Here is a 62,141-nt window from a genome sequence, read left to right on the forward strand (position 1 = left end):
GCGTGATGAAATCTGCATGCTGTTAAAACAGCCTTAAAGCTTAGTTACATTATGATATTGCAAGATAGCTAGATGTTTCCAATCTAACATGTCTGCAACTGCATACCTTAGCATTATAGTTATGGTTTTGTGTTGAAAAATGGGGGTTAAAGTGAAAAAAATCAAGTACGAGCGTAAACATCCTCCAAATTCGACAAAATGTGTTCAGCTTGATGTTCCGCTAAACATTATATTAAAACTCGATAAATAACTTCACTAGCTTGACTACGAATATTTTTCTTCATCTTCCTAATTGCAACCAAGCGTAAATTGTTGCTTTTATCTAGATTATCCTTATAATTAATAAGAAAATTCAAAAAAACAGCCAACCGCCTATTGACATAAAAATTGTTATGACTTTTATGTTTCTTTTCTGATGGTGCCAGGCTCCTGAAAATTTTAGTTCCTCAAACATTAATTTCAGGACTTTATAGTTTCACTGTAGGTAATAGGTACTCGTATGAATAAACCAAAACTGCATAAGTTTGATGCTTAAAATAAACATTTATAAAAGAGTATTCTGCCATTGCCATACAAGTCTTGGCTCTATGAAGCCATGAAAATCATTATAGTCAAGTACCTATCTTGGTAGTCTTGGTACTTATTTGTCAACTTTCATCTAATTTAATACCACCATGGCATGTTATTGGGTAGGTAAAGTTGGGTAGGAAAATAATTTTAAGGCGAAGCGAAGCTTGCGGGCAACAGCTAGTAAACAGAGTAAACTATAAAGTCCAAAGTAAAGAAAACGAAAGTGGATTCTAACTAATTGTTAATTAGGCTACAGGAGGGAAAAGGACTCAAAAGGAAACAGAGTAAACTATAAGGTCCAAAGTAAAGAAAACGAAAGTGGATTCTAACTAATTTTTAATTAGGCTACAGGAGGGAACAAAGAAACAGAAACAGACATACATACATACAAACATACAATCGAAAAACATTACCCTCCTCCTTCGGCAGTCGGGTAAAAACTGTATTTAATGGAACTATTATATTTATTTTTGAAAAATTTATTGTGAAAAAAATGAAATAGAGTATATTGGGCGAATGGGAAAAAAAGGTTCAAAGCCAAGACCCATCCGGGTAACATTCACAACATTCGGCAAAAAAATAGTGATCCTGCAGAACAAAAAATTATTAGAAGGAACGGGAGCATACATTAAGGAAGATTATCCCCCAAAAGTCCTAGAAACCCGAAAATTGCTTATACCTGAGCTCAACGAATATAGAAATAAGGGTACTAAGGCTATTCTGAAATACGACAAGCTCATTGTAATAGAAAAACCTAATAATAAAAGAGCACATTCAGCTAGCCCAAGCGACAAAAGTGACCTAGAGAGACCAAATATAGCAAACAAAAATACCAACCCAGGTCAAATCTCGAAAAAAAAAAAAAAACAAAAACATCAAGTCCTGTGTCAAAAACATGGACCAGCAATATAAAACAAAATGCTAACAGTAGCTCCTTGACATCATACCTTACAAAAGGCGCAAAAAATAATAAAATAAACTCATCAGACAATGCGGACACAAGCAAAGAAAAGCACAAGCAACAATCGTTGCATAACAAGACTATAAATGGAGAAAATTAACAACTACCAAGGGCACCTAAGCATGGAAAAACTATGGAAATCATACAAAATGATACCTTGAACCTGGACGGGTCACACAACACACAAACTAACTACCTTACCAAAGAAAACAGAAAAAATCTGCTCCCAATACGGGTGGTCGCCGCGGGAGTTTACGACCAAAACCCTCCATATAATGAAGGAGATAAAGGAACATATCAAAACAACCACAAAAACAATACGTTAAAAATATGTACATACAATATAAGGTCATTAAAAGCCATACATCGTATATTAGAACTAGAGCACGCGTTAAAAAATCTCATCTGGGACATAATTGGACTCTCTGAAGTTAAAATAAATACCGAAAAAATATTAGAAAAGCAAGATTACATCCTTATGTACAGAGGTGACCGAAAAGGAAAAAATGGAATTGGATTTATGGTTAAATCCGCCCTAAAGGGCTATATCACCGACTTTAAGACATATTCCGATAGAGTCGCAAGATTAGACATGAACTTTGGAAAAACAACCCTGAATATAATACAAGTATACGCCCCACAAAGTAAGATGAAAAAGGATTTAGAAAAAGAAGTTGAATCTTTTTACAAACAGGTCGAAGAAGCACTTCTTGAAACAGGGAATGACACCATAGTAATGGGTGACTTCAACTCTAAAATAGGATGGCCCTTAGAAGAAGAAAAATCGATTTGTGGGCCGTATGGATACGGTGAGAGAAACAGTAGAGGTGTTTTGTTAATGAACTTTTGTTTCGAAAATAAGCTTCAAATCACAAACACTCTATTTAAGAAACATCAAAAGCAAAAATGGACATGGAAGTCTCCAAATGGTGAAATAAAAAATGAAATAGACTTTATACTTGTAAAAAACACACAAAAAACTCTAAATAATGAAGTGATTGGGACAAAATTTTCATCAGACCACAGACTAGTAAGAATTACATACGATATCAATCAAATATGTAAGAAAAGTAGAGCAAAGTTCGGAATCAAGAAAAAAGATTTCACTTCAATTGAATCAAAGTACCTTGGAATCGTTGCAAAGGATCAATTTACATATAATGATGATGAACCTATTGAAACAAACTATAAACACACCTTGACCAAAATTAAGGAGAGCCTTACAAAACTACCAAGTACAACACAACATCATTATAACAACAATATAATTACTGAAGACATAGAGTCCATGATAATGGAAAGAAACACCCTAAAAAATGTAAGTAACAGGACATTCGAACAAAGGAAACGTCTTAAAACGCTACACAAGAAAATAGCCAAAAAAAATATTCGAAATAGACAAAAAAGGAGACTCGAACTTTTAGAAAAAGAATTAGAAGAAAAAAGTTCAACCAAACGCAGTCTAAAACAATTTAATGGAGGCAAAGAGTGGGTGAAATCACTGAAGAATGCCAAAGGGGATAAAACGTCCAATAGAAAAGACATAATAAAAACGGCAACAGACTTCTATGAACAACTATACTCGAAAAATAATACAACAGAAGAGATAATAGCACATCAAAGAATATCAGAGACTATTCCATGTATCTTAAACCGCGAGGTAGAGTGGGCAATAAATAAACTGAAAAAAGGAAAAAGTTCAGGAGAAGATAATATCACAAACGACGCCATATTAGCGATGATAGAGCCTTTGGTACCGCACTTAACAAAGCTCTTTAATGAAATTTTAGAACAAGTAGTGATTCCCGAAGACTGGAGCAACTCATTAATAACCCTACTGTACAAAAAAGGGGACCCTAATGTAATCGATAACTATCGACCTATATGTCTACTGGCAGTCCTCTACAAAGTTTTCTCGTCGGTTATACTGAACAGGATAAGCAAAAGTCTAGATGAACAACAGCCTCGGGAACAAGCCGGTTTCAGAAAGGGCTACTCAACTTTAGACCACATATTCACGATAACACAAATAATAGAGAAATACAACGAATATAATAAGACACTATACCTAGCGTTCGTAGACTATACTAAAGCTTTCGATTCAATCTCACACGATTTTCTCTGGAAAAGCCTGGCTCAGCAAGGAATACACCAAAAATTTATAAACATAGTCCAAACTATATACAAAAATAGTTCAGCCAAAATAAAACTGGAAACGATTGGAACAAGCTTCGTAATTCATAGAGGGGTAAAACAAGGCGACCCGCTTTCACCTAAACTATTTACAGCGGTACTAGAGCATATCTTCAGAAACCTGAAATGGGAAGAATATGGTATCAACATCAACGGCGAAAAACTCACGCACCTACGCTTTGCAGATGACATAGTAGTAATCTCTGAAAGTGCGGAATATCTGCAACAAATGCTGATGACGCTTGACAATGAGAGTAGCAAAGTTGGGCTACAAATGAATACGACCAAAACAAAAATTATGACAAATGGAGAGCAAATCCCAATAACAATATCATCTGGATCAATCGAATATGTAGACGATTACATCTACCTCGGCCAAACAATATCTTTTAGCAATGCCTTAAACAAAGAAATAGACAGGAGAATAGCGTTGGCCTGGAAAAGATACTGGTCACATAAAGAAATATTCAAGAGCAACTTGCCAGTCCACTTGAAGAAGAAGCTGATGGATAACACCATTTTACCAACCCTAATTTATGGATGCCAGAGTTGGGTACTTACAAAAGAAGTTATTAAAAAAATCTCGGTATTCCAAAGAGCTACAGAGAGGTCACTTCTAAACCTTAAACTAAAAGATAGAATCAGAAATCTGGACATAAGAGCTACCACAAAAATCGTTGATGCAGCTTCCACAGTCTGTAAACTTAAGTGGAAATGGGCCGGTCATATCGCTAGAGCTACAGATGGACGATGGAGCGAACGTGTCCTGCACTGGCTCCCCAGAGATGGCCGCAGACTAGTGGGAAGGCCCAAACAACGCTGGTGCGATGATATAGTCGAGGTTGCCGGACACACCTGGACGAGAACGGCCCAAGAGAGAAAGACCTGGAAATATATGGAGGAGGCCTATACCCAAGCACGGGTGCCCAAATAATTAACTCTAAATTATAAATGCATGTTTATTTTGTTAGTGAATTAATTATCATATTAATTTTATCTTACACTATTAATTCAATGTATTAATTTAAAATACAATTGTCTGACATTCTACAGTATAAATTTTATTTAATGCATGACTATTTTGTTAGGTTAGACAATTAATAATATCATTTATAATCTTATCATATACTATTAATTCAATTATTCACCTAAAATACAATTATCCGATATTATAAACTGTTAATTCAATGAAATCTTATTTGTTAATTTATAAAATGTGTATGAATTTGTAAACTAATTTTAAGAATTATTGCAACTTTGATATTATTATCTTTTACTTTGTTTTGGGAATAAAGGCTATATTATTATATTATTATTATTATTATTATATTTATTTAGGGACAAATCCGTTAAAAAACGGTATTTTATTTTTAAAACGTATGTAAATGTAAGTAAATAACTGACAATGATAAAAATCGCGCATTGGACTTGTATCATTTCTGTTAATGACGCTCCATTGCACGCATATTCAATATCAATTATAACGACTCTGCCGCGCCCGTCGTCGCGTCGTCGGTGACAAGAAACGTAATTTTTTCTTTTGACTTTGACAGATCACTTTGTTTATTGTTACTGTTAATAAAGTTCACAATGGGTTATCGTAGCATATCACGAACATTAATTTTAAATTTGCTTTATTCTTCCATTTATTTTAGAAACTCTCTTTAATCTACACACCATAATGAATAATAGATTTTTAAATTTGTGTTTTTGTGATATAAGCCGGAGATTTCAACAATCCTCAGTAAAAAATCATAAATTTGTTGTTTGCAATGTACAAAGGAATATCAGCCTTCAGGTAAGCCTATTCATTGCAAGTTCCTTTCCTTTTTTTATTATTTTGTTGATTGATAGCGCGCCTTTTAGTAGCACGTGAAACTTTAATAAACTAAGGTTAGTTTACTTTTTTAACTCGCATTTTCTATAATTACCAAAGGTAAGTGTTAAGCATCCTTTCCTTGTATAATTTTTGAATTACATACTAAAAGAGTGTTTCTATTATGAAACTTGAAATGTTCGAACCAACTAAGAACCGCTGAGAAACACCAGTTCTCGAGTGAAGACCAAGAATGAGAGGAAACATTGTCCAGCAGTGGACGATTACAGTATAGTTAGTCAATAAATGTAGTAAATAATATACTTACTTCAAAGAGTAAAAAATTCAATAACTGAGGATGTTATACATGGTAATGTTTTTTTATAAACACCACCTATTCCTAGTTCTATGTGGAATCTAGAAGTTAATTTTAATAGCTTTAGCTGTTTCTGGTGGAAATGCAAGTAACTTTTAGCCCATGTTACATTCATAGATGTTTTTAGTATAAGTTTAAACTTCTGGTGTGGTCTTTAACCGCTATGTAGCTTCTGACTCAATTATTTGTTTTTCATGTACAGCTTGTACCAAATAATTAGAAAGTCCTGAAGCTTGCAACTATAACCCTTTTGTAGCTTTAACTATACTAACTATTATAGTACTTAAATACTAAATATTCTAGTACTTAACAACCTTTACATTCTTTCAAAGAATGGTGGTTGGTTAGTTTGACAAGGTACCTACAAAAGTGCAAACTTCAGGACTACCTATCTACACTTTCAAGGCATGAAAAATTTCCAACCAAAAAATGCCCATAGCAAGTGTACTTGTTTGGACCAAACTGTAAACTCATAGTTGAAGATACTGCTAACAAGCCGAACCTTTAAATATGATGTATTTTTTCATCATTCTGATGAAACAAGCAAGGTCAACAATTGCTAGTGATTGGTTTATCAAGATTCCCGCTGGGGGTCGCAGGGTCATCTCGAGGCCACTGTGGTCACTTTACAACACTGTTCATAAACTTCATATCATTTCAGTTTCGTTTCAACCACCACTGTATTGGTTGTGTAATAAAGAATTAAATTTATTTGCAGAACTTCAATTGCAAAAGGAGTATCCACACTTCATCAACAATGAACAGCCACATGACAAGCAACCTGTGGGAGTCGGACCCGGAGCTGTTTGGGCTCATCAGCTCGGAGAAGGCTCGGCAGCGCGCCGGCCTCGAGATGATCGCGTCCGAGAACTTCACCTCCCTGCCCGTGCTGCAGTGCCTCGCCTCCTGTCTGCACAACAAGTACTCCGAGGGCATGCCCAACCAGAGGTGACTACTGTAGATATTCAAAACAACCCCACAACTATTCCCCTTGTTCTTCATTATTCATTTGTAGTCAGCAAAAGGTATTAATGCCTAACATTCATCTATCAACCACCCATATGAGTCTTAGCAGCTATGGTGGCATACATAATATATCTCTTTATAAATAAGAGCATGCTGTTGATTCTCCATAAAAATAATAAGTAATAATACATAATCTCTTGATGACTTAATTTTAAAAGAAGCCTGTCTAGCGAAAGTAACTGTCTGTTTGTTACTCTTTCACGGCAAAACTACTGAACGGATTTGAATGAATTTTGGTATACATATGGTCTAGACCCTGGGAAAGAACATAGCAACTTTTTATCCCGGAATTCCCATGGGAAAACTCTTTAAGGCGAAGCGAAGCGCGCGGGAACAGCTAGTATTATATAAATTACATTATATTATAACATCCTGTTACCAAGATGATTATGTTATTTACCATGTATGAAAGTATTACCATGCTTGGTTTTCAGATACTATGGTGGAAATGAATTTATAGACGAAATTGAACTACTGGCTCAGAAGAGATCTCTGGAGGCGTACCGGCTCAGCGCGGACCAGTGGGGGGTCAACGTGCAGCCCTACTCTGGTCAGTTCCGCAACATTTCCAGACATCATTTCAAATAATACATTTTATGCTAAGAGAAAAGAGGATGCCTTTTTGCCCAGCATAGATACAAACAGACTTACAGACCCAAACATGCTAATGTGATCATCATGTATTGTGTTTATGTCTGTTTCAAATTTCACTTTGTCTTTTAAAAAGATTGACTCTTTAGTTTCTTGCCTCGGGAGACAAAGAACATTTTCCGAATGAATAGTAGCTTGTAAAATATTGAGGTTCATCAAAAGAATTTGTATTTAACGTGTGTGTGTGTGTGTGTGTGCGTGTGCGCAGGGTCTCCGGCGAACTTCGCGGTGTACACGGCGCTGGTGGAGCCGCACGGGCGCATCATGGGCCTGGACCTGCCCGACGGCGGCCACCTCACGCACGGCTTCTTCACCTCCACCAAGAAGATCTCCGCCACCTCCATCTTCTTCGAGAGCATGCCCTACAAGGTCAGCCCACACTACTTGTTCTCATCGTGTTACCTAGCATTACCAATTCATATTTTATTTTATGATCTTTAGATAAAGCAGTGGTATAGGATAGTGGTAAATATTTATTACGGTACCAAAACACCATTAAGTAATTTATATAAACATATTTTAGGTAAGTTTACTCTTAGACAATTGTCTAACGATCTATCTGAAGAAAACAAAACACCCTGTTTGTATTGATCTAATTAGGTACTTATGTTAATGTAATGTGTTGTTTGCCAAAGTAGTAAGTAGTGAGATAGCGGTCAGGTATGATGTAACAGATAGCGGCGACCTCTGCCCCACTGATACGACGCGGCTCCGCAGATAATACACGGCCCACTGTTGTGGATAATACGGCCATGTTGTTAAATAATAAGCCCCCACCTACGTCAAAACTTACAATGGTTGTTTATAATACGTCCACACCACATGTTATGTGTAAATTAAACAAGTATGCAGGCACCTATATATCCACTTACGCGTAACTGGGCTAACTTATGCTTCTTAATCCTTGGTAGAACCAATGTTTATTTCTATCAAACCCAACATGATTTCGAAGATTTGATGTCAAAATCTGTCAAATTTCGCTTTGAGCACTTGTTAAACATTGTTTAAAGTTTTTTGTGGTAGCACAGTAAAAGTTTTAGGTACAGCGGATTGAACTGACGCATTAGTACAAGTAAGGCCATCAGACTTTACAAAAATAGACCAGTTTCTACACTAACTTCCAGGTTGTATAAGTAAAAAATAATCCCGGTATTTCGACGAGAATGTTAGGAAAAATATAATGTAATGTTGAAACGACGAAAGTATAATGTTGTTGTTGTTGACGGCCCGGTGCACCTTTAGGATTTTTTAAAAAATAAACTAGAAGTGATAAAAATTTCGGAGTTTTACTAAAGTGTTTAAAATTACGAAAACTATAAGATTTTGCAAAAAAACCGAGATGACACAAAAATAGGGTTCATAAAACACTGTGCGGTGTCCGCAGGTGGACCCCCGCACGGGGCTCATCGACTACGACGCGCTGGCGGCCAGCGCGCGCCTGTTCAAGCCGCGGCTCATCATCGCCGGCGTGAGCTGCTACTCGCGCGTGCTGGACTACAAGCGCTTCCGCCAGATCGCGGACGACAACAACGCGCTGCTCATGGCGGACATGGCGCACATCTCGGGGCTCGTGGCGGCCGGCGTCATCCCCAGCCCCTTCGAGCACTGCGACGTGGTCACCACCACCACGCACAAGACGCTGCGCGGCCCGCGCGCCGGCGTCATCTTCTACCGCAAGGGCGTGCGCTCCGTCAAGCCTAACGGAGACAAGGTACACAACACTTAGTAATCTATTGTATTCTAATCAATATCCGACCCAAAGGTCCCCAGGACCATGCTGAACTGCCTAGGAGACCCTCTGCATGAGATATGAGATATGCCCCCGAGCGGAAGTCAAGGCCATGGTTCCTCAAGCGGCGATTAAAAGCCGAGCTATTCAATGGCCGATTGTAGCACGTCATTGTCATTTAGATTATTGAAAGGGTATTAAGATTGTGTAACATCGTCGGTCGGCAGGTGCTGTACGATCTGGAGTCGAAGATCAACGCGGCGGTGTTCCCGGGGCTGCAGGGCGGGCCGCACAACCACGCCATCGCCGGCATCGCCACCGCCATGCGCCAGGCCGCCACGCCCGAGTTCAAGCAGTACCAGACACAGGTACCAATATACACACACCGATACATGTAATGACACCGATATTAAGTACTTAGCTATATTTTGATAAACAACCCAACCCAAACCTTAGCACTCTGCTCAACACCAAAGGTTTAGGTACAGAAAGAAAATGCTATTAGGATTAAAGTACATGTTAATTTGATGTGCAATAAAGAATAATGGTGTTGTGTGTGGTGTGCAGGTGGTGAAGAACGCTCAACGGCTGTGCGCGGGGCTGGCGGCGCGCGGGCTGGTGGTGGCGGCGGGCGGCACGGACATCCACCTGCTGCTGCTGGACGTGCGCGCGGCGCGCGGGCTGGCGGGCGCGCGGGCCGAGCGCGCGCTGGAGCTCGCCTCCATCGCCTGCAACAAGAACACCGTGCCCGGCGACACCTCCGCGCTCAACCCCAGCGGCATCCGCCTCGGTACGTGCCACACTACTCACTTCAACCTGGAAAAAATAGAATAAATTAAGTAATATGCAGTAATCCTTATCCAGTCTTTATCAATGGGAAGTTTTCTGGCAAGTTATAAAAAGTTCACTCAATCATAGAATCTTGATAAAATATGCAATAAAAGAATGCAGTGCTGTAATCAGTAGTAGGAAGGTTTTACTAACGCCATCTATGATTTAGTTCCTTTTTTATAAGGCAGAAAAGCACAAGCGCAAAACGTCAAAAAAACCACCGATTTAGTTAACTACAAAAACTCAACTAATGGTTTAGAATTCAGTCCACTGGCGAACGCTCCAAATGTAGCAACTGGAGCGTTGGCCGGCGGCGGCGTGTAGAGCTCGCTGACGTGTGTCTTTGTGTGCAGGCACGCCGGCGCTGACCACGCGCGGGCTGGTGGAGGCGGACATGGACCGCGTGGTGGAGTTCATCGACCGCGCGCTGGTCCTGGCGCGCGAGGCGTCGGACCGCTGCGGCCCGCGCCTGGCAGACTTCAACAAGGAGCTGCAGGAGAACCCCGACCTCCGCGCGCGCCTGGCCGCGCTGCGCGACGAGGTCGAGGCCTACAGCCGCCAGTTCCCGCTGCCCGGATACGATACCTACTAAAACTTACATATTTATAGCATAGCCATTCCAACAACTATTCTGAAAAAAGTGATATCCTGTCTCGATACATCATGATATTGTTACATTTATAAGTAAAATGTATTTTTCTATTATAAGAATCTCTAGCACATAAGTGATATACATACATGTTGACTACGTAATAAATATTTTTTGATTATCTTTATGTATTTTTATAATGGCAATTGGCTTTGTAAATATAAATACGTAGTGCCTACAGCGTCACTCCACCTTTAGAAACTGTACGAAATATGCGTTTTGGTTTCCTTTGTACATTAATGAAGCCATTTTTGCCATCTCCATCTGTCTCGTTGCTCGGCGGTCTCGGCCGCTTCCCCATCGAGCGTTCGACGTTCAGCTTTTGCATAAGTATAACTAGATCCCCTTCACAATCATTAGACAACGACTGAAACTCTTCGCTCTCGCTAGAACTAGAAGGGAATTTGGGGAAAAACTATGTATAACAAATAAATGTTACAATCGTCAATAACAGCGACGATGACAAAATTAAATTAAACTTTTGTTTAGAAAAATTTGATTAGAGACGTGATCCACTTTTTTAACCGACTTCAAAAAAAGGAGGAGGTTCTCAATTCGTCGGGATTTTTTTTTTTATATTTTTTTTTATGTATGTTCACCGATAACTCCGCCGTTTATGAACCGATTTTGAAAATTCTTTTTTTGTTGTATTGGGTTGAGCTTCCAGGTGGTCCCATTTTTTTTTCAGAATTTCATCTCACCCCTAAGGGTGGGTAAAGGGGTAAAAACAGGGTATGAATTTCCATTTTGGACACATATTAACCGATTCTAATGAAATTAAGAACGTAAATATAGTTCTTATAACAATAAAATATGATGGTGACCTTGAGCTGATCTGATGATGGAAACGGAAGGCAGTCAAGGGAACTCCTCAACTGTATATAGCAACTACCTCGTGTTTAGGCTTGAATGATTCGTATTGATTAGTAGGACTTTTTGGTATCATTTGCATCTTACTTTTGATTAAAAATTATTGCAAATAAACTAAAAACTATAAAATAAAATAATAATTTAAAAAAATTAAAAACTGACTTCAAAAAACCACTAAAATGTAAGTAATAATTTAAGGTTTACACAAATTATATGTGACAGTACAAATATACCTAAGCAGGAACTGTTCTTTTTTGAAGTTGGTGCCATATTTCTTCAGATTACTTTGTCACTGCACCAACATCAAAAAAGAACAGTTCCTGCTTAGGTATATTTGTACTGTCACATATAATTTGTGTAAACCTTAAATTATTACTTACATTTTAGTGGTTTTTTGAAGTCGGTTTTTTATTTTTTTAAATTATATTTCCCGCCGAAAAAAATAGTGTTGTGGTTGTAGTAGGTACCTATTTATGTTTTTTTCCCGCAGCTCTCTAGCCGGCTCAGAATAATAACGGTCTTCCGCTTTGCTATCCGCAAGTACTTCTCTAAAGCAGCGTACAGACCGGCCCAATGAATAGGTTTCGTTGACCTTCATTGCTGCAATCTTCCCTGTATTATGTATGATAAATATCCATCGTTGGGCCGGTCCGTACGTAGCTTAAATAGTTACAGTTCATCTATAAAGTCGTGAAATTAAAATCATTCACACCAATCCCATGATCCAAAGATTCCAAAGCAAAGAAAATCCAAGCCAAGTCTAAACTAAATGAAGACGTTTCGTAATCCGCCTAAGTGTTTTAATACCCTTTTGCAATATACACCGACCAAGGACTTTGTATATATAACATAATATAATACAAAGTCCTTGACACCGACACATTAGCGGACGCGGCTGTCAGCTGTCTTGATCTCGTAGTCTATGGTCTATCTTTCAGGCGGTCTGTGGTAGCATTTCGCATATTTACTCTGTGGCATTTCGTGTATTTTCCTAAATTGACTTGTGCTGTGTTGCTAAAAAGTGTGAAAATAAAAGTAATGAATGCAATTAGAAATGGGAATCATTAGTCTATTTAATTGGTTGCTTAGCTAGCTGTTAAATTAAAGATTTCAATTATCTAACGTGAACAGAATTATTTGCTATTTCGTGCACAGGTGACGACCTTGTGTACATGTTCAAGAGTATTTGTTTGGCATATTTTCGAAAACGAGGGTTTTGTTTGGAGCCTAAAGTGTATTAATAATTAATTTTGTGGCATCTTAGACTTATGTGCAATGGGGAAGACAAGATGATGTTGATAGAATTGGAAAGAGACTAGAGCAGCGGCGGTATTATGTCTGCGCCTGGTGTCGCGCTCTCGACCGCGGAGTGCGGCGCAGCATGTCCAGCAGCCCGGGCATGGTAGCGGCGCCGCAGAGCGCGGGCTCGCTGCCCAGCGCCGGCACGCTGCCCCGCGCGCACCACGCTCGAGGTCAGTCACCACCACTCCACCATCACACTGCCCTGCATTCTCATCAACTTCACTATCATTCCTTCCTTCCATTGTTCCACTGATCAGGGGCATTCGTCTAGTAGTAGTAGTAGTATGTCCTGCATTGTGATCTAACTACCTTCCATCTATATGTTGTGCCATAGATAATATAGGTAATTTTCAATGTCTGATACCAATTTAAAATTGCCGAAATAACCAGTTCCATCATCTATGTTCTGTCTAGATAGATCATAATAATATTTTTTAAGTTACCTGCTATTGGTCTAAAGTCTAATCAGTATGTAAGATATAAGCTGAATAAGATGTAAGTAGTCCATAATCCAAACCTTTCAAATTAATTAACATTAATTTTATAAAACAACTTTCACTTCTCTCTATCTAAAAAAATAGCTTTTTTATTCTTATAAACCATTTATTAGCAATCATTTATATTTTTTTTATTTTTTTCTTTTATATTTTAATGTTTCTGGGGCTTTTTAGGGTTCCGTAGCCAAAATGGCAAAAACGGAACCCTTATAGTTTCGTCATGTCCGTCTGTCCGTCTGTCACAGCCGATTTACTCGGAAACTATAAGTACTACAGTGATGAAATTTGATGGGAATATGTGTTGTATGAACCGCTACAAAAATATGACACTAAATAGTAAAAAAAAGAATTGGGGGTGGGGCCCCCCATACATGTAACTGAGGGATGAAATTTTTTTTTTCGATGTACATACCCGTGTGGGGTATCAATGGAAAGGTCTTTTAAAATGATATAAAGTTTTCTAAAAAACATTTTTCTTAAAGTGAACGGTTTTTGAGATATCAGCTCTCAAAGTCGTAAAAAGTATGTCCCCCCCCCTCTATTTTAATAACTACGGGGTATAAAATTCTAAAAAAAATAGAGGTGATGCATGCTAATTAACTCTTTCAACGATTTTTGGTTTGATCAAAGTATCTCTTATAGTTTTTGAGATAGGTTGATTTAACTACGGAACCCTTTGTGCGCGAGCCCGACTCGCACTTGGCCGGTTTTTTTAGTTTTAGTTCAGTAGGTATAAGTATTAAAGAGTCTCACATCAAGGGAATATTCATATTTGGTATGACAGAACAGTGAGCGAGACTGTTTGGTAGAGCTAAACAATACAATAAAGCTCAAACAATTGATGCTAATATTTACACCAAGCAAATATTCATGTCACTCACTACTGTACATTCACAATAACAATCAAATGATGGGTTACAAAATTCATATATATTCTATTCTATTCTCTATGGGGGTGTAAGTACCTGCACCTGGCTCTCTCGAGTGGAACCTTTGTGCATATCCCCAAGGTCTAAACTGCCTTCCTAAGCTTGGACCATTGCCCACCACGCTGGTCCACTGCGGGTTGGTGGGTTCACATATCTAGATGTGCTAAATCTAGATATGCAGGTTTCCTCACGATGTTTTCCTTCACCGTAAGAGCGATGGTATACATTGTACTTAAGTTAAAAGAACTCATTGGTACATGTCAGCGCCGGGATCGAACCCGCATCTCTTGCGTGAGAAGCGGGCGCTTAACCGACTGAGCTACCACCGCTCTTCGACTGAGCTACCACCGCTCTTAATTCATATATAGTAAGAGCTAGTTATACTTTTAACCCGATGTGTGATAGTAATAGTGTGGACCTCTTTAACAGTAGCTTATATTATATTAGAAAACTAGGTAGGTACTTGGATGTGTTGTTATTGTTATATCATCTCCATATGCGAAAACCTGTAATTAGCTTTTTGTCTATATATGTTTAAATAAGGTTACTTGGTTTTTATTAGTATAAAGCTGCTGGTTTTCCATGCAATAAAATAAAAATAAATAAAACAATATCATATACCTATGTATAATTTTTAATTTTAATGACAGATGTGGTTGGTTGTGTTTTGTTGCAGCGGTGGCGCCGGCGCCGAAGTCGTACGACTACCTGCTGAAGGTGCTGCTGGTGGGAGACTCGGACGTCGGCAAGCACGAGATCCTGCAGGACCTGGACGACGCCTCCGCCGACTCCCCCTTCTGCAGCGGCAGCGGTGTGTTCCATCCCATGCACCTCACCAATAGCAAAGCCAACTTTATCTCCCAACCTATCATCAGTCCTACACACCTAGCATGTTGCCACATTTTGCGTCCCATGCTAGGATAGCTTTCTGCTTTAAACCATGAGGCATGTGGCTTAAACCAAATCAAAATCAGGACTTGTACTGTGTATGTACTAACTACTACAGTTAATATTGCCAATATCATGTGTTGAAACGGAAACAGTGTAGTAAATTGAAATGTTTGTGGTGGCTCAACAAAGTTCTTAGTGCACTTCTAATATACTTGTATAACATAATTTTGAAGCCCGTCTAAGAAGCTTATTAAGCTATAATGATGTGTTGTGTGTGCAGCGTACAAGACGACGACGATCCTGCTGGACGGCAAGCGCGTGCGCCTGCAGCTGTGGGACACGTCGGGGCAGGGCCGCTTCTGCACCATCATCCGCTCCTACTCGCGCGGCGCGCAGGGCATCCTGCTGGTCTACGACATCACCAACAAGTGGTCCTTCGACAGCATCGACCGCTGGCTCGAGGAGGTCGACAAGGTCGGTCACCAGTATTATGTATTACACCATAATCATGTATTACAACATGCCTAATAAATGAAGGGGAATTGTATTATTACCTACTATGCAGGCAATAGCTAGTGTAGCCTGAGGGGAAAATTGCAGTATGCTTTCCAAAATACTAATTTGAAAGCTTCCATAAGTTCTAGTTACAAACTGGTACTGTGCCTAATTTAAAGAAAAAATATGTTTTTTCTGAAACTTGTATCTTACATATATATGTTGTTGTGTTGGCAGCACGCGCCGGGCGTGCCCAAGGTGCTGGTGGGCAACCGGCTGCACCTCGCCTTCAAGCGGCAGGTGCCGGAGCTGGACGCCGAGCTCTACGCCGCCAAGAACCGCATGGCCTTCTTCGAGGTGAGTCCTCGCGTCCACAGTGGGCCCGCAGCTCGCACTAGAGATATGTAGCCTCTACCCCACCCTACCCTAGTTGTGACTGGTTCACTGCCACTTCAGCTTGGAGATGTTCAGAGATGTCACTAACTGTTCTTAGTTTAGGTAATATTTTAAGATGCGATCCCTCATAAGAAACTCATAGCATATATGTACACAAGCGGCTCGTTCCATTGCATGATTTAAAATCTGAAATCTTAAAAATTTAAAATCTGCAGAGCAGTAGGTAATTGTTTATTTGATTCAGCAACAAAGATTACCTTTATTACAATGCTAAATTAAATTACAAGTCTAATGATATAGGTGGGTATTAATTTACACTTTAAAAATCACATTATAACTATCGTGATTCACCATAAATACTAAGACCTAGTTTCACCATTCCATAACAAGAAATTAGTTATTGACTGTTGACACATCTATGGAGATGACGTATAATAGGCTACTTGACTTATATCAAATTTGGCGCCATAAATGAGTATTAGCTGTAGTATTTACCTTACAAAACCGAAATATATCGATTTCACGAAATATATGTCTAAGATGGTTGCATAAATTGAATTACAAAACCAAAAAAATACACTAACAAAAATTAATGCTGAAAACACTATCCGCCATTACGGTCATGATAAAACGTAGTGTTACTTGCTCTTTGGTCACGAAATGACAGGATGTGATGTTAGAACAATGACCAAAGAAAAAAAAGAGGACCTGCCCTATCCACGAAAATACAACATTGCGACCGGTCGCCATGTTGATTGACATCCAAACACAAGGTACTTCAGCTGTCAAACAATTTGTTTGTTTACATTTTTCAAGAAGCAAGCCGCCATTTTAATTGAAACCAAAGCGCGTTTTTTTCGTGGATAGGGCATGTCCTCTTTTTTTTTTTTGGTCATTGTGTTAGAAAGGTTGAAAATAACTGATGTCACTCTGACTTATTTTATCATTCATCTTGAGCTAACCCTGTGTGTGTGTGCAGGTGAGCCCGCTGTGCGACTTCAACATCCGCGAGTCGTTCTGCGAGCTGGCGCGCATGGCGCTCGCGCGCAACGGCATGGAGCGGCTCTGGCGCAGCAACAAGGGTCAGTACCTACTCACTAACTGATTCCCTGCAGTGAATCATTACTTGTGTAAAAACAGAGTATTTCGGTATTATAATACCGTAATAATTGTTTTTAGAGATTTAAATCACTATAAATAACAGTTTGTAAAGAGGTTCAATACGTTTTTCGTAATACATTGGCTTTTTGGCCTATGGCCTATACTAAAATACAAGTGGTAGGTATGTACTTGTGATTTGTAATTGCTGAATTGAATGAATAGTAGTTGGCCGGCCAGTGAGTGAAGTTGTGATGTGGTGTGTTTCAGTGGTGAGCCTGCAGGAGCTGTGCTGCCGCTGCATCGTGTCGTGCACGCCGGGGCGCGGGCTGGAGCGCCTGCCGCTGCCGCCCGCGCTGCTGTCCCAGTGCCGCTCGTACGCCAGCGCCGGCGCGCCGCCCCGCCCGCGCCGCGCGCGCCCCCGCCAAGCCGCCCCCCGCCCCCACCACACCTGCGCGCTGCAGTGAGCGCCCCGCCCCCGCTGTGCCGCCCCCCACGGACCACGCAGCGTGTGTGACGCATGTGTTGCTTCAATGCAAGCCATATGAATATGCTCGAGTTTAATCAGTTTTGTGAGAAGCGAACTAGCAGTGTTCTGTCGTCTTTGTGACTACTGTGACATCACCTTTGAGTTGAGGAAGTTGTATGAATGTTTTAGCTACCTGAATTATATTTATACTTTATCACTTTTATCACACTAACTCTTCAGGAAATAGTGAGAGCAGTATGTAAACTTTTTATACTTGAATATTTGAATACTTTAAAGTCAACTATAGTTTGTATACATACACATGAATCACTCATCATACTATTCTACTCATATTACTCTATTCCACAATCAATAAATGCATGAATAAAAGAGATGTACTTAATGCTAAAATGTGTAGGTACTTGTGTAACATGAGCAGGTAAAGAAATAATATTCGTACATAACTCACAGATCATGACAACATTCTCCACTGGCGGGTTGTCAATACGCATGAATGAGTACCATAGACTAGAATATTATATGTGTTACTGCCACGCGATGCGGCGATCGCCATGTTCATATTGTTTCTTTATTGGTGACTTGACTCAGTCTCAGGAACCTCACGACAGTAACTAATGTTGTCCACTAATTATAAGCTAATAATTATAATCATGTATTTTAGCTAACCTACAAATTAGACCTAAGTTACTTCATTAAAATTATCTTATAAGACTTGTAAATACTTTTTGAGAAACATGTAAACTATTTCAAGGAATTTATTACACTTACCGACTTTAGTAGGACGTGTAAACTAAGTGTAATCATTGTATATTGGAAATATTTTAATTAGCATCCATTGATATTGAAACACGTTAAATTTATTCATACTGATTAGTGATCAATTGACATATTTTTATAAAGTTATCTGGATGAGCGTAGATGTCGTGGTAGTGTCGAGCGTGTGCGGGGGCGCCGCGAGTACCGCCCCCGCGCCGCCGCCAGCGCCCCCACGCCCCGCCCAGCGACGCGCGGTTCCGTCCGTCCCTATTATTAGAATAAATCATATGCCTAATCCTTGATATCAAATCCCACTACACGACTGAAACCCCCTCACACTGACCGCATGTTGTCCCTCCGCCCTCGATAATCATTGGCCCTGATGATGTAAATATGATTTGTATTTTGTTTCCCTTGTGATAGTTTTATAGTTGATATTTATAAATAACCCAAATAACACTAATACCAACTGAAAGTTTGGATTAGATTGATACAGTCATATGTTATATTATAACTTGGTAAGTTGTGAAATAAATCCTATTTATAATCATAATTTTTGTTTCTCTTGATTTGATGAACGACTGAACAGACAGACAATGATAATATATTATCGGAATATTTCTGCCAGTACATACATGGTCTGAAGTCGAGATTTTTTAGCACAACTATATTTTATAAGTTTATACTTTAGTGTAGGGGCGAAAGGAAGGTAGCCTCGTCCAGTGGCCAATCAGTGAATAGCGCTAGTTCCTTCACCACTGCATATCGGATCTTATATAGAACTTGTATCCAACAAAAGAAAAAGCTGGCTCAGTAGATGGCGTTACCTGTTTTAAATAAGAAAAATCATGTCGTTACCTACTACGTGTCACATTTACGGCCAAAAACTCCTGCTTTGTTTGGTATAATATGTGACCACGATCACCAACCAAAGTGCACTAGGCACCTCTAGTGTAAATGCGCTAAGTAGGTAGGTACAGGTAGCAGGCAACGGCTAGAAAGTGCAAGGTAGGTACTGAACTACTGACTGCCAGAGATATCAGATAGGTACGTAAGTTCCTAACACAGAGTAGGTACTTTCACCGTGTAAAACGATCCAAGAAGCTCTTGATCTATTGCTGATTGATACCTATTACATCAAACCCAAGGAACACACTAAGTAGTTGTAACTCTTGTTCGCCACTGACTTCTGACTTCTGACTGTACGGCAGAATGCGTTGCGCGGCCTTCGCGGAACGCACGAGCGATGAATCAATAGAACGAAGCCTGCGCGCCGCCGCCCCCGCGCCGAGGGTGCGGGGCGCCGCCAGCTGCCACTCAGACTTACGAATATGTTCGATCGCATCAAGCAATGTAAACACAGAATCATGATTCGGCAACACAATTTTTTATTTGTTTTTAATTTGCGACAAGGGACCATCCTCATAGCGGTCCACCAAATAGTAAGTACCTTACTTCCGATACTATGATTAATTTATTAGATATCATTTAAACACTACATATATTATAACTATAGAATTTTGGTAGGTCTTCCTAATTACAATCCGTTGACCTTACTTACTAAAAAACGATAAAAATACTTACCTATTACGTTAACGAACATACCTCCACTCACTCCCTATCTAAGTATATAGTTAACTAACTACCTTTGTGTCATTTCCATTTCAGTAAGTTTTTTAAGTAAATAAGTAGTTATTATAACTACTTAGTTACCTAAATTTTTTTCTGAAGTAGGTACAAAGTGCATTTATTTTAGGTGTTCATCTGTACAGTAACAGTGGAAGCCCATAAAAGTAAATAAACTAAGTTACCTCACATTCTATGTATAACAGTCATTGTTTTAAATAAAGAGAGTTTCCGTATCAAACAAGAGTACAGTAAAACTATAAAGTCCTGAAAACGGAAGTGGATTCTAACTAATTGTTACAGACCGTCTTTAAGCGATGTAGGTAGGTACTTATTATATTTATTAAAACGGTACCTATTTTATTTTAAAAACGTACCTAGTTATGTAAATGTAAGCAAAATAACTGATAATGATAAAAATTCTTAGCAAAATCGCACTCGTTATTGTCAGGAACTCAGGACTTTATAGGTAGTTGGACTATAAGTTGGTAGTAGTTGGTACCTACTTACCTACTATAAGTACCTAAGTCATGATTAGGTTTGTGTTTGTATTAGGTATTTCCGTCAAAATTGTAATCTGTTCAATAAATTAATACTTTAATACTTATTAGGTAAGTAGTTAGTTAAGTATGTATAATAAAATTTTATCATTCCAATGTATTCACCAAGCTATGCTAATCTATATAAGAGATTTATGATCAGTAGAGCGATCCGGAAAAAACGCAGCACATTCTATTCGATAGTCTATTCGAAAGTGCTGTCAACCTGTCAACAACAAAATGGCGGTGTATAGATTTGCGAAAGTTTGACAGCTATCATTCCATAGGTCATTGTCAGAATAATATTATGTACTCTGTGGTCATTCTTTTCGAAACTCATTCGAAAGGTAAAAAGTGTTCGAAAGTGCTGTCAAGTTGACAATAGTCGCACTCGCATTCGATTCTATTCGTTAGCTCGAATTTTCGTGATACGGGTACTGAGTGAATGAAGTTGTAGGTAGGTACTAGTAATAGAACTTTACTATAGTTTCGAAAGGACAATAATGATAGTGAGGAATTTATTGATGTGTGTGTGTGCGCAGGCGCTGGCGCTGTTCGTGCTGCTGGTGCTGGCGGCGGGCGCGGCGCACGCGGCGGGCGCGGCGGGCGCGCTGCAGGCCGACATGGCGGACGCGGAGGAGCGGCGCGAGCTAGACCTGCTGCTGCGCGACCACGCGCCCGGCTCCTTCCCGCTGCCCAACAACCAGCGCCGCTTCCGGGACGCCGAGCATAGAGCCACGGGTACCATCCACCACCTCTAGCCACTAGCACACACAGCACATACCTACATCGCCAGCATCATGACATCCAATAATAAAAAAATATATTATGTTCTCTCAAGTTCTCTGTGAGGGGTTATATCGAATCGAAACTGCCTTCCTAAGTTTGCGATCCAAGCTTTTGTTTTCCCATCATGCTGGTCCACTACGGGTTAGTGGGATGGTGGGTTCACACATGTAAATGCTAAATCTAAATTCGCAGGTCTCCTCACGATATATTTTCCTTCAGCCTAAGAGCATACTTAAGTGAACCCCTACTTACATAATATAAATAAATAAATAAATAAATTCATTTATTTCGAGTAACCACGGACTCATAATATAAAACATCAAAATTACATCTACACATTACAAATACAATTTACACATAGAACACAAACAAAATAATAAAATAATAAAGTAAACCCTCTACTTCCGTTTTTGGTCCAAAACAGTATATAAGCCTGAAGTTGGCGCTATTGAACTTTTGTAAGTACCTTTATAACCTTGTAAAACATGTAGGTATAGGTGGCTGTTGATAGTTTGACAAGGTACAAAAGTTCAATAGCTACAAAAGAAGTATAACTTGTTTGGACCAACCCGATTCGAACCCTCACGAATGAAAGTCAAGATCTGTTACACCAGTAAGTACCTACAGCTTACTTTTTAGGTTAATAAGTAGTGATGTGATGGTTGGTTGCCTGGGTTGCAGTGTCGCTGGCGGCGCTGCAGTGGGCGGGCGCGCTGGCGGCGCTGCAGCTGCTGGGCGGGCTGCTGCTGCTATACGGCGGCGTGCGCGCGCGCGCCGGCCCGCTGCTGGCCTGGCTGCTGCTGGCGCTGCCCGCCGCGCCCGCGCTGCTGGCCGCGCTGTACGCCGGCAGCCAGTACCCCTGCCTGCTCTACCTGTTCGGCGGCCCGCTGTCCTACCGTAACTACCCCCCCGCTCTCCCGCCCTCTCCCCGCCCGCACAAGCGTTCCCGCGGCTAGTCGACACACCAATATCATGATTGGATCGGTTCCTACATACCTACTCAATGATGTGGTCATAATCAAAATGTCACGAGTCGTGTCGGCATTTTCGGTTATAATGTCTGTATTACAGGCAATACCTACCTACAAAATAAAACGAATGATCACATTAAAAAATCTGCAAACTCTGCAAGAGGTGGTAACTTGTACAAGTTCGGTAGATATAATAACATGTATCAGAGATTTTGTGTTTGCAGACGTGGTGGGCGCGCTGTTGATGGCGACACTGCTGTACGCGATCTGCACAGTAGGCAGCTACGTGGTGCAGCTGCGGGCGGGCGCGGGCGGGGGGGCGCGGGGCGCGGGGGCGGGCGAGCGGCTCGTGCTGCTGGACCACGCGGCGCGCGCCTCGCTGGTGTCGGCCGCGCACCTCGCCAAGCTGTCGCACGCGCCCGCCACGCACTTCGTGTAGCCGCGCGCGCCTCGCTGCTACTAGTGCCTCACGTGCGGGCCCGGCGCCCCGCCCCCGCCCCCCCGCGCTGTCCGGGCCGGGGGCGGCCACATGTTGCATGCATGGCTCATCGCTGGTCCAGATTATTGCACAAAAAAAATAATTTTAACTTTAAATGGAGCAATGCTTTGCTGAACTTACCTACAGTTCACTTAATTATGTCCAGTTATAATTAGCAGCCTGAATAGATTGTAATCATTGGTGTTTTTGGTACCTATAACTGTATTTGTACACTTGGAAGTAAAACTATTCACAATATTGAGATCAGAGTATGGTACCTAATAAAAAATGTGATATTTTCAATTATTATTATTATATGTTAAGTAAAGTTTAAGATTCATAATCATAAAACAGAGTTATGTATATGTACATACCTATAAAAATCTGAAATGAATGTATTTATTTATTTGCATACCTTTCATTTTTATTTCAAGTATGATTAGACTGCTGTTAATCGAAATAAATTCTTAAATAAAATCATTGGAAAGCGACTTTTTAATCATATTTATTTTGAGAAAATAAGAATTAAGTATTTTTTCTCTTTTTATAGTGTACTTATTGAGCTAGACTAGATCAAACTAAGCACTTTAGTCATAATAATAATTATGAACTTGTGCTACAGTATTAATTATCATGATTAGGTACATGGAAGACATAATATTTGTAACAAACATTTACCTATTATGTACAACTACTTATTCGAAATAGAGAACTAACAATTTATACTAGTTTCAAGTTATCCCCATCTTCCATTTTGCAGTGGTCGCTGGATGCCCTTGAATCCTCTTGCTAAAATGAATTTCTCAGATGATTCTGATCTGCTAGCTTGAGGTTTCAGAACCTTTGTGCGTTCATAAAATCTCTCTAAATCCATCTGTAGCATCGGAACTTCTTTTCCATCCCACACTTTAAAGAGAAAAGATCCATTGACTTTACTAACGAGGGCGGCGAAGCGGAGTGCCATGTAGCACAGGCCGATGATGCGGTCCTTGTCCAGCTCGCGCACGCCGGTGGCGCTGGGCGCCATGTCCGACAGCACCACGTCCACGCCGCGCCCGCCCAGCGCCGCCGCCACGCGGTCCGCCGCCTCCGCCGTCGAGAGGTCTATGTTGCTCATTATACTTGCACCCTGCCGACAATGTATTAAAGGTAAACAACAGCTCTTATAGATGAAAGACAAAGATATGAGGAAAGTATAGATGTGGCTCTTACCTCGATGGGGAAGATCTGCAGCTTGTCGACGGCGAGCACGGCGCCGCGGGGCCGCGCGGGGTCGGCGCCCGCCGCGTTGGTCTCCGCCACCGCCACCTGCGTCCAGGAGCCCGGCGCCGCGCCCAGGTCCACCACCGTCTGTCCGGGCTGCAGTAATTTTGTCTTTTCGTTTATTTCTATCAGTTTAAATGCGCTGCGACACCTGCAACGAACTTGGTTAGTACCTAATAGAAAATGAACTACACGATATTTATTGCACTCGAGAAAAACACCCATAGCATTCCCGAACCTGTAGTTGTAGAACTTGGCCTTTTCCACGTAAGGATCAGCTTTTTGACGAGTTAGCCACTCCTGGGAGCTCTTAAATCTTTTTAGACAATTTACGAGGAAACACATCCTTGTAAAGTTCAAATTATTTTGCGCATAGGAGCGCAACATTCTCAAATAGTCGGCTCTTATCACTTTGTTTACTATAGCACACCAAATCTACAAATTTATTTACAGCAAAACAAAATGAATGAAAAAAGATGAAATTAAGTTACTGGAATGACAGTGACAGATCGTCGATCATTGTCAAAAACAGCTGATGTTCGCATTGGTCTTTAATGTTATTATTCTGAGTAACAATAATAAATATAAAGAACGCGCCTTCGGCTTCGTATCGTAGACTCTCGCTTCGTTATAAGCTGCGTACACACCGGGCCAACGAAGGCCAACGAACGGGTTACGTTGGCCTTCGTTGCTGCAATCTGCCCTGTATTATGTATGATAAATATCCATCGTTGGGATAACCGTTGGCGTTCGTTGGGCGTTCGTTGGCCCGGTGTGTACCCAGCTATAGACTCACACGCAGCCTTCACTTCACAGGGTAGGTAGACTTCATATCGGTGGTCATCTTGAAAATAATCATCATCATCTGCCCGTAATCATGGTAGTCATTCATTCTTCTGCTGGACATAGCCCTCTCGCAAGGAGCAACACAATACTTTCCACATAAATAATGTTAATATATAACAAAATGAAGCATCAAAGCAGGATGTTCGATGACTTCGTCTTCAGCTGTTCGTTGGCGTTCGTTGGCCCGGTGTGTACGCGGCTTTCCATGGGCTTGGCAAAGCGCGATGTGCAAATTTTGAGTCTGTCAACGACAGTCTGTTGAAATCTCTACTCTGTTCACATAACACCCTTTTTTTTAAATTGTTTTGTTTTGAAACATTGGCGGGTGAAAATTATTGAAAATTTAATATACAGTTTTTAATTTATGCACTTAAATTCATTTAATGCTATGTGTACGACCACTCAAAATTATGCTTTGATAGTTTGATCAAATAGATATCTAAGAAGCTATGAATTTCATGTTTCGAACATTTCCTAACCTCAAAGTCGCTATTAAGTTATGTGCAAACTTAAATAATAACAGTGTTTACATTATAATACGGTACAAGACATCAAAAATGAAGTATTTAAATGTTGCCGAGAAGAATGATGCTGCCAAGAACATTGCTCTTCACCTCTCCCGTGGAACCTCGGTCCGGGTATGTTAATGAAAGTAAAAAAAAAAAAAGTAAAAAATGTTTATTTGCACATAAAACACATAATACCTAAGTAAAAATTAAATCTTATTTTACAAAAACAAAAAGTATTCTTGCGCACATCTTACATTTAAAATCACAAAATGAACAGGGGCCCCCGAACTAGGCTTTGCCCGTATCTCGGGGTACCATTAAAAATCAAAATCTACTACTATATATACCCTCCATGCTCAAAGAGTCCATGCTCGATAAAAATACATCATATTAATAGTAATTCCCAGTAACACTAGACCTAGACTAGGGTTGGTAACCGTGGTGACAGGTTCCCTTATGTGACATATTTATGTTCTACTTTATGTTACAGAGAGAAGGTCTATCAAAGTTCAACAAGATCTACGAGTTCTCTGCGGAGGTGCAGGGGCAGCAGTGCGACATGGTGATGACGTCGGTGTCGGGGCACCTGCTGGCGCTGGAGTTCGTGGGCGAGTACAAGCAGTGGCAGCGCTGCAGCCCGCTCACGCTCTTCGATGCGCCCGTCTACAAGTACTGCCCGCCCAACTATGAAAACATCAAGGTACTTCGTTTCATTATAATACTTAAATTAAACTTAGGTCCTGTTTCACAATGTCTGGATAATGGCTACCTGTATCCTGTACGATGTACGATATACCTGTGGCATAAAAGACAAGCTGTTGCACTCTGTAATTATGTGTTAGACAGTGACGGCATTTCTTTTCCACATATGGCTACCTGTGAGATAAAATCTTATCCAGACATAGTGAAACAAGCCCTTAATTTACATTAACTTACTTTCAACTATGTTTCAGAAAACTTTAGAAAGAGAAATAAGAAGCTGCCAGGGACTGATAATCTGGACGGACTGTGACAGGGAGGGAGAGAACATCGGGTTCGAGATCATCGAGGTGTGCCGCGCCGTGCGGCCCGATATACAGGTGGGATCTATGCTCTATGCTTCTTTATTTATGTACAATTAATTTCATTACACAGTCATGATTATTATTATTTTATTCTTTTATTGCACAATATGTATACCTACCAAAGTAATAGGCTAATTAAACTCCAGGATGGTTACATAATTTCAATTTAAAAATTATTATTTTTTACTATTATTTTGAACCCTGAGAATGCTATCCGTCATGTTGTGACGTCAGCTGCCTCGTGCTGTGTCAAGAGTTTTAAGTGTAGTGGTATCTTTAACTGTGATAAATGAATGATTTGCTCCCTTCTGACGTCACATCATTCCACACCATGGCATAGACAATTCTAATACAAATATGACTGAGAGCGTTTTCGCCTGTTTACAAAAAGTAAAACTTTAAAACTAAGTTTTGGGATTTTCTAGCTCCAAAAATATATGAGAGTATTTTTTTATCAATCATATGAGACCTTCTTTAAAGAAGGGTCAAGTAGCCTATTATGTACAATCAGGTGGACTTAATGCTAAAAGCATTTTCTACCAGTCAACCTGCAGGCGGTACAGGGAGCAAATTTTATGGGAGAATAAAAAAAAAACGTGAATTTATACTAATACAATATGCTACCATACAATTCACTATATGCGATATAATGTACTATGGTGCCATGTTCTGGTGGCAGGTGCACCGCGCCAAGTTCTCCGAGATCACGGGCGCGTCGGTGCGGCGCGCGCTGGGGGCGCTGGCGGCGCCGGACGCGCGCGTGAGCGCCGCCGTGGACGTGCGTGCCGAGCTCGACCTGCGCATCGGTACGTATACTGCGAGTAGGGATGCCAGATTTTCTGCCTTGAATCGATCTTTTGGATCGTAATGGATCGTAACACCGTGAATCGATTCTCGATCTAGATCGTATGGCTTCGAATCGATTAAATCGATCTTGGAAGATCGTACCTGTTCACGACGAAAATACCTAGGCTAAGAAGATTAGATTAAGTTTAGCTTAGAAATAACATGTACATAATAGTTTCGTAATCATAGTTTGTAAGATGTAAATACTTTGATTTCATTGGTAGGTAAATTAGAGTTAGGTATCTCACTCAGACAGGTATCGCTTGCGTGACTAATTCTGACTATATATATAGGCCCAATTTGTATGAAAATTTGTCATTCAGAAAACAGAAGCGGAACAATAAACAACTAAGAAAACTGAAGAAGACTTTCAAATACAGTCCACCCCTAACATTGGTACTTCGAACCGGATCAGAAGAAACATTGGACCTTCGAGGAGCCGGATCAGAAGAAAGAAAATTGGCAGACCTACTGAACAGTGGTCTATCGAAGAGCCGAAAAAGGAATAAAGAAGAACGACCATGCCGGTTACTAGAAGCCACAGTAGCCGGAAGGAAGAGTCCAGTACCGCCGAATCAAGCACGGTCTGCACAAGCAACACCGCGACGACGACTACGACTACGGGAAGCGGTGCGACTGAGACATCCGCCACGACCACGTCGGCAGCGAACGCAAGCGCTACCGGATCAGAGCGCCCTGCGACGCCGCCACCTCAGGAAACGAGCGTGGTCACTGTGGTGCGTCAAGTCACATCGCAGCCAGCTACCTTACGGCCCCGGTCACATCACTCCAAAGCCTCCCGCAAGAGATTCCTCGCGGAATTGGAGGCTAAGGAGCGGTTGGCCGAGGCGCAACAGAAGGAAGCACAAGCCGCCGCCGAACTAGCGAAGGTGAAGCTCATGCGGATACAAGCGGAGGACTCGTCCGACGAGGAAGACGAAGATATCGTCGACAAGAGCGAGCGCATCGAGCAGTGGGTGCAGGAGCAATCCTCTAAGCCCCCGCCCCCTGCTCTCGCTCTCACAGCGGGCCATGCAAGAGGCTCGTCCCCCGTGAGGGGCCAGACACAGGCCCCTCCCACCCCGTGGATACCTACGGAACCACCACGGGTCGTCGAGGCGCCGCAGCATGAAGAGCGCGCGCCTCCCGAGCGCCAACAAGAAAAGTCGTCGAGTGAAGACGTCACGCAGCTCGCCGCACTATTCAAGAGTGTGCTGAGCGGTGGCGGCTACAGAGAGCCGCCACGGTACATTCAAGATCTACCTACGTTCAACGGAAACAGCAGCGAGTGGCTACCGTTTCGTGCGGCCTACCATGAAACCGAGAAGTACTTCACGAAGATAGAAAACGTCGCCCGCCTGAGAAAAAGCCTGCGTGGGGCCGCCCTCGACGCCGTCAGCTGTCTACTTATCAGCGATCCGAACCCTGTCGTCATTATACAGGGCTTGGAACGACGGTTCGGGCGGCCAGAAGCACTCATACTCAACGAGCTCGACAAAGTGAAGAAACTACCGAAGCTAGCTGAGAGCCCACGTGACCTGTGCATCTTCGCAAGCAAGCTGGCCAACATCGTAGCTACGATCGAAGCACTGAAGAAACCGCACTTCCTCTACAACCCGGAGATCGAGCGCACTGCAATAGAGAAGCTCACACCGATTCTTCGTGACAAATGGTACGAGTACAACTTCACGCAACATGGAGAAGAAGCGAACTTGAAGAAGCTGTCCACCTACCTGAACCACGAAGCGGACAAGTGCGGCCCATACGCCGCGCTCGAGCAGATCAACAACAGCGCACCTACACCCGTGAGTGCGAGGGAGAAAGCTGCGAAAAAGAAGACGGAACGTACCTACGCCGCCGAGAACACACACAAGGAAGAAGAGGACGGCTGCCCTATGTGCAAACAGGCTCACAAGTTACCTGAATGCACGAAGTTCAACGAGAAGACGACTGACGAGCGCTGGGAAATAGCGAAGCAGAACAAGATGTGCTTCCGCTGCCTACGTAGCACACATCGCCGCTTCACGTGCAAAGCGAAGCCCTGCGGTGTCTCCGGCTGCAACCTGCGCCACCACAAGCTCCTACATCATGAAGCCGCGAAGAAAGAAGAGAAGCACGAAGAGGTCACCGCGTCCACGACAGAGAAGCCGACCGTCGCAGCAAACAAGAGCGAGCGCCGCCGCGCTTACTTGAAAATAGCGCCCGTGGTACTTACTGGCCCTCACTCCAGTATAGAAACCTACGCACTGTTCGACGAGGGAAGCACCATCACGATCATCGACGCAGACGTGGCCAACACTCTCGGCCTCGACGGACCCACTGATCCGATGTGGGTGCAAGGAGTCAGCGGCAAAGAAGTTCGACACTCGAAGAGCAAGAAAGTCGACTTCACCATACGGGGCAAGCACGCACAAGAAGAGTTCAAGCTTGAAGACGCACGCACAGTCGAGAAGCTCGACTTCATCACTCAGACGGTGAAGAGAGAAGAAGTCGACGACTGCAGCCACCTGAGCGACATCCAAGAAGAACTCGCCTACGAGGGGGCATCGCCGAAGCTGCTCATCGGCCAGGACAACTGGGACTTAATTGTCTCGAGGGAAGTCCGAGACGGCCGCCGCGACCAGCCTGTGGCATCTCGCACACAGCTCGGCTGGGTACTGCACGGCTGCCGCACCACACAGAGCAAACCAATCAACTTCTGCGGACACGTCACGAGCGCTGAAGAATCAATGGAGAAAATGATGAAGCACTACTTCGAGCTGGAGTCCCTGGGCATCGAAGCAAGAAAACCGACGACAGATCCAGAAGAGCAAGCCACGAGAAAACTGGAAGAGGAAAGTCGCCGGCTGCCCGATGGTCGCTTCGAAACTCGGTTGCTATGGAAACAAGAAAATGAGAAAATACCTAACAACCGTCAAGACGCACTGAAACGACTCTGCAGCCTCGAACGCAAGCTCGACCGTGACCCAGAACTCAAGAAGAAGTATGAAGAACGCATGGAGAATATGCTGAAGTCCGGATACGCCGAGCCCGCCACCACACTCCCGACGCAAGACAGAACGTGGTACCTGCCGCACTTCGCCGTCTGCAACCCCGAGAAGAAGAAGATACGACTGGTGCACGACGCCGCAGCGAAGTCACATGGACGCAGCTTGAACGACATGCTGCTGACCGGCCCCGACCTGCTTCAGTCACTCCCTGGGGTGGTCATGCGGTTCAGGCAGCACCCCTACGCAGTCAGCGCGGACATCAAAGAGATGTTCATGCAGATACGCATCAAGGAGTGCGACCGAGACGCGCTGCGCTTCCTCTGGCGCGGCAACCGGCGGGAGGGTACACCAGACGAGTACCGCATGACGTCCGTCATCTTCGGCGCATCATCATCACCGTGCACAGCACTCTTCATCAAGAACAGAAACGCCAGAGACTTCGCCGACACGCACCCCGAGGCCGTCCGAGCAATCGAGAAGAACCACTACATGGACGACTACCTGCAAAGCTTCACGTCGGTGGAGGAGGCCCAGCACGTCACGAAGACAGTCGACGAGATACATCGACAAGCGGGCTTCGAACTACGCGGATGGGCATCGAACGAGCGACGAGTACTACGCGATCTCGTCACCGACGCCGAGACAGCTACGATCGACATCGGCGGGAGCGAAATAGAGAAGACACTCGGCCTCATGTGGCACGTACACGAAGACAATCTCGGCTTTCGTCCTAACACTCATAAGACGCCGGCTGAGGTGCTACGAGGGGACCGTCCGCCGTCGAAGAGAGAAGCACTCAGCGTGATCATGTCGCTCTACGACCCGCTCGGCTGGATCTCGCCCGTGACTACGCCGGCCAAGAGAATAATGCAAGACTCATGGCGCTACGGGACCGGCTGGGACGACCCTATTCCCGAGGAACTGCAAGGCAGATGGCACAACTGGCTGTCCAACCTACAAGCGCTACGAGAGCTACGAATTCCGAGGTGCTACGACTACGAGCCGACTGCTACGCGAGAACTACACACATTCGTCGATGCAAGTGAAGAGGCATATGTCGCAGCCGCCTACTGGAGAATACAACGAGCAGACGGCAGCGTGAAGATCACACTAGCCATGGCGAAGAGCAGAGTGGCACCAATCAAGCCTACGTCGATACCGCGGCTGGAACTACAGGCTGCGGTACTCGGGACTCGCATCTCGAACACAACTCGATCAGAACACGATTATGAAGACATCACGAGAAGAGTGTTCTGGAGCGACTCACGGACGGTGCTGGCGTGGATACGAGCTGAGTCACGCACATTCAAGACCTTCGTCGCTCACAGGCTCGCTGAAATAGAAGAGTCAACGAAGAAAAGCGAGTGGAGATGGGTACCTACCGCTGAAAATGTCGCCGACGACGCAACTCGAGCCACGCCGCACGACTTCGACGCGCAACACCGCTGGTTCAACGGGCCCGAGTTCCTGCGGCACGCTGAAGAACACTGGCCCACGGAGAACAGGGAAGAAGTACCCAAGACCGGCGAGGAGAAGGAGAACTGCGCCGTCGTGTCGCTCGGACACGCCCACCTGCCGGACATCGAGCGATTCTCGAGGTGGACACGACTCATACGTGTTACCGCTCGAGTACTACAGTTCGTCAGCCTGTGTCGTGCCAACAAGCACACCACTCACGCCGCACGACGCAAGAGAACAAGAGAAAATGCACCTCAAGACGGCGAGTGGAAGAACACAGCAAGAGCACCGACAACGAACACGAAAAAGAAGCACGAAAACACTCCACGAAGAAAGTACAAGACAGTCGCGGCGGAACACCTAATTCACGCCGAGCGACTATGGATCGAGTTTTCACAACGAGAATGCTTCGACTTCGCGCACACTGGTACTGAAAAGCTGAAAAGCTTAAGTACCTACACCGATGACTACGGGATACTTCGCCTGAAGGGACGCATCGCTGCCACCGACGCCATCAATGAAGAGACGGCGAACCCAGCTGTGCTAGATGGAAAGCACAGATACACGAGGCTGTACATTCAACATGTACACGAACAGCTGCACCACGGCGGGACTGAAATAGTCGTGAATGAATTACGACAACGGCTGTGGATAATCAAGATAAGACCGACTGTGAAGAATGTCGTGAAGTCGTGTCTCACCTGCAGAATGAAGAAAGCGAAGCCGTCCAGCCCCGCCACCGGAGACCTGCCTGCAGCACGCCTGGCCCACCATGTCAGACCGTTCACCTACACGGGTCTAGACTACTTTGGCCCGCTCGAGGTGACTGTGGGCCGACACCGAGAGAAGAGATACGTCGCACTCTACACCTGCATGACTACGAGGGCTGTGCACCTGGAGGTAGCGGCCTCACTCAGCGCGGACTCCACCATCGCTACGCTGCGCCGCCTGATAGCCAGGCGCGGCTGCCCGACCGAGCTGTGGAGCGACAACGCAACGGGCTTCAAGGCTGCCGACAACGAGCTCACCGAGGCCGCCACGGAGGCCCTGCAGGAGGAAGCTGCGCGCCGACACATCATGTGGCGCTTCATACCGCCCGCCTCACCATTCATGGGCGGGGCGTGGGAGCGGATGGTGCGCACGGTGAAGGACGCCCTGCGAGCGACGCTGCACGAGAAGTACCCCAGCGACGAGACACTCAGCACCCTGCTGGCTGAGGTGGAGAGCACCGTGAACTCCCGCCCACTCACTCACGTGGCGGTGAGTCCGGACGACCCCGTGGCTCTCACACCGAACCTGCTGCTCATCGGGCCCAACTGCCACGTGCCGACGCCGGGGACCTTCAGTGAAGAGGACGACCACGCACGACAGCACTGGAGACGAGCTCAACGGCTGGCAGACGTCTTCTGGCAGAGGTGGATGCAGGAGTACCTACCGCTACTCCAACACCGGCGGGAGCCTCACAGCACCGGCAGCCAACCGAAGATCGGCGACCTGGTCATCGTGTGCGACTCCAACAACCCCCGCAACACCTGGCCCCGAGGACGAGTCACAGCTGTCCATCCAGGGAAGGACAACATCGTGCGAGTCGTCGACATCACTACGAGCAACGGGCACGTGCTGCGTCGACCAACGAAGAGGATCGTCGTGCTGCCAATAGAATCGCAAGATAGCGACGGCGGGAGAATGTTCACGACGAAAATACCTAGGCTAAGAAGATTAGATTAAGTTTAGCTTAGAAATAACATGTACATAATAGTTTCGTAATCATAGTTTGTAAGATGTAAATACTTTGATTTCATTGGTAGGTAAATTAGAGTTAGGTATCTCACTCAGACAGGTATCGCTTGCGTGACTAATTCTGACTATATATATAGGCCCAATTTGTATGAAAATTTGTCATTCAGAAAACAGAAGCGGAACAATAAACAACTAAGAAAACTGAAGAAGACTTTCAAATACAGTCCACCCCTAACAGTACCATAAAAAGTATTTAATAGATTCTTGATATAAATCGTATGGCTTTGAAACAATATCGAAAGATCGTTAATTTAAAAAAATTAAGACAAAGTAAGCAACTAAGCATGCAAGTTTTTTTTAATTTATATAACTAAATTAATGTAAGATTTCAACCGTCTGCATTTGACTGCGCTCTAGCCTATTACGATTCAGTCCCTCACTGGGGAAGAAATCCGAGTGAAACTACTCTCATAATCGAGTGCATCTGACTAAATCTGACTAATCCACTTATTGGGGAACAAAACAGTGAGTGAACCAACCAATAAGAACTGGGGAGTTTCGTTTTCTGATGATACGATTTTTTCATACGATCTTCTCTGCATACGATTCGATTTTCCTAAAGATCGCATGCCATTGAATCGATTAAAAAAATCGCTAGATCGTATGGCCGTGAATCGATCTTCCAAAAGATCGATTCAGATCGGGCATCCCTAACTGCGAGCTCGCGATGTGGACTCTAGCGAGTGTGGTTGCAGGCGCGGCGTTCACGCGCTTCCAGACGCTGCGGCTGACGCGCGTGTTCCCGGCGGCGCTGGCGCGGCGGCTGCTCAGCTACGGCTCGTGCCAGTTCCCCACGCTCGGCTTCGTCGTCGAGCGCTACAACGCCATCCGGAACTTCGTCGCGGAGCCCTTCTGGAAGATCAAAAGTAAGCTACTCGATTTCCTAATGTTGAAACACCTAATGAATAAATATTAAAAGAAAGTTTTATATATAAACCCCTTTTATATATAAATTGTTCGCACGGTGAGTGACCGCTGATCCTCATCGTACAGGTTTCTACCTAGTTTGGGAATCAGGGGACACGATTTAAGCATATTCTGTACAGCCTATACTTATTTTATGAACCTTTGTAAGATTGTTCCTTTTCTTATGTTTTTGGCTTTGAAATAAATAATTTTTTTTTTTTTTTTTTTTTTTAACCCATAGAACAACGCGGACTCGGGTGTACCCTCGGGAAGCGTCATAGCGATCTTTCTTGATACAAAAAAGTCTGCCATTTTTTGCGGGGGGAAATTTTACCGTTTACCATGATTATGTCTCATGGGACATATCATTATGAGTTTTAATTCCCAGCAATAAGGGTTACGTGAAGTGACATTTAATACCCCATCCACACGCTCGGCGAACAATGGCAAACAGCAAACAGCAAACACTGACGTGTGGATGGGTGTTTGTCGTTGTTTGCCTGTTTGTGTTTGTGTTCGCCAGTGTTCGGCATCGGTGTCGGTTTTTCTTGCCAGATCAAAGGATGTTCGGCAAACAGTTTTCTACGTATCCACACGTCTGGCAGCGATCAGTATGCGCGCTGAACTTGGAGGAGGCGGACGTATCAACTTGCTACACTTTTTCGTTGATGCGCATTTTTTTATGTATGTTCACCGATTACTCCGCCGTTTGTGAACCGATTTTGAAAATTCTTTTTCTTTTGGATTGGGTTGAGCTCTCAGGTGGTCCCATTTTTTTTCAGAATTTTATCTCACCCCTAAGGGTGGGTAAAGGGGTAAAAACAGGGTATGAATTTCCATTTTGGACACATATTAACCGATTCTAATGAAATTAAAAACATAAATATAGTTCTTGTAACAAAAAAATATGATGGTGACCTTGAGCTGATCTGATGATGGAAACGGAAGGCAGTCAAGGGAACTCCTCAACAGTATATAGCAACTACCTCGTGTTTAGGCTTGAATGATTCGTATTGATTAGTAGGACTTTTTGGTATCATTTGCATCTTACTTTTGATTAAAAATTATTGCAAATAAACTAAAAACTATAAAATAAAATAATAATTAAAAAGAAGAAGTCAGTTTTTTTTTTTAATTATTATTATCGCCACCATTATTACACCATCGTCTTTGCTTTCTTCTTATTTTCCTTTTTTCTTTCTCTTGCTTTAATTTATATAATAAAAATATGTCAACCCGAAAGTAATAGCTCGTCGTCCGCCGTGTTTGCCGGTTCGGAATGTTATGAGCGTTCGCCGAGCATGACTGTGGATGGCTGTTTGTGTTCGGTGATTGTGGTTGGTGTTTGTGACTTTGTTTGCTGTTTGCCGTGTTTGTGACAAACAGCAAGCGTATGGATGGGGCTTAATAATGAACACAGTGTCTTCATTTTTCTTGCCAATGGATGTAACAGTTATCGATAAGTGTTATCGATGAATTCGAGAACATGGGTTAGAAATACTAATTTCAAATTAATTAGGTATAGTTAAATTTAATTAGGAATGATTAATAAATGAAGTCACCCGCTTTTCGCTGTAAATTTATACTCACGTGATAGGTCGCGAGCCGTATCGCCGTTTTTGAATGAGTACAATGCACTGAAGTTGTCGAGTAAGTGGGCAACCCGACGGTCAGATGCTTTCAAGCCGCCCCTTCGGGCGGCCTCTGACTAGGCTTAACGACTGCTGCCGAAGCAGCAACCGGGACCCACAGCTTAACGTCCCGTCCGAAGCACGGAAGTATCCAGAAAAAAACATTTTAAATCGGTAACTCATGCTGTACCTACCAATGGCTGACCGTGTCTGTTGTTGCTTAACCTCAGTGATCAGTTACGATTACTGAAGCCAATTCGACTACGGACGCTTCCCAACTATGACCTTTTTTGTCGATTAATACATATCTACATACCGGTACGTACATCACTATTGCATTTTTTAGACATTGGTTGCTAGGAAACAGCTAATAACAATAAACCATGACCAAATCTGTGATCAAATCCGGAATCCGGATATTCTATGAATTGAAGCTGTCATTTTAGTATGTAAACAAATCATTTTCTATGAAACGAACGCTTTGCCAACTAGATTGAGTCTAGTGAAAATTGAGATTGCAACTAGTTTTTATAAATCGGTGGGCCTTTCTGGCCTACCACCCCGCCAGAGGGGAACGTCTGCCTATTTCGTCTCCAGACCATTCATACTCAATGTATAAACCCGACTGCACGCTAAAAAGATGAAAACAAGTCCCAATGTTAATGGAAAGTATCGTAGGCGGGGACTAGCAGAGGGTTCACCATTTAGCTGAAAGTTACTTAGAAAACGGCCTTGTGTGTGGCGGTCAAGTTGGTCCCCGCCTGCGATACTTTCCATTAACATTGGGACTTGTTTTCATCTTTTTAGCGTGCAGTCAGGGTTTTTTGTTTGTTTATAATTATATTTTTTTATTTGTAACTTTTTAGTTGTTTTTATTGTAAGAAATTTTTGTTCAGTAGTCGGGTTTTAGTTCAGGAACATTTTTTATTTCAATAATTTTGGGGTTGTTATTTGAATACCTACAATATGCATATTTTTGTAATGTGCTAATCAAGCCCTTTCATTTGATACCCCACACGGCATAGTTAGAAAAATATTATTTTTTCGATCATCACTTAATGTCCTCTAGAGGGCGCTATATACATTTTAATGTAACGTCACATAGCCTATAACCATCGCGCAATCACTACGCTTCTAACGATACCTCATCATCAAAATCTATCTAGTCGTTTAGGCTATAGGAGGAAACAAAGAAACATACATACAATCGAAAAGCATTACCCTCCTCCTTCGGCAGTCGGGTAAAAACATTTGACTTTGAGTTTTGTGGTTGCAGTGTCGCACACGGTTGGGGAGCTGACGGTGGAGTGGGCGTGGGCGCGCGGGCGCGTGTTCGACGCGGCGGCGGGCGCGGCGCTGCTGGCGACGTGCGAGGACGCGGGCCGTGTCGCCGTGCGTGACGTCACCACGCGCCCGCGCACCAAGTTGCGCCCGCTGCCGCTCGACACCATCGTCAGTACATACCACACTCACTCTAACATCACTATGTCGGTGTCTTGACCCTTTACTGTAAAAGATTGCATTTGTTTCCAGGAGCTGGAGAAGCTGTCGTCGCGCAAGCTGAAGATCAGCGCCAAGGAGACCATGCGCATCGCGGAGAAGCTCTACACCAGCGGACTCATCAGGTGAGTTTACACTTTTATGCTTAGCCGAACCAGCGCTGATAAGCGCGGGAACAATATATTATGTTTCCAGCTCTCTATAATAATTAAAGTTCCTGTTTTACTCCTATTTATTAACAGCATCAAAATCCGTTGCGTAGTTCTAAAGATAAATTACAGTAATGAAATTGGCGGGAATCGAGTTTGCTTTGTACTAGCTATGTATAGATAGATATGATGTTGTTTGCGTGCAGTTACCCGCGCACGGAGACGAACATGTTCCCGGCGAGCCTGGCGCTGGCGCCGCTGGTGGCGCAGCAGCAGGGGGACGCGCGCTGGGGGGCCTTCGCGGCGGCGCTGCTGGCGGCGGGCCCCGCGCCGCGCGCCGGCCGCAAGACCGACCAGGCGCACCCGCCCATACACCCCACCAGGCACGCCGACAGTACGTACACACACTATATACTCCATACATACCTATTTTCACCACTGTAATCCCCGATGGGGTAGTCACCTGCTTTTCGCTGTACATTTGTACTACAGGCACTATACCTTCAGTCTGACGGCAGTCTGACAGAAACAATTTATGACCAAGTCGTCGGGAATTACAGGTTACTGTAAATAAATACGTAGTTTAGAAAACGGGTATGGTGTACAATTATTTTTTTTTTAAGAGGAGAGTATAGCACTTGCTCGTCCATACAAAAAGAGAAAACGTTTTACTACCCCTAAATATTATCCAATCTCCATGATTTTTTAATATGTTATTGACACAAGGAATAACTAGGTTTATAGGTTTTCCTTTTTTCAAAATTTTCTATAGATTCAAACTTATAGGCACCTCAAATAAAGTTTTTTTTGTGATTGCGACTTTGTTGAATTAAGCCGTTTGTGGATCAATAACAACGTATTTTTTTTAAAAAAGCGAAACCTATAAACCTAGAATATATTAAGCTGAAGCGATTGACACTAAAATCAAAGAGATTGGTTGATATTTAGTTAGTGTAAAACGTTTTCTCCCAAAACCAGAATTTCATCAAGAAAAGTACCTATTGTCAGTCCCGAGCTGCAGTGCTCTCTATCGCACGATTGAGGGTCGGGGGGGGAAGCAAAGCACACGTACGATAGGGATGTCCATAGTGAAGTCGATAGTAGAGATGGGATCCCGCCTGCGTTATCGATATCTATAGATATACAGGATGTCCCATGTTAAATTGCACATCCGAATCATAGTGACACAACTCGTCATTTTTGATTGTTTGCGAATTTTATTTTTGCTAATTCATATAAACTTTGTTGGCTATGAGATTTTTTACTATAGACATAGACAGTAGATTTTTTTTCACGAATTTACAAAAGTCGTAAAACAAAAGTTGTTTAGAACAGTGTTTTTCAACCTTTTTCATGACGCGACCCCCCTGGAATAAAAAAATATTTCGCGACCCCCTTGACCCTTTCGGTTTTATATCATGTATGTATGTGTATGTTACACTGCTACAGTATTCACAATATTCATTCCATACGACGGATTTATGGTCTCCATGATTAGGATTCGAAGTAGTACGCATACTTATCGGATTTAAAAACACATTATTTTACAATTACACACATCGGATACGTGTGGCCATGTACTTACGTAGGTACCCCATTGCGACCCGGAATTTCTTTTTTGAAATTAGCTTTTTCTTTCTGACTTTTTTGATCATTATTAAATATCTTGAATAAAAGTTTTCAATGGTGAAATGAAAATAAAAAGACAAAATACCTGGCTTTACAAAAAAAATATACTTGTGGTCGTCGTCTTTGATCCAGACAGGAAGGCCTCCCACGCTGCGTTTGCCTATTCGTGGTCTATATACTCGAGAACTCGTTTACCCAATGGTTATCGGTTCTTCGGCAGATTAACCAGCACATTACCACTTCAGCTTGCATATTTAGTCAGCGATATCGGTAACCTTAACCTTAGTCCTCTGACGGATAACTTCATTTCTGATACGATCCATCAGAGAAACCCCAAGCATAGCTCTCTCCATATCACGCTGATCGACTTTAAATCGGTGGACAAGTCCTACCGTCAGTGCCCACGTCTCTGCACCATACGTCATCACTGGCAGGACGCACTGGTTGAAATCTTTAGTCTTCAGGCTTTCAGGGATGGCCAAGAAGAATATGGCCAACCCAGCGCGCTTGGATGCGCCTTGCAGCCTCCTTGTCGAAGTTGCTTCTGCCTAGCCGAATAGTCTGCCCGAGGTAGACATATTCTTCCACAACTTCGATTGTTGTCTCACCAACGATCACCGGCTCCGGTTCGATGTGAGCATTTACATGACTTTCGTCTTGTCCCAATTTATACCCCGAAGCCTACACGTTGGGAAGCAGCATTTAGGCCACTTCCATCATCCAGCTGAGTTCCTGCAGAGATTCTGCCATAATAACGATTTCGTCCGCGAAACAGAGAGGTGTGACATGTACTCGCCATTTATACATATTATGCCATGTCCAGCGGCATCGTACGGACTCCTCGATATAGCGCTAGTCGATTTGAAATCTCTGCAACGCTTCCAAAATTGCCCATGTCTCGATGGAGTTGAAGGCGTTTTCATAGTCCACAAAGGCTAGATACAGAGGTTGATTATACTCTTCGGTCTTCTGTGTAATCTGCCTTACGGTGTGGATGTGGTCTATTGTACTAAAACAGATCCACGATGAGATAATTTAAATAATAAAAAACAAGCTCAGCCTTCACATTTAAGAAAATTTTAAGTAAAAGTATTTTTAAAGTAAAGTATTTCTTAATAAATTAATACCATGTCGTCTTTATTGTTTTTTTACTAAAGTTCCAAGTTTTATGGTTTTATTAAATTACTAGTGACTATATTATATTTAATCCTCACTCAACATGGATTAGGTTACTTAGGAAATTTTATTTACTTACATCTAAACTAACATAGTTACTTACATAAAAATATAATACTTACTTACTTACTATAAATTGACTTGAGGCCACAAAAGCGAATAATAAAATGTATTCTATGATATAATTACTTAGGTAAGTATACTAAGACATCATCAGCCAATAATCATCCACTGCTGGACATAGGCTTCTCCCAAAGAGCGCCACAACACTCGGTCCTCGGCCTTCCTCATCCAACCACTACCCGCCACCCGCCTAAGGTCGTCAGTCCAGCGGGCAGGAGGGCGTCCCACGCTGCGTTTGCCTGTTCGTGGTCTCCACTCGAGAACTCGTCTACCCCAACGGTTATCGGTTCTTCGGCAGATATGACCAGCCCACTGCCACTTCAGCTTGCATATTTTGACAGCTATGTCGGTAACCTTGGTCCTCTGACGGATAACCTCATTTCTGATACGATCCATCAGAGAAACCCCAAGCATAGCTCTCTCCATAGCACGCTGAGCGACTTTAAATCGGTGGACCAGTCCTACCGTCAGTGTCCACGTCACTGCACCATACGACATCACTGGCAGGACGCACTGGTTGAAGACTTTTGTCTTCAGGCTCTGAGGAATGGCCGAGGAGAATATGTGACGAAGTTTCCCGAATGCAGCCCAACCCAGTTGGATGCGAGCTCCTTGTCGAAGTTGCTTCTGCCTAGCCGAATAGTCTGCCCGGTAGACATATTCTTGCACAACTTCGATTGTTGCCTCACCAACGGTGACTGGCTCCGGTTTGATGTGAGCATTGTACATGACTTTCGTCTTGTCCAAGTTCATACCGAGGCCTACACGTCGGGAAGCAGCATTTAGGCCACTTAGCATCCAGCTGAGTTCCTGCAGAGATTCTGCCATAATAACGATGTCGTCCGCGAAGCGGAGGTGTGACATGTACTCGCCATTTATACATATGCCATGTCCTTTCCAGTCCAACGTCTTAAAGACATCTTCCAATGCATTGGTGAACAGTTTCGGAGATATCACATCCCCCTCTCTCACTCCACGTTGCAGTTGGATAGGTCTTGTCTTGTGGTCCTTACTTGGACAGTCATAGTAGCGGCATTGTACAGACATCTCAACACCTCGATATAGCGCCAATCGATTTGGCATCTCTGCAAGGATTCCAAAACTGCCCAGGTCTCGATGGAGTCGAAGGCTATTTCATAGTCCACAAAGGCTAGACACAGAGGCTGATTATACTCTTCGGTCTTCTGTATAATCTGCCTTACTGTGTGGATGTGGTCTATTGTACTAAAGCCTTTTCGAAACCCAGCCTGCTCTGGGGGCTGAAACTCGTCTAACTTTTGGGCAAGCGGTCGTGATAACCCTTGAGAACAGCTTGTATACATGGCTTAAAAGCGAAATCGGTCTATAGTTCTTCAGAAGGGTTTTGTCGCCCTTCTTAAAGAACAATACCACGACGCTCTCAGACCATGCCTCCGGTGTAATGCCATTGTAAAGAACCGAATTGAAGAGCCTCTGGAGCTGTTCGAGGATTGCAATACCTCCAGCTTTCAGAAGCTCTGTAGTAATTCCGTCTTCATCCGGAGCCTTGTTGTTTTTAAGCTGCTCAAGGGCTATCCTAATCTCGCCTATGTCGACGTCGGGGATGTCGTCAGTATAGTGGCGTATTAGTGGCGCTCTGGAATCGGTGAGCTGAGCCACAGACTTCTGCGCGTGTGAAGCATAAAGTTGTCCGTAAAAACCTTCGATTTCGGCAAGAACCTCCGGCTTAGAGGCAACGATATTACCATCTGCAGACCTCAACTTCGTCAAGTGGCCTCTCCCAAGTTGCTGAACGAAGACTTTTGACCCCCGATTTTGCTCAATTGCTGCTTCTATGGCGCGCGTGTTGGAGCGACGGAGATCTCTTCGAATCAGCTTCTTTATACGCTTGTTGAGTACCCGTAGTTCTGACGAAGTGTCACCTGCCGACGGAAATTCGCGTCTCTGCCTCATAAGCTCGAGTGTCTCGCTTGAAAGTTTAGACTCCTTGCTTTTGCTTCTCATGCTAAAAGAAATAAATACTAAGACAACTCAACATCTATAAACAGCCCCGAAACTTTGTTAGTAGGTACTTATAAACTTATATTTTTACAAAACTATCATAATATTTTTTAGATTCACTGCATATATAGATCTAAATAACCTTACATACAAAATGATAGTCCAAGTACCGGCAAAAGGTATATTTTCCAATCATCAAAAATCCATTTTATGTACTTACCTACTAACTCGTTACTAGGTTGGTAATTACCTACATAATAAAATACTTACTCACATGAAATTATCACTAATTACTTATACTTCTTTCTATTTATCTTCAATAATTTCAAGTTTCGCTCACAAGGTCACAAGTCACAACTCACAATCACAACACAGAAATAATAATATGAAGGTAAGACGAAGACACTCCGTGTTAGGTCGCAATTTCTCGCCAACCGGCGCGGCGGCGCGGTGGCGCGGCGGCGGTGGCGGCGCGGCAGCGTCCATCGATGTGTGCGTGACGCTACTTGCATGTGTGTGCGCGGTGCCCGGCGCGGGCGAGTGCACGAGCGACAGCAATACTTTTCCTAAATACCTATTTCGCTAGGATCGCGAAGCTATACTCTCCTCTTAATCTCTTTTATTTATAGAGGCTTTATTCTCATATGGTGTACATTTGTACTCACGTGATAGGTCGCGAGCCGTATCGTCGTTTTTTAATGACATATACTCCACTATACTTACGTATATCTGTGATCCCGTACAAATTGCTGACCCTGACCGCTATGCCGAAGATTCTGACCGTGGCAAATATAAGTGAGATATTTGTACTCGGGTGTCTTGGATGTTAATGTGCATATAATATTTATCTATCTATCAAAAATTGTGTAGCTTGGGATCGAATGGCTGTGTGTGAGATGTCCCCACATATAAGTATTGTTGCGCCCCGCAGATGTAGTGTGGCAACACCCCTACTTAGCATACACATATATGATTGTCGCGTCATTACACAGACCTGTCGGGCAACGAGGCGCGCGTGTACGAGCTGGTGGTGCGCTCGTTTCTGGCGACGTGCGCCGCCGACGCGCGCGGGCTGGAGACCACCGCCACCGCGGACATGGGCGGGGAGCGGTGAGCGGGCAACCACATTCATTCATTCAAAAACAATTATTTTTTTATTTATTCTTCATTTGCACAATATACAAAAGTAATTATGTACAATCTGGCGGACTTAATGCTAAAACCATTTTCTACCAGTCAACCTGCAGGAGGTACAAGGAGTAAATTGTATGGGAGTGCAAAAAAAAAAGAACTTAAGACTTAAATATAATATCCTACATTGGCACCAGTCAAAAGTTATGCATTTTAGGGTGACTTGTACAGTATTTTCATTTAAACGCTCTAAATCTATTGCTGTCTTGCTTTGACACTACCTATACTGCCAAAGCAAGCGGGACGGTAGACAGATTAAATAATGTTTGATCAGATCGAATGAATGATAAAACTTAAAATCTACCGTCGTCTCGTCAAATATGTGTTTATAGTTTTAAACTAATTAACGAAAGTGCATATGTATACTACACTTTAAAGTGGTCGTATTATAAGTAATGGGTATTGTACGTATATTGATCTATATGTGTGTGTGTGTGTGTGTGTCAGGTTCTCTGCGACGGGGCTGGTGGTGACGGAGCGCAACTACCTGGACGTGTACCCCTACGACTCCTGGAGCGCCAAGCAGATCCACCCCTACCAGGTACGTATCAACTTACATCCACCCCTACCAGGTACGTATCTACTTACATCCACCCCTACCAGGTACGTATCTACTTACATCCACCCCTACCAGGTACGTATCAACTTACATCCACCCCTACCAGGTACGTGTCTACTTACATCCACCCCTACCAGGTACGTGTCTACTTACATCCACCCCTACCAGGTACGTGTCTACTTACATCCACCCCTACCAGGTACGTATCTACTTACATCCACCCCTACCAGGTACGTGTCTACTTACATCCACCCCTACCAGGTACGTGTCTACTTACATCCACCCCTACCAGGTACGTTTCTACTTACATCCACCCCTACCAGGTACGTATCTACTTACATCCACCCCTACCAGGTACGTATCTACTAGTGATGTAACCAATATTCACATTCGCATTCGCGAATATTCGCATGTTTTTGGATATTCGCATTCGCAAAATTTTGTGCGAATGTTTTGCGAATGTCAGTATAAATTATAAAAAAACTATTTGAAAATAATGGTACGTAAAAAAAATCAAAATCCATTCGTTTATAACCTTTTTATTACAAGTAACCTTGTTAATCACATTATCACCCTTACTTTATCATTTGGTATTATTTATAATGATAAATCTGTCGGATGAGTTTGTATCCACTTGGCAAATCTCGAAACAAAATTGAGACAGTCATCCGATACCTACGCACTGAAATCTATTAGAGCACCCGTAGGTAATCGTGTCAGTGTCACTGTCAGCCTTATTATTATATTGTGTGAGAACCGTTACACACTCAGAAACCGTCCGCACACAGTCGCAATGTGTCGTAACAGTTACGGGGCTAGATATCCTCACTGCTGGGGCACGGGTCTCCTTCCAATGAAGGAAGGGGTTTAGGCCTAGTCCACTACGCTGGCCTAGTGACCTAGTGAGGAAGTTGCCCACTTAGGGCCGGCGGCGCCCACTGCCGGCACGGCATGGCATGGCACGGAAATTAGTGCAGTGGCATCCCGTGGCGAGCTGCGACATTCCGCGGCATTCAGTGGCATGCCTTGGCAAAGCCATCACGCATCCATCAGTTTTGCATAAGTTTCAACCTTATTTCAACTAGCTAGCAAGCATAATTCCTCCATCCCAAAGTGACGCAGAAGCCTCGTGGGATGCAATGGCGCGCCGCGACATCCTGCGGCGTGCCGCATCATGCTGCAGCATCCTGCGACTCGTCGCGGCATCGTGGCATCCAAATAAAGTAACTTGAATTCTAAACTGATTGAAATAAGATAAGATAAGATATTCTTTATTTGCACACAAAAATATGGACAACAATACAAAACTTAATCTAACACATATGTACAAATGGCGGTCTTATCGCTAAAAGCGATTTCTTCCAGACAACCTTTGGGTGGAAGGATATTTAGATGTAAAGAAGGGTAAAGTGTACTAGGAATAAAGAATATACCATAGATATTTAATATACCAATACATACTACCTACAATATATTTACATATATAATTTATATACCTAGCATCATAATATATAATATATTAAAATATATATTAATATATAATAAAATACATACCACGTTACTTATATATAATAATAAGCATATTAAAGAGGATATAGTGATCTTCATTCAAGAGCCGAGGAAATGGTCTTTTAACATCCTTTTGAATGAGGCCAATGACGGTGCTTTCCGTATACTAAGTGGGAGATCGTTCCATAAAGTGATCGCTTGTATGGTGAAGGAGTCACTGAAGAATTTTGTAGTATGGGGTGGAATATTCAGCCGTAGGTTTTGTGAGGAACGCAAACCCCGGCTGTGGGATTCATGTCGAAAGTGAAATCGCTCTTTGAGATAATCGGGGTACGCTGGGTTAAACAGTATTGAGTAAAGAAGTGAAAGAATGTGAGTATTCCGGCGAAGGCGAATGGGGAGCCACTTGAGCTTAGCGCGATACTCTGAAACATGGTCATACTTGCGTAAACCAAATATAAACCGTATACAGACATTCTGGAGGCGCTCAAGTTTGTTAAGTTGCTCTTCGGTAAGATCGGGATAACATGAGTCGGCATAATCTAGAATAGGAAGAAGTAGGGATTGAGAAAGCACAATTTTGGTGGCTGTGGGCAAGAAATTTCGCAGTCTGCGGAGTGATCCTGCAGAAGCGAACACCTTCCGACTGACCTCGTCAAGCTGCGTCTTCCAGGTCATAGCATTGTCCATGTAGACCCCCAAGTTTTTCACCTGTTTACTCCAAGGTATGTGGACACCATCAAAAACTATTGGAGGGAGGGCATTGTAGTCAACAAATGAGCTGAATCTGGGGCTGCCTAATATAATGACCTGCGTTTTGTTTGGATTGACTTTCAAACCGTAATTTTGACTCCACGCCAGTATATACTCCAAGTCAGTGTTGGTTTTATGTATGGCAACTGGGAGGTCGGAAATTGGAGCATGGTTATAAATTTGTAGATCATCTGCATAAAGGTGGTAGGAAGAAGAGATGTTGTTGGATATACTATTTATGAATATTGCGAAGAGAAGAGGAGACAACACGCCACCTTGCGGGACACCAGCCGTAGTACTACACCAAACAGAGTAGGACTCTTCAATACGGATTCGCTGCCGGCGCCCGTGCAAGTAACTATGAAACCAGTCAATTACCGTAATATAAATAAGATTCAAAATAACTACATTAGTAATAAATCTTTGCCCTGCTATGCCATGCCGTGCCGGCAGTGGGCGCCGCCGGCCCTAAGTAGGCAACCCGACTGTCAGATGTTTTCAAGCTGCCGGAAGGCCTCTGACTAGGCTTAACGATTGCTGCCGAAGCAGCAACTGGGACCCACGGCTTAACGTGCCGTCGGAAACAAGGAAGCGTCCAGAAAAAAAACACTTGAAATCGGTCACCCATCCAATCGCTGTCCGTGCCATGTGCTGCTTAACCTCAGTAATCAGTTACGATCACTAAAGCTAGCTCGACTAAAGAGGCTTCAAAAGGTGGAACTACTTAAAAAAAATTGTGACTAGTGTTCTGTCTATAGTAGTCTGATTCGGAATGCGCCTCGAACAGAACGTACCTCGTTCAGTATGAGACTGCCACCAAACCATACAAGTAAATGGCGCCAAATTTGAACACAAACTGAATATTCGCATTCGCGAATATCAATTTCAGATATTCGCATTCGCATTCGCGAATGTTCAAAAACACACATTCGTTACATCACTAGTATCTACTTACATCCACCCCTACCAGGTACGTATCAAAGTCAAAGTCAATTTTTTTTATTCATCGTACAAATATAAAATTTTCTGATGAACGTCAATTTTTACAAATTACTCTCCACTTACATCTACTTACATCCACTTCTATACTATCTACTTACATCCACCCCTACCAGGTACGTGTCTACTTACATCCACCCCTACCAGGTACGTGTCTACTTACATCCACCCCTACCAGGTACGTATCTACTTACATCCACCACTACCAGGTTTATCGTCCATTTAATAATAGCAAAAATACCCCGATAAGGTGTTTTTTGTTTTTTTGAAAATGCAGTTTTTTAAATACTCAAAGGGAGATCCTTGCGGCTACCTCTAGCACCCCCCTTACTTTGGGGCAGCTTGTATACCATATAGTATATTGTTGCAGGAGGGCTCGAGCTTCGCGCCGAGCGAGCTGCGGCTGGCGGAGTCGGCCACCGCGCCGCCCGCGCTGCTCACCGAGGCCGACCTCATCGCGCTCATGGACAAGCACGGCATCGGTAACCAACAGACTAACCATTGCAATGATGTCGATTCTGAAGGCAGAAATTCTAATTTTAACGCTGTGAAACTAAAAAAATTGCTAGCATAAAATGACATTTACGGAAAAAATCATAGAGTCGAATTTTAAACAAAGAATTTAAGGATTTGTCAGCTCTAAATTTAGAATTTCTGCCTTCAGAATCGACATCAATATGTAGGGGTATCTCACACACGCCCATCCAACGTGAACTAGGCAGAGCCTACATATTTACACACAAGACGACCGAATGGTGTAATGTTCAGTGACCCTCACTGCTATGCCGTAGGTCACGGGTTTGATACCAGGGCAGATATTGGTTTAAAAACAGACATTACATTTGTTCTCGGGTCTATTTACCCGACTGCCGAAGGAGGAGGGTAATGTTTTTAATGTTTGCTGTGTGTAAGAATGGATGTGTTGATATCCTTTGTGTGCACTGTGGAGGCACATATGTGTTTATACCCAGTGTTTGTTGTTTGTAGCAATAGATGTGTTGATACCCTGTGTGTGTGCACTGTGCAGACACAGATGTGTTGATACCCTGTGTTTGTTGTGTGCAGTAATGATAATTATGTTGATACCCTGTAAGTGTTGTGTGTAGGCAGAGATGTGTTGATACCCTATGTGTGTTGTATGCAGGCACAGATGTGTGGATACCCTGTGTGTGCACTGTGCAGGCACATATTTGTTGATATTCAGTGTGTGTGTGTGTGTGTTGCAGGCACGGACGCGACGCACGCGGAGCACATCGAGACGATCAAGAAGCGCGAGTACGTGGGCGTGGAGGCGGGCCGCCTTCTGCCCTCGCCGCTGGGGCTCGGCCTCGTATGTATACTCGTTTCACTTGTAGCTTGCTTATTTTACAAACAGCTGGATCTTTGTTAAGTGGGATCAAGGAGATACTGAAAAGGCCAAGCATTAATTGAGCATGAATGTTGTGTCAGGTAGAGGGGTACACGGCGATGCGGCTGGAGATGTCCCGGCCGCGCCTGCGCGCCGCGCTGGAGGCCGACCTGCAGGCCGTGTGCCGCGGGGAGCGGCCCCCCGCCGCCGTGCTGGCGCACCAGGTACCACACACACACACACACACCTGCAGGCCGTGTGCCGCGGGGAGCGGCCCCCCGCCGCCGTGCTGGCGCACCAGGTACCACACACACACACACACACACAAACACACACACACACACACACACACACACACACACACACACACCTGCAGGCCGTGTGCCGCGGGGAGCGGCCCCCCGCCGCCGTGCTGGCGCACCAGGTACCACACACACACACACACACACACACACAGACACACACACACACAAACACACACACATACACACTGAGCCGTGTCCGTGTTGCAGCTGGCGGCGTACAAGCAGGTGTACGTGGTGGCGGCAGCGCAGGCGCGGCGGCTGGACGAAGCGCTGGCTGAGACGCTGCAGGCCGAGCCGGGGGCGCCCCCCGCGCCCGCCGAGCCAGGCGAGCCCCGGGACCTCACTGGTGGGTACATCATCTATTGTGATATCTATTCCTATTCTCTGTGGGGGTGTAAGTACCTGTACCTGGCTCTCTCGAATGGAACTTTGTGCATTTTAAACTCGCTTGGGCTATGAATACTTCACTTTGCCTTAATTTATGATGCATTACTTGTCCAGTGATGAAGTGTCCGTCGTGCGGCAACACCATGTCGCTGCGGCGCGCGGCGGCGGCGGCGGCGGGGGCGCCGGGGGCGGGGGGCGCGGCGGGGGCGGGGGCGGGGGGCGCGGGTGCGGCGCGGCTGTACGTGGGCTGCGCGGGGTACCCGGCGTGCCGCCACGCGCTGTGGCTGCCGCCGCTCGTCAAGGACGCCACGCTCACTGAAGACACGTGTCCACAGGTACCAAGCTTCAGAACTAAATCCATTTTTACACATTCTACATTTATTTCATACGTTTTTACTACCGACCCGGCCCGGCTTCGTACGGGTGCAATGCTGATACTTACACAACATAAAAAACTGTGATGTTATTATACATGTAAACATTCCTCTTGAATCACCATCACCATGGTTGCGTAGTTTTAGATTTAAGCATCCAAAGGGACATAGGGCCAGAGAAAGCGACTTTGTTTTATACTATGTAGTGACGAATCCTAACTAATCCTAATCCTAACTAATATTATAAATGCGAAAGTAACTGTGTCTGTCTGTCTGTCTGTCTGTCTGTTACTCTTTCACGCCAAAACTACTGAACAAATGAAAGAAATTTGGTATACATACGGTTTAGACCCTGGGAAAGAACATAGGCTACTTTTTATCCCGGAATTCCCACGGGAAAACTTTTTAAGGCGAAGCGAAGCGCGCGGGAACAGCTAGTATACAGGGTGGCCCAAAGAGTGACGTCCAAAGGAAAATGTTTGATTCCTTAGGTCAAGGGGTAGCCAAATCACCCCCATGTATGTTCAGCAATTTTTAGTAGTTTAGGAGTTATGATTTTTTTAACAAATTTTCTACTAAAATCGACCTCAGTGGATCAATTATGTTTTATTATTTTTTTGGATAACTTTTTTAAATTATTTTTTATTTTTGTGTCATCCTCTTAAGTTGTTCTTTTAACCATATAAGTTTCAGCTTCCTCAGCTGAGGTCGATTTTCGTAGAAAATTTGTTAAAAAAATCATAACTCCTAAACTACTAAAAATTGCTGAACATACATGGGGGTGATTTGGCTACCCCTTGACCTAAGGAATCAAACATTTTCCTTTTTTTCCAGACGTGACATGAGTTTTGCATCGCGCTCACTCACATCGCGCAGCCTCAAGAGCGAGCACGACGGAAGACTTTTGTCACGTCTTAATAGCGTCCTGTGCTACAGGGCCAGTATTAGATATATGCGCCTCAAGTGAACATCCAGTAATTAATAATGAATGTGGTGGTTCCCAGTGCGGGCCCGACTTCAAGCTGGTGGAGCTGTCGTGGAGCAACAACTCCGTGCAGCACCTGTACCCCGCGGGGCACCGCGCGTGCCTCGGCGGCTGCGACCCGCGCCTGCTGGATGTGCTGGGCGTGCGCCCCCCGCGGCCCCCGGCCCCCGCGGGGCCCCAGCCCCCCGCGCGGCCCCCGGCCCCTGCGCGTCCCCCGCCGGCTTCTACTAGGCTCCCGGCGCCCGCCCGGCCTACCATCAACAACACCGTGGCCCGGCCGGCGGCGCCCCCCGCAGCCCCCGCAGCCCCCGCGGCCCCTGCGGCGGGCGACAACGCCGTGGAGTGCGGCTGCCGGCGCCCCGCGCTGCTGCTCACCGTGCGCAAGCAGAACGCCAACTGCGGTCAGTCACATGCGTGCTACTGTCAAACCTACATCTAGCATCTAACAAGATTACCATTCATCTTTTTTTTAATTATTACCTTAGCTTACCGAGTAATATTTCAATCAACATAATCTGAATGTTATGCCTATGACTGTGTGGCGAGGTGTCCGAAACACCTTCTATCCTAATTTACAATATCGATTATTTGTGTGTCACAATAGGCAAGAAGTTCTACAAGTGCGCGGTGGGCAAGGACAATGGCGGCTGCGACTTCTTCCTGTGGGCGCCGGAGGGGGCGGCGGAGGCGGGCGCGGGGGGCGGCGTGGGGGCGGACTCCGGGCGCGGCTCGTGGAGCGATGTCTCCAGCCAGGGGGCGGGGGCGGCGCGCGGCTGGGGCGCGCTGAGCGGGGGTGCGGCTCCTGCGCGGGGGGGGCGGGGCGGGGGCGGGGGCGACGACGTGCGCTGCGACTGCGGGGAGCCCTGCAAGAGGTGAGGCACCTCCATCGACAATATGACCACACCTCTAATTCATAATAAATTTTATCTGAAATTTGTCACAGTCACAGTGCTATGATCACATATTCACCACAAGCCGCATGAGACACTACCGAACTGAAACGACGTAAGATGAGTACGTTATTAAATGCGTGCTCATCTAACGTCTTTTCACTGTGTCTTGCTCCAAAATTGTGAATATAGTGTCCATGTTGTTAGTACAATGCAGTAAGAGTGTGTTGCTTACAGGCTGACGGTGCAGAAGGAGGGCGCAAACCGCGGGCGGCAGTTCCTGGGCTGCGCGCGCGACTACTCGCGGCGCTGCCAGTTCTTCCAGTGGGCCGACGAAGCGCCCACCGCCGGTACACGCACCACACTTGTCAAATATCATATGTCACGTCCGCTGCTGGACAAAGGTCTCTCCCAAGCAGCGCCACAACACTCGGATATCGGTCTTCTTCATCCCCCCACTACCGGTCTACTGTTTGTGATCGTCGGTCTCAGAAATGGGAACTAAATATTTACTGTGTATTTTACTTCTGACGTTCTCTAGAAGAGTTAATATTTGTTTTGCTAATTTGGTTTATCTGTCTCATATGAATATGTAATTCCTATCTGTTTGTTGCAGGTGGAGAGTGGGGCGACAGCGGGTACAGCGGCGGCGGCGGCGGGGGCGGCACGCGGGGGCGCGCGCGCAGCGGGCGGGGGCGCGGGGGCGGCGACGCGGGGGCGGGCGGGCGGCGCTGCGGGCTGTGTCGCCAGCCCGGGCACACGCGCGCGCGCTGCCCGCAGGCCACCAACGACTGACTACACTACACTACACATACAATACACATTGTACAAATCTATATTTTGTACCTTTTGTAAAGTTAAGAAGTACCTCAGGTAAACGATATGTTTACTTTAAGCAACCTTATGAGCTTTAATAGCTTTAGGAGTTTTGTTTATATCTTATTTATTTACATGCCATAAATCCTAGGATTAAGCTTTAAATAGTTTTAAATAAAATACATGTTACAAGTTAAAATATTTTTTATTCACTACATGATACCACGACAGAATGTTGGAAGGCAGAATGATAGGCGCATTGTCGTACGACTAAAGAGTTCCATATAGTCATGTATAATATGCTCTTCGTATAGAATAATACAGTGTCCTTAGTTTTAATTTTAAGTATATCTAATATGTATAATGTTCAATAATTAATTGTTTTTTTCAGTTGCTTTAGGGTGAGGCCACACGAGCGTAGTTTATGAGAGCGAGTGACTTCCCCACCCCCCTCGTCCCCGCGCATACTTTTCTGCCGCGCACAACTCACAAAATTATGCTCGTGTGGCCTCACCCTTAGTCAGTTCCTAATTTGTAGGTCACAAGAATCTAAGGCTGCGTCTCCAGTAGGCAGAGTGCTAGTTTTGTGCTCACATACGCGCCCAGTATTGCGTGAACATTACTTGTGTACTGGGAACGCATCCTAATGGCACCGCAATCTATAAAGCTGCGTACAGACCGGCCCAACGAACGGGTTTCGTTGACCTTCGTTGCTGCAATCTGCCCCGTATTATGTATGATAAATATCCATCGTTGGGATAACCGTTGGCGTTCGTTGGCCCGGTCTGTACGCAGCTTAAAACAAACGCGACGTTTTAGACTATTGTTGTTCTTATAATGAGGTCGCTGCCCGCGGGTCACTGCGCGCCGGCGTCGCTCAGCCCCGGGCGGTCACTGCGCGCCGGCGTCGCTCAGCCCCGGGCGGGTCACGGGCGTCACGGCGCGGCGCCGGCGTCGCTCAGCATGTCGAGCAGGATCTCCACCTTGAGCCGCAGCAGGTTGACCTCGTCGTCGCGAGCCGCCAGCGCCGCCCGCAGCCGCGCCGCCTCGCGCGCCGCCGCGCCCGCGCGCCCCGACGCTGCCCGACACCAACAGACAATAATATTAATAATAATATGTGGGGACATCTCACACACGGCCATCCGACCCCAAGCTAGGCAGAGCCTGTGTTATGGGTATCGGACAGCTGATATATCTGTCGCAGGCATCTGGTTTAATCTCCTGTTTGATTGAACCACTAGCCCGTTCATTGGATGACGCCATTCAGTTGTATGACTAGGCCGAACGTTGATTGTACAAGCGTCACAAAACGTCCAACTAGTTAGCTGACTTAAAATCAGTCAGGTGGTGAACAAAACAAATATCTAAGGCGTCTAACAGCTAACAGCTGACACAAAAAGCACCTATATTGTTAGTTTTTTGCAAATAAATTAGCTTTAAAGTGCGTTATTTGTGTTAAAATAGTGTGAAAACATGGATTTACCTATTATTACGCCGAGGGCGGATAGTTTCAAAGAAAAAATTGTGGCGAAACTGGATAATTATGAACAACAATATGAAGGTACGTTTATTGTTATTGTTTAGTTAATTTGTGAGATAAGAGCTTTGTAACATAGTCTTTTTGTTGACTCTTGTATGGTCATGTTCACCCTAACCAGACATTACAAAGTTGCTATACTATATCCCATTCAACGACTTCGCTGAATGAAGTTCAGTCAAGACGTCGAACGTTACAATCAACGACTTGACGAGTTGTCCTTTAGTCATACAACTGAATGGCGCCATCCAATGAACGGGCTAGTGGTTCAATCAAACAGGAGATGAAACCAGATGCCTGCGACATATCTACACAAATACATAGATAGATAGGTACATATGAAATATAAATATCAACACCCAAGGCCCGAGTACAAATATCTGTCTGCCCCAGCCGGGAATCGAACCCGGGACCTTCGGCGCAGTAGTCAGGGCCACTAACCACTTCGCCATTCGACCGTCTAACTAAGATGTACTAGCGGTGAGGGGGAGGTTCCAGTAGAAGCGGTCCGTACAAGTATGGATAGAACGAAACGTTGTGACTCAGGGGCTCTTTCTAAAAATCTTTTGATTTACTACATTGGATTATACCACGATTACACAAAATGAGTGCGTGCAAGAAAATTAAAGATCTGAGGGACTAGTCTCCTAGGTACTCTGCTGGGTAAAATACGAGGTTTCGGGTTTCGGAGAGCGGTCATTCAACCGTTACGTTTAAATGCAACGACATAATAAGTGAGTACCTACAGTTGTAGCTAGCACAGCACTCCTCTAGGATTTGTTTCACGGTCTGAGATATAGCAATCACAGAGCTACTCGAACTGTAATACGCTAGTGTAGTGAATATACTCATGATACACACCTGGAGTCCACTGTCCGTGCTGGAAGCTGTAGGTGGCGTCTCCCAGCGCGAGCGTGAGCGGCGGCGGGTCGAGCGCGAGGGCGGCGGCGGCGGCGGCGGCGCCCAGCTCGCGCGCCACCACGCCCGCCGCCCGCCGCCGCGCCGGCGCCCCGCGCCCAGAGAACTTGCTGCCGAATAGCGGCATCAAACTTACTACACTACACTGGGATTTTGTACACGTTTTTTTATTTATCTTTGTTGCGTCGTGTCGAAAATAATGTCGTAACTATGTGATAATTGTCATAATCATAACATACCGTTTCCATGGCAACCATACCCTCAGAATACCTACTCTGTGAATATTAAGATTACAAGCTCAGACCAATCAAGCCATGCTGTGCTTACACAACCCGGAATAAGGAACATTTATAAGTACATATTTCTCTAAAGCTGCGTACAGACCGGCCCAACGATGGATATTTATCATACATAATACAGGGCAGATTGCAGCAACGAAGATCAACGAAACCCGTTCGTTTGCGTTTGTTTGGCCGGTCTGTACGCAGCTTTATCAGAACGATAAAGCATCACTCTCATCCCATTGAATTTTAGGCGTTTTTGCATTATGGCAAAATTAAAATGGATGACGCCGACCCGGGTCGGTAAGCGCGAGGCCCCATTGCCGCGGTGCGCTGCTGCGCTGTGTTGCTTACCATAAATATTTCATTCATTTCATATATCAGGGCCATGTCCAAGGAACAGTATTATATCTCGTCATGTTATAAAAATAAATGGGGCGTCGCCTTAAGTGGAAAAAAACAAGACTACAATAGTGGCCAATGGCCATACACACGTTTCCATCGCCGGCACCGGTCTTGACCAAGGACTTTGCAAAGTCCTTGGTCTTGAGTCTTGACTGACCCAAGAATCGAGACCGCTTAATAGCCCTGATTTTACTGTGTACATCTACCTTCCGAACGAAAGTATCGTAGCTTTAATCACTAATCCAAGTCAAGACAAACGCTTTTGAAGACAAGAGGATACTCGATCTCGATACGAAACGGGACGAGTTAAAGGCCCGACCACCAGCGGCCATAAACTATAATTATGTAAACGGTGTCTTAACGTGTGCCCAGTGTGCACGAACGTTCCAAGCCAAGATTGGCTATTGTGGTGATGTATTCTATGTCTATCCTTTATGTATCAATAAACGCCAGTCTAAGCCTAACGCGTGTCTTATTCAACCGCCTCCTTAGCTCCAACCTTATATGGCGACCTTGCCAATTCGGTTGTAAAAATAAATAAATTTATTCTCCTATATACGTAATATATACCGACAAATACATATATATTTCGGACTTTTATGTGTTAAAATGGGTAACACTAAATCGCAAGAAACAATCATTGCCCAAAATGGGGAAGGCAATTCCGCGAGTGTGCAACAATTGCAATACCATGTATCGGTGACCAACGTTCTACTGATGATTATCGTCATGTTCCTGTGCCTCGGTGGTTGCTTTAAACTGATGGAATTATACAAAAAGTGCCACCAGCAACAAATACGTCGTGAAATAAACGCGCGGTCCGTGATGATGCTGAAGCCGGTCGGCGACCGCCGGCCCCCTGAGGAAGTGCTACGTGTATAAAAGTGATATTCAGTGCCTACACATATATATTTTTATTATCTGAACAAATAATAATCGAGTGAATTACCCATTTAAAGTGCGTCATACAATGTAAGATGTCTTATTGAGTGCACAAGGCTCACGCGAATTCAATACCTACGGGCGGACAAAAAAGGAAAGTGTTTACATTCTTGGGACTTGCACGAGGCTCGCGCGCGATAAATACTGTGACTTGAACTTGAAAATAATTAATTAGGGTTCAATATAATGTTTATTCTATTATTAATCATGACATGGAATTTATTTGCGTAACTCTTACTAAATTAAGGTCCTTATATACGAATCTAACTAAATTAAGTCTTAAAAGAAGGACTTCTGAAACATTAAAAGGTAAACTAAATGAATGTAATATTATCTACAGGGAGCACCAGAAAATAGTTGATATTTTGGAAAAGGAGATTAAAAATTGTGAGATAAATAGTAGTGACGTAATAATTATACGGGAAAATTGTACGGAAATTAATAATTTGTACTCCCAAATACACGAATTTTGTAATCAATATATAGGTAGTATAGAGTCAAATTTATTACCAAAAATGGATAAATTCGATTTGAAAACAGCTATAATGCTGCTACCAGAAATGAATGGAGATGAATGTGTGACGAAAAAATTAATTAATTGTATAGAAATGTATCAAAGTATAATTGATTCTACTACGGAACCACAGTTAATTAAATTTGTTCTCACTTCTAGACTTTCGGAGAGCGCTAAAATGCGCCTATCCCAAAACTATTCTACATGCAATGACTTAATTAGTGATATGAAGGCACACCTTTTAACTAAGAGATCCAGTAACGCCATTCATTTGGAACTTATGAAAATGCGGCAAAATGATGATACGGTAGAGGATTATGGAAAAAAAATTGAGGACTTGTTTATTAATCTGACAATTTCACAGGCTGATGGGAAGGCTGACTCGTTCCAAACGCTTAAACCAATAAATGAAAAATTAGCTATTCACAGATTTACAGATGGACTACGCAGCCGTGAGTTAAGTGTCATTTTAGCGGCCCGGAATTATTCGGAGCTGAAAGATGTTATTCGGGCTGCGAAGGACGAAGAAGCTTCGGGAAACCACCAATCTACTTCTTCAGTATTTGCTGGTCAGACTCAAAGGGGCTATCCAGGTAGGTTTGGTAGTAGGAATTTTTATTCCAATAGGTACCCAAGAGCCAGAGGTCATTTCCAGAGAACGAATAATTGGGACTTTAATGGTAATCCAGGTGGTGATAACAGAAATGGGTTCCCGAGCCGCTATCAGCGAGGGGGTCGCGGCGGTTATAACGACAACTACAGAGGTAGGTACATTCACGCCCAAACGCGTAGGATAAATTGCCTCAATGAAACCGATAATTCGCCCAATGAACAAAATTTAAATTCGGAAACATTTTTTCGTGACTAAAACCATATTTACGTGCAATTTCGGGAACTATGTAGAATTATACTACAATAATTTACAGCGAAAATTTTTAGTTGATTCAGGCGCCACAATATCGGTTATAAAACTTGAGGCCTTGAGTTACACTGACAGCGAAAATATACATAAAAATTGCATACAAATTCAAGGATTAGGTGGAAACTTATTAACTGAAGGCAACGTTAAATTAGAACTGTTTGTAGAAGATAATGTCATTCAGCACGACTTTCATGTACTTAATAATTTACCATGTGACTATGATGGAATAATAGGACAAGATTTTTTGGAATATTACAGATGTGTCTTAGACTATGAACGATGCGCGTTATCTTTAAAAAATAATAATTCTGTTATATTAATACAGTTACAAAACGGGAATAGATTAAAGAATAAAAGTTTTGAAATTCCCCCGAGATGTGAAAAATATTTATGGCTAGACACAGACAAAAGTGATGATTGCGTTATTTTTCCAATGGCATTAGGAGAAGGTATATTTTTAGCAGGTAGTATTAGTAAACCAAAAAACGGGAAAATACCTGTGCAAGTATTAAATACTAGGGAAGAAACAGTGAAAATTAGTAATTTTAACCCTGAAATAGATGATCTAAATGATTATTTAATAAAAAACTTTGAATTTAACGAAAAATCGCCGGCTAGAGTAAAGAAACTATTAAATACAATCGATTTGTCACATTTAAAAGCAGAAGAAAGAACATCAATAATAGATATTTGTGCCAAATTTGCAGATATTTTCTATTTGCCTGGTGATCAATTATCCACTACTGATATCTACGAAACTAAAATACATGTAAAACCTGATGCTTCACCAGTTTACACTAAACAATACCGACTACCACATGCTCAGAAAGAAGAATTAGAAAAGCAACTTCAAAATATGTTATCTGAAAAAATTATTGAACCAGCAAGTAGTGAGTGGTCCAGCCCTGTTCTATTGGTACCAAAAAAATCTACCGACGGTAATAAGAAATGGAGATTAGTAATAGATTTCAGAAAACTTAATGAAAGAATTGTAGACGATAAATTTCCGCTGCCGAATATAACTGATATTTTAGATTCTCTTTCCGGTTCAGTTTACTTCAGCCACCTAGATTTAAATTCAGGATATTATCAACTTAATTTAGATCGCTCTAGTAGACCGTATACAGCATTTACAACACCTTCCGGACAGTACCAGCTTACTCGGTTACCAATGGGTCTTAAGACATCACCAAGTTCCTTCTCACGAGCAATGACTATTGCAATGGCGGGCTTAAACTATGAAAAATGCTTTGTCTATCTTGATGATCTAGTCTGTTTTGGCCGTTCGTTAGATATTCATAATAAAAATCTATTAGAAATCTTTGAAAGACTTAGAAAAGTAAATTTGAAATTGAATCCACAGAAATGTTGTTTCCTAAAAAAAGAATTACTATACCTCGGCCACGTAGTTTCAGATAAAGGAATATCACCGGACCCAGATAAGATAAAAACTTTAAAAAATTACCCCGAACCAAAATGTCAAGATGAAGTTAGGAGATTTGTTGCATTTAGTAACTACTATCGTAAATTTATACCACACTTCGCAAAAATCACCATACCATTAAATAATCTTTTAAAGAAAAATCGCCCTTTTGATTGGACATCAGATTGTCAATATTCTTTCGAAACATTAAAACAAGCACTAACAACTACACCAATATTAGAATACCCAGATTTCACAAAGACAAATACTTTTATTTTACAAACCGACGCATCCAACACGGCTATTGGAGCAGTTTTATGTAATAGCAACATGAAACCAATTGCATACACGAGTCGCCCGCTTAATAAGGCGGAACAAAACTACCCCACTATCCAAAAAGAACTTGTTGCGATTGTTTGGTCGGTTAAATACTTCAGACCATATTTATTTGGCCGAAGATTTATAATTCAAACAGACCACAAACCACTGGTTTATTTATTCGGAATGCGTGATCCAACAAGTAGACTGTTGAAATTTCGACTAGTATTAGAAGAGTATGACTTCACCATTCAATATATTAAAGGAAAAGATAATGTTACAGCAGACGCATTATCGAGGATAAATATAACATCTGACGAACTTAAAAATATGAATAATCAATTTAGTATTAACGTTATTACAAGAGCACAAAAGAAAAAAAATGATGAAGAGGAAAGAAAAAAGGCGGATACAATTACTGTCGACAAACCTACAGGTGACAAGCTTAGCAAACCTAAAATTGTAGAATTGATTAGAAAACCAAATGAGTGCGTGGAAATGATACTAAGTGAAGGAAAATATATTAAAATGTTAAAAGAAAATAATCGTATAACAGATGAAATCAAATGCTTTGCCTTAGAAAAAGATAAAGATATATTGCATGTAAACCTTGATTTCAGGGCACATTTCTCGCGAGCCGAATTTGTGACGGAATTAAGTAATTATTGCAATAAAATAAAAGTTAAAAGAATATGTATAATAAAAAATGAAAGAAATGAAGAATTTATAAAAAGTATATGCAATGAAATAAAAAATAAGCAAAAATGGAAGGGTCCACAAATATGTATTTTAAGAGGTGTACGTAGAATCGATAATAACGAGGAAAAAACTATTATATTAAAAGACTTTCACCTTCTTCCTACAAATGCACACGCTGGCGTGCGTAGGATGACTAATAATATTAAAAGAAAATACTACTGGTCAGGAATAGAAAGCGACGTCAAAAAACTTATAAAAAATTGTGACGAATGTCAAAGAATGAAACATTCCAGGTATACTAAAGAACCTATGTGCATAACAACTACGGCTACATATGCTTTTCAAAGGATTTATTTAGATTTAGTAGGACCACTGCTAAAAGATCATGACGAAAATTGCTATATACTTACACTTCAATGTGACCTTAGCAAGTTTATAGAAGCGTATGCAATAAAAAGTAAGGATAGTACAGTCGTAGCTAGGGCATTAGTAGATAACTTTATTTTAAGATACGGTGTGCCAGAATCTATAGTTTCCGATAGAGGATCAGAATTTATCTCATCAACCATGGAACAAGTTTGCAAAATTCTCGAAATAAACAAGTTATCTTCTACCGCATATCATCATGAATCTATTGGCTCTCTTGAAAACAATCATAAACATTTAGGAGCATTCTTACGTACCCAATGCGAAAACAAACCAGATACGTGGAGTTATTGGATCCCTTATTGGTGTTTTAGTTATAATAATACTGTTCATACTGAGTCAAAATATACTCCATTTGAACTTGTTTTCGGCCGAGCTTGTAAATTACCTAACAATTTGACAGATAATGTAGAACCATTATATAACCCAGATAATTACGCTTTAGAACTTAAGTATAAACTTCAAGTAGCTCATAAGGATGCCCATGATAATTTAGTGTTAAGCAAAATTAAACGAAAAAGTAATTTTGATAAAAATATTAACCCTATAGTTTATAAGAAAAATGATTATTTACTGGTTAAAAATGAAACTGGAACAAAACTTGATGCTTTGTATAATGGTCCATATTTGGTTATTGAGGATATTGAACCTAATGTCAAAATTCTAAAGAATGATAAAATTGATACTGTACACAAAAATCGCACCAAACCATATTTTATGTAATCTCTTAATTCTAAGCTCTATATAATCTCATGCTATTAATGTATCCTATATACTTATGACTATCATAATTATTATACATATTATTACCAAAAAAAAATGTAATCATAGATTTTTTTTT

General features: G+C 43.2%; 6 protein-coding genes across 10 annotated transcripts; 4 read left to right on the forward strand and 2 right to left on the reverse strand.

Annotated features, from left to right (window-relative positions):
- Positions 1-5,312: 5,312 nt before the first annotated feature.
- LOC105381763 (serine hydroxymethyltransferase) lies at positions 5,313-10,925 on the forward strand. Of its 2 annotated transcripts, none has more exons than XM_038108959.2 (8): positions 5,313-5,522; positions 6,635-6,864; positions 7,377-7,492; positions 7,802-7,962; positions 8,978-9,304; positions 9,550-9,690; positions 9,890-10,112; positions 10,507-10,925. In XM_038108959.2, the coding sequence occupies exons 1-8, from the start codon at positions 5,406-5,408 to the stop codon at positions 10,743-10,745; spliced, it is 1,554 nt and encodes a 517-aa protein (XP_037964887.2). In that variant the 5' UTR covers positions 5,313-5,405; the 3' UTR covers positions 10,746-10,925. The 2 variants fall into 2 exon arrangements, with proteins under 2 accessions (XP_037964887.2, XP_037964888.1); XM_038108960.2 differs by lacking the exon at positions 5,313-5,522 and adding an exon at positions 5,529-5,617.
- Positions 10,926-12,632: 1,707 nt separating this feature from the next.
- LOC105381719 (ras-related protein Rab-40C) lies at positions 12,633-19,079 on the forward strand. Its single transcript, XM_038108852.2, has 6 exons — positions 12,633-13,144; positions 15,077-15,211; positions 15,572-15,765; positions 16,024-16,143; positions 17,162-17,264; positions 17,551-19,079. Exons 1-6 carry the CDS (start codon positions 13,054-13,056, stop codon positions 17,745-17,747), a joined length of 840 nt encoding a protein of 279 aa, XP_037964780.2. The 5' UTR covers positions 12,633-13,053; the 3' UTR covers positions 17,748-19,079.
- Positions 19,080-19,817: 738 nt separating this feature from the next.
- LOC105381764 lies at positions 19,818-23,420 on the forward strand. The gene is made up of 4 exons (XM_038108853.2): positions 19,818-19,968; positions 21,234-21,432; positions 22,162-22,377; positions 22,676-23,420. Exons 1-4 carry the CDS (start codon positions 19,858-19,860, stop codon positions 22,888-22,890), a joined length of 741 nt encoding a protein of 246 aa, XP_037964781.2. The 5' UTR covers positions 19,818-19,857; the 3' UTR covers positions 22,891-23,420.
- Positions 23,417-24,690, reverse strand: LOC105381720 (rRNA methyltransferase 2, mitochondrial). The gene is made up of 3 exons (XM_011551510.3): positions 24,431-24,690; positions 24,142-24,343; positions 23,417-24,058 (listed from the first exon to the last, which is right to left on the reverse strand). Exons 1-3 carry the CDS (start codon positions 24,577-24,579, stop codon positions 23,666-23,668), a joined length of 744 nt encoding a protein of 247 aa, XP_011549812.1. The 5' UTR covers positions 24,580-24,690; the 3' UTR covers positions 23,417-23,665.
- Positions 24,691-25,310: 620 nt separating this feature from the next.
- Positions 25,311-53,052, forward strand: LOC105381765 (DNA topoisomerase 3-alpha). 2 transcript variants are annotated; one of them, XM_048626830.1, is made up of 19 exons: positions 25,312-25,676; positions 26,038-26,247; positions 26,501-26,626; positions 27,291-27,417; positions 34,401-34,571; positions 37,519-37,694; positions 37,776-37,867; positions 38,098-38,285; positions 43,792-43,909; positions 44,438-44,531; positions 48,181-48,292; positions 49,037-49,140; positions 49,260-49,382; positions 49,671-49,809; positions 49,965-50,185; positions 51,229-51,610; positions 51,814-52,081; positions 52,337-52,449; positions 52,716-53,052. In XM_048626830.1, the coding sequence occupies exons 1-19, from the start codon at positions 25,488-25,490 to the stop codon at positions 52,892-52,894; spliced, it is 3,132 nt and encodes a 1,043-aa protein (XP_048482787.1). In that variant the 5' UTR covers positions 25,312-25,487; the 3' UTR covers positions 52,895-53,052. The 2 variants fall into 2 exon arrangements, with proteins under 2 accessions (XP_048482788.1, XP_048482787.1); XM_048626831.1 differs by lacking the exon at positions 34,401-34,571 and having other exon boundaries at positions 25,311-25,676.
- A 49-nt stretch (positions 53,053-53,101) lies between these two features.
- On the reverse strand, positions 53,102-55,612 carry LOC119691439 (protein chibby homolog 1). Of its 3 annotated transcripts, none has more exons than XM_048626834.1 (3): positions 55,314-55,612; positions 53,879-53,993; positions 53,102-53,797 (listed from the first exon to the last, which is right to left on the reverse strand). In XM_048626834.1, exons 1-3 carry the CDS (start codon positions 55,495-55,497, stop codon positions 53,773-53,775), a joined length of 324 nt encoding a protein of 107 aa, XP_048482791.1. In that variant the 5' UTR covers positions 55,498-55,612; the 3' UTR covers positions 53,102-53,772. The 3 variants fall into 3 exon arrangements, with proteins under 3 accessions (XP_048482791.1, XP_048482790.1, XP_048482789.1); XM_048626833.1 differs by having other exon boundaries at positions 53,102-53,831; XM_048626832.1 differs by having other exon boundaries at positions 53,102-53,993; positions 55,314-55,608.
- Positions 55,613-62,141: the final 6,529 nt, after the last annotated feature.

Source organism: Plutella xylostella, chromosome 17 (genome assembly GCF_932276165.1).
Source record: "Plutella xylostella chromosome 17, ilPluXylo3.1, whole genome shotgun sequence".
In the NCBI taxonomy this organism is placed as follows: domain Eukaryota; kingdom Metazoa; phylum Arthropoda; class Insecta; order Lepidoptera; family Plutellidae; genus Plutella; species Plutella xylostella.

Coding starts and splice junctions, on each gene's coding strand:
- LOC105381763 (XM_038108959.2), top strand. CDS start 5,406: ATGAATAATAGATTTTTAAATTTGTGTTTTTGTGATATAAGCCGGAGA. Junction 5,523..6,634: donor AAAGGAATATCAGCCTTCAG/GTAAGCCTATTC, acceptor ATTTATTTGCAG/AACTTCAATTGCAAAAGGAG. Junction 7,493..7,801: donor CAACGTGCAGCCCTACTCTG/GTCAGTTCCGCA, acceptor GCGTGTGCGCAG/GGTCTCCGGCGAACTTCGCG.
- LOC105381719 (XM_038108852.2), top strand. CDS start 13,054: ATGTCCAGCAGCCCGGGCATGGTAGCGGCGCCGCAGAGCGCGGGCTCG. Junction 15,766..16,023: donor GGCTCGAGGAGGTCGACAAG/GTCGGTCACCAG, acceptor TTGTGTTGGCAG/CACGCGCCGGGCGTGCCCAA. Junction 17,265..17,550: donor GCTCTGGCGCAGCAACAAGG/GTCAGTACCTAC, acceptor GGTGTGTTTCAG/TGGTGAGCCTGCAGGAGCTG.
- LOC105381764 (XM_038108853.2), top strand. CDS start 19,858: ATGTTCGATCGCATCAAGCAATGTAAACACAGAATCATGATTCGGCAA. Junction 19,969..21,233: donor TCATAGCGGTCCACCAAATA/GTAAGTACCTTA, acceptor GTGTGTGCGCAG/GCGCTGGCGCTGTTCGTGCT. Junction 21,433..22,161: donor CGCCGAGCATAGAGCCACGG/GTACCATCCACC, acceptor CCTGGGTTGCAG/TGTCGCTGGCGGCGCTGCAG.
- LOC105381720 (XM_011551510.3), bottom strand. CDS start 24,579: ATGTTGCGCTCCTATGCGCAAAATAATTTGAACTTTACAAGGATGTGT. Junction 24,344..24,430: donor GCCAAGTTCTACAACTACAG/GTTCGGGAATGC, acceptor AGTTCGTTGCAG/GTGTCGCAGCGCATTTAAAC. Junction 24,059..24,141: donor TGCAGATCTTCCCCATCGAG/GTAAGAGCCACA, acceptor CATTGTCGGCAG/GGTGCAAGTATAATGAGCAA.
- LOC105381765 (XM_048626830.1), top strand. CDS start 25,488: ATGAATTTCATGTTTCGAACATTTCCTAACCTCAAAGTCGCTATTAAG. Junction 49,383..49,670: donor CCGCCGTGCTGGCGCACCAG/GTACCACACACA, acceptor TCCGTGTTGCAG/CTGGCGGCGTACAAGCAGGT. Junction 52,082..52,336: donor TGCGGGGAGCCCTGCAAGAG/GTGAGGCACCTC, acceptor TGTTGCTTACAG/GCTGACGGTGCAGAAGGAGG.
- LOC119691439 (XM_048626832.1), bottom strand. CDS start 55,497: ATGCCGCTATTCGGCAGCAAGTTCTCTGGGCGCGGGGCGCCGGCGCGG. Junction 53,994..55,313: donor GCACGGACAGTGGACTCCAG/GTGTGTATCATG, acceptor GGTGTCGGGCAG/CGTCGGGGCGCGCGGGCGCG.